Here is a 60,948-nt window from a genome sequence, read left to right on the forward strand (position 1 = left end):
ACAGTATTGTAAACCATGCTGCTGCCTCACTAATAGTAAAATAAAATGGATGTTGTCCAAAAGAATCCTGTGCTCAAGCCAAGTGAGAAATGATGCTCTATGGTAGATTAGCAATGTCAAACACATGGAATAAGAAAGAGAGCATATGAAATACCTTCACTCTCCATGCCCTACCACAGTCCTGAGCCGTGCTTCACTTCCCGTTACGCATGGTTTCATACAATCACATATGAAAACAAACCCACCTTTGTTTTCATATGTGATTATGTATCTTTGCCTGTCTTCACTTAGCTAATGCCTAGTTGTTACCCTATAGGGCCCTTTCTCTGAGCATTCTTCCTTATACTTGCGTCCAAATAAGATTAAGAACTCTCTGCTGTACTTTTTTGTTTGTTTGTTTGTTTGTTTGTTGGGGGGGGGTTCATACCCAGCTGTGCTCAGGACTTAATCCTGGCTCTGTACTCAGGAACACTCCTAGCAGTACTCAAGGGACCATAGGAGGTGGCAGAGATCAAAACCCGGGTTGGCCACATGCCAGGTAAATGCCCTACACACTTTACTATCCCTTTGGCCCCTGCACTTTATTTTTTTTAATTAATTCTTTAGTTTTCTCTTTACATTGTCTTTATAATTATGTATAGCACTAGTACTATATATCATCCAAAAAAAACATTTTTTAGAAGGCAGTAAATTTTACATTGAATGATTGAAAATTTTCATTTTCTTAGCCAAGCTACAGTTCTTATTCAGTTTGGGGAAAGTGATGGTAAGCTTGAATTTATAATACAAAATCATATTTTATACTTAAATATAAACCAGACAGTAAATTAACAGATGATTAATTAAAAAGACATATCAACAGATGAACAATTTAAATATAAAACCAGAACAGTAAATTAACAGAAGAGTAATTAAAAGACATATCAACAGATGAGTAATTAAAAGACAATTATATGTTTGACTATAGTGATAAATCTTTTTTATCTGTTTTCTGAGTCAAATTTAAAAATTTTTTGTTTTAATAGAAACAGCTTTTTTATTCTTCTCTGGACATTTAGAACTTAAATATTAACAACTACAAATTATTTCAGGTAAGATTTTTATATCAGTTGCCTTTTCTTTCTAAATTTCCCCTTACTAATAGAAGATTTACAATAGAACTAATTATTTTGAGATGAGCAGATATTTTCCTGGCTTTTCTACAAATAGTGTGCATTGATTTTCATTTATAATTTACTTTTTCATGTATTTTACAATGCTTTCTTCCCTAATGAAGGGTTCTGAAAATACATAAATTTAATAATTAAGCACTTTACTTATTTTCTTTTTTTTAATTTATTTATTTTGAATACCCATCCCTCCACCAGTGACCATTTCCCACCACCGCAGATCCCAGTATCCCTCCCACCCCCCACATCTCCCAACCCATCTTGTCTCTATGGCAGGGCATTCCCTTTTGTTCTCTCTCTCCTATTGGGTGTTGTGGTTTGTATAAGAGTTAAGCCTGATTTTCAGGGAAAAACGTTGGATGATTTACTTTCCATTGATCACTTTGTATATAGGGAGATGTCACGCGGTCGCACAAGTGGCTGCGCAGTTTGGAGGAAAAGTCCTGGTTCCCGCATACTCGAGCTATGTTTGTAGAGGCTCCTGGTCACCGGAGTTCCATCTGGAGGAGGCAGGATGCGGCACCTACCCATCTGGGACTTCCTGGTGATCTTGGCTCTTTTTGGGAACTCTACTTATTTTCAAGGAAGTCTTTAAAAGTAATAATAACGGTAATGCAACACTATTCACAATAGACAGAATCTGGAAATAACCCGAAGGCCTCAGGACAGATGACTGAATAAAGAAACTATGGTACATATACACAATGGAATACTATGAAGCCACAAGGGAAAAATGAAGTCATAAAATTTGCTTATAAATGGATAGACATGGAGAGTAGCATGCTGAGTGAAATGAGTCAGAAGGAGAGGGACAGGCATAAATGACTTCACTCATTTGTGGGATATAAAAAAATTAGTATAAGACTAATATCCAAGGACAGAAAAAAACAGGGACCAGTCGGCCCATTTTTGGAAGCATTTCACAAGTGTGGGAGGGAGAATGCAGGGGAGGGTGGTGGAAGGCAGTTAGGATAGAGTAGGAACTCTATGGAAACGATCACTCTGGACAAGAACTGAGAGCTGGAAATAGGTAAAGGGATATACATGATAACCTTGCAGCATCTGTAATGCAAAACATTATCCCAAAAGGAAATAGAGAAAGAGGAGGAGGAGGGGGAAGAGGAAAACAGGGAGAGGGAAGAAGAAAGAAGAAGAAGAAGAAGAAGAAGAAGAAGAAGAAGAAGAAGAAGAAGAAGAAGAAGAAGAAGAAGAAGAAGAAGAAGAAGAAGAAGAAGAACAAGAAGAAGAAGAAGAACAAGAAGAAGAAGAAGAACAAGAAGAAGAACAAGAAGAAGAACAAGAAGAACAAGAAGAAGAACAAGAAGAGGAAGAGGAGGAAGAGGAAGAGGAAGAAGAGGAAGAGGAAGAGGAGGAGGAGGAGGAAGAGGAAGAGGAAGAGGAAGAGGAGGAGGAGGAGAAGAAGGAGGAGAATGAGGAGGAGGAGGTGAAAGAGAAGGAGAGGGAGAAAAGAAGAAAAGTGTCATGAGGGTTGGGGGGGAGGGAAACTGGAGAAAATGGTGATGGAAAATGTACACTAATGGAAGGAAAGGTGTTGGAACATTGTATGAGTGAAACCTAACCATGAACAACTTTGTAACTGTATATCTTACAGTGACTCAATTTTAAAAATTAATTTAAAAAAATTTAAGTCCAATATTTTTTAAAACTTGGGTCCACTGTGATTTTAGCATCAGTTTATCCTTGCAGTTGTGTACTGAATTTGCTGACTCAGGTGCTACACAAGAATAATTTCTAGAATTGAGCTTCTATTTGACCCAGCAATACCACTCCTGGGAATATATCCCAGAGAGGCAAAAGAGTACAGTCGAAATGACATCTGCACTTGAATGTTCATTGTTGTACTGTTCACAATAGCCAAAATCTGAAGAAAATAAAAACCCGAATGCCCGAGAACAGATGACTGGTTAAAGAAACTTGGATACATCTACACAATGGAATACTATGCAGCAATTAGAAAGGCTGAAGTCATGAAATTTGCATACAAGTGGTTCTACATGGAAAGTATCATGCTAAGTGAAATGAGTCAGAAAGAGAGGGACAGACATAGAAAGACTGCTCTCATCTGGGGAATATAAAGTAACAGAATGGAAGACGAACACCCAAGAATAGTTGAGATAAGTACCAGGAGGTCTGTTCCATGGCTTGGAAGCCAGCAGCACATGCTGGGGGGAAAGGCAGCTCAGATAGAGACGGGAACACCAAGTAAAGGGTGTTTGGAGGACTAGCTCTGGATGCGAGATACGTGGTGAAAGTAGACTATAGACCGAACACAATGTTCACTCAATACCTCTATTGCACACCACAGCTCCCTAAAGGAAAGAGAGAGCAAAAAAAAACCCTGCCACAGAGGCGGGGTGGTGTCAGGGGGACGAGGTGGAGGGGAAGGGCTACCGGGATCATTGGTGGTGGAGAATGGGCACTGATGGAGGGATGGGTACTCGATCATTGTATAACTGAAACCCAAGCACAAAAGTTTTTTAGTCTGCAACTGTACCTCATGGTGTTTCACTAATGAAAACAAAACAAAAAATAATAATAATTTCTAGAGAGAAGTTCTTGGTGGATGGGCTAAGAAGACTAGCTACAAAACTTATTGGTAATAACACACTGGTAGGAAAAGGAAAACAAAAAGAGCAGAGTTGAGTATATGGAGAATAAGAAACAGAAAAATTAGAACCTGGGAGAATATTCAGCTGGGATAAAGAGATAGCACAGAGAGTAAGGCACTTGCCTGGCACGTGACTGATCTCAGTTCAAATCCCAGCACCGCATCTGGTCCCTGGAACCATGCCAGGAGTGATCCCTGAATGCAGAGCCAGGAGTAAGCCCTGAGCACCACCCAGTGTAGCCCCAAAACCAAAAGAAAAAAGAAAAGAAAAAGAAATATCCAACCTGTAAATGGTGGTGAAGGAATATTGGTTCCTGGTGATAGTTGTGGTTTAGAAATCTAAAGTTTGAAGAAGCATGAAATTGTACCTCTAACACATATATAGTTATGTAAAGGAATCTCAATTCGAAAGAAAATAAATAACAATCAACACAAAGAACTGAGAGAATCTCCCCCTTAAAAGTACTAATGGAAGATAAACTACTAAATATTGTAATTGAAGCACTAGTCAGACAGTATAGCAAGAAAAAGGCACAAGAATTGGAAAGGAAGTTATTTCTGTTTTAAAGATAACTAACAATACAGACATAAGGAATCTGAAAAAATAATCTAATAAAACCAGCAAGTAAATGTATCAAGATTTATATATTTGTAAGGTTAGCAAGATGTACAGACTCCAGGCTTGCTGTGCAAGCCACGTTCTCCCTTGAATAAGTGTCTCACCTGATAACTATTTCCTTGCTTGCCTAGTTCCACTCCTAGAGAAGCCCAAGTTCTCTCTTAAACACACATTTCTTTCTCTCTCTCCCCTCACATCTTACTACATAAATTTCAATTAAAACTTTCTTGCGAAGAAACAAAAGATATTTATAGACACCACAAATCAATTCTATTTCTATATACTAACCAAAAAAATCAAGTCATGCTCTATTCATTTTCCTTAATGGCGGACGGATATGTGTGTAAACACACAAAAAATAAAAGGCCGGCGATCAGGCCGTTTTCCCACTCCACGGAGGTCGATGGCGATGGTCAGGCAAAGGAAGGAAATGAGAACAAGCTGGTTGGTCTTAGCAGCCGTTTATTACATGGAAGAGATGTATGTCATGGAGGACCCAGGATCTCTCAAGCACGTGCGCCTTTGTTCTCTCAGCTTCTGTCCTCAGCCCCATCTTCCCAGGTTCTCTGATGCAGTGTCCACCAGAGAGCCCTGAAATCTCCCTTGTATAGATCATAGTACCTCTAAAGGGTGCAATATAGTGATGTCATCAAAAGGAGTTACAGAAAGAACATTGAGCCAAAACATACATTGTTTCTTTACATCCGCAGGCCAGTAATCCTGGCCTCACCTTTTCACAAGCTACAAGCACTTAGATTAGCACAACAAAGACCAGTCTGCTAGAGCTTGGAATCTACATCTCCTGGAGCCAGGCATCTACATCCCAAAGATCAGGCCTGGTTTAGCACCTGGGATCTGCATACCTAAAGCCAACTAGGTTCCTGTGAGATAAGGGAAACTGCCTCAATATACTGAAATCATTTACTGAAGGCAGTTTGAAGGGGAGAAAGTTCAGTCTCATCCAAGCTAGTCAGGACACACAGGAGAACTGCTTCTAGGACGTGTTTCTCCTCTCCTTGTCCAACCAACATATAAGCATACATAATATTAATCATTTTGTATGGACACAGTAAGAAATACTTTGATCTTAAAGAATTGCTCTCCTAGGGCCATCTCGATCTCAGACTGCAGTGCTCAGGCCAGATATCTTTCCTATTCTTAGCAGCAGGGTCCTAGTCTCGTCGTTACTTTTGGATCATGACAGCATTTGCCTATGATCAAACTCTTAACCTATAGTTAAGGATCGTGGCACCTTGGCCTGGCCCATCGCGATGCCAGGATAGCACATAACTTACCGGCTTGCCCTGGTCCCTGCTTTTGGGGTGCTAGGAAGTGAGGGCAACTGAGGCTTAAGTTGAGAAAGAAGATGCCCAGGAGTGAATAATATTCAAAGCCAATCAACTCCTAAGTTACAAAGCATAATATTAATTAATTGTCTTCCTGTATCTATAAAAAAGGACATTGCGTTAAAGTAAACTGCTCAAAAGACATAAGGAAAGGAGAAAGGCAATATTAACTTACAGTACAAGTTCAGTGTCCTAGAAGGATGAGACCTTACAAAGTGGTTGGGGAAAAGAGCATAGAAGTAGTTACAGACAAAGTAATGGAATGACTCGGGAGCACTGTGATGGGTGCAACCTGATAAACCTAAGCTCCTTGTACTCCAACAGATATGTATTCTTAAAAAATGATAATAAATAAATAAGAGGCCAGAGATATAGTACAGTGGGTAGGGTGTTTGCCTTGGATGAGGTTGACCCAGGTTCAATCCCTGATATCCCATATAGTTCCCTGAGCACTGCCAGGAGTGATTCCTGAGTGCAGAGCCAGGAGTAACCCCTGAGCATCACCAGTGTGACCCAAAAAGTCACTGTCACTGTCACTGTCCTCCTGTTGTTCATCAATTTGCCCGAGCGGGCACCAGTAACATCTCACAACAAATTGTGAGACATGTTGTTACTGTTTTTGTTATATCAAATACGTCATGGGTAGCTTGCCAGGCTTTGCCTTGCAGGCGAGATACTCTCGTAGCTTGCCGGGCTCTCCGAGAGGGGTGAAAGAATGGAACCCAGGTCGGCTGCATGCAAGGCAAATGACTTACTCACTGTGCTATTGCTCCAACACAACCCAAAAAGTTAAAAAAAAATAGTTTTATTTGAAAAAATTTAGTTAGAGAAATGTGAAGGGATGAAAAAATGAGAAATATATATACGTGTTCAAGAGAGAGCACAGGCTGTTCCAGTGGGAGTGGGCTGTGAGCTGGAAGTACACATCTCAGCTGGAGACTTGGCCATGAGCCCAGCCTGCCTTTCCATCCAAATTGCCTTGGCCTGCATGCAGAAAAGTTCATCTGGGTATTGTCACAGGAAAAGACATTGGACTCTTCATGGTGCATTCATATCCTTATCACAAGCTTTTTGATTCTCTTGAAATCTCTTTTCTCTGGGTGGTGCCCCAGTTCCTGCACCTGGACAGAGGCTCTTTTTGCCCATCTTCAAAAGAACTATTTGCATCTCAAAGGAATTCAACCTCATGCCTTTGGGCTACTCCAGGGCTAAGCAATTTCCTCTTAGTTTTCTTATTTCCCACCCCAAAAAAGAAACAAAAACATTACCAAGGGCCCCATTTTAGTGCATTCCATACACAAATATTTGTGATTAATGTGATTAATGCTTTCAATAATCTGATTAAGATCTGACCCTTATATGAAGCTATATTGACTAATTCCAATCTACCCTGTCTTGTAGCATCTATATGGTATAAATTGAAAGTAAAGTTGCATTTCCTTAACATGAGTAAATAATATTTGGGCCAATGCTGTTTATTCCAGTGTATTGATGAGTACTGACGGCAGGTTCTTCAGGTGTTCAGGTCTGACCTTGTCTGGGCCGGGTGCTGTTTGCTTCTTTACTGACGAAATGGCGTGTCGGATTTCGGAAGGGAGAACGTTGGGAACGACATACCCATCCTGTGGAATTTGGTATGTCGGCAAGTGGACATGGCTATCGAAGAGATTTGAGTAGAAGTCATGGATAATCTTCTCCATTGCCGTTCTGGAGGATGTGATGGATCCATCAGGACATCGGAGGGCAGTCATCTTGGTCTTATAGTTGGTGAAGGACAGGCGGGCGTTACGAATACTTTTCCCGGCTTCTGCCGCATCTACCAGTACTTCTGCTCTTCTCTCTTTGAGGTCTTCCTTGATCGCATCTCTGCACTGCTTTGCAAGCTCGGACGTTAGCCTGTCTGAATGCAAGGTTCCATCTCAATGGAAAACCAGCAGAACAGTACTACTGTTCAAGAAGGGAGACATCCATGACATTGGCAACTATCGCCCGATCTGCCTATTGTCTGTCATCTACAAGTTGTTCACTCGAGTCATCCTGAATAGGATTGGCAGAACACTAGATGAAGGACAACCATGTGAGCAAGCAGGGTTCCGCAAAGGATTCAGCACCATTGACCATATCCACACGATAACCAAACTCATTGAGGTTTCTCGGGAGTTCAAGATGCCGCTCTGCTTAACGTTCATTGATTTAAAGAAGGCCTTTGATTCTGTTGAGACGGAAGCGGTCATTGAAGCCCTAGCCAATCAGGGCATTCAAGCCCAATACATCAGGATCCTCCGTGAGCTGTATTGCGGATTCACTACCAGGATCTCACCATTCTACAAAGAAGTGATCGTTGATGTCAAGAGAGGGGTGCGGCAGGGTGATACCATTTCACCAAAACTCTTCAGTGCCACCCTCGAGAACATCATGCGACAACTGGAATGGGAAGGAATGGGAGTGAAGATAGATGGTCGGCAACTACACCACCTCCGCTTTGCTGATGACATTGTTTTAATAACACCAAACATCAGCCAAGCGGCACAAATGCTGGCCGACTTTGACCGTGAGTGTGGAAAGGTAGGACTACAGCTGAATCTTACGAAGACAATGTTTATGAGAAACAGCCTTGTTCCTGACGCCCCATTCGCTCTCAATGGAACGACCATCTCCGAATGCAACAGCTATGTGTACCTAGGTCGAGAGGTCAACATGACAAATGACCTGGCACCCGAGCTGCGCAGGAGGAAGAGAGCGGCTTGGAACGCCTTCAAGAACGTCGAAGAAATAGCTAAGAGGACGAAGAACCTCCGGCTGCGGGCACATCTCTTTGATTCCACTGTTCTTCCTGCATTAACATATGCCTCAGAGACCTGGGCCCTACGCAAACAAGATGAGAACGCCATTCAGGTCTCCCAAAGAAGAATAGAAAGAGCTATGCTTGGAATATCACGTTTCACTCAAATGAGAGAACGAATCCGGAGTTCTGACATCCGTCGACGATCAAGGATCAGGGACGCTGTCTCATTTGCCAAGGTGTCGAAAATCAGATGGGCTGGTCACGTAATGAGATTTAAAGACGACCGTTGGACTAGAGCTGTTACTGATTGGATTCCACGGGATGTCAAGAGACCGCGTGGCCGCCCACCTACCAGATGGTCAGACTTCTTTGTCAAGGTCATGAACGATCGGTTTGAGGCCCTCCATGTTCCCGGAGCGAAGAGATGCCATTGGGCTACACTAGCACGCGACAGGGACAAATGGAGACGTTACTGGCGCCCGCTCAAGCAAATCGACGACTAACGGGAAGTTAAGTGATTAAGTGATTAAGTGATTAAGCAAACTGCAAAATTTCATCTTTTCTTATACCTGAACGGTGTTCCAGAAGGACACTTTCCACTATAATTATGCAGGGTTGTCCAGAAAGATCCACAAAATCAAGTTATTCAAGAAACCTGGGAGTAGATGCTCAGTGACTTTTCAAGAGCTTATCGAATTACTTGAGAGTCGAAAGACTGGGTTGCCCAAAATACTGAAATAAATAAGTCAAATGAGAAATGTTTAATTAAAAGTACAAAATGTAGTGTGCCCTCTTTGTGAGAGTTGTACTCTAAATGATATTAAATGTGCATTGCCAGTTATATTAAAACCCAGAGGCAGTTTAATACGTTTGGTATGTGTAGGATGAGGTGATCCAGATGATTTGCCTTAGAAGCACAGAAGTGAGGACAACATTGCCTTGACCTCATGTTCTTTTTTTTTTTTAATCTTAAAAAAAAATCCCCCTTTCTTCTTGTGGGTGAGGAATTGCAACCACCTCTTTTGTTTCTGGAACCACCAGGGAAGTCAGTCTACAGAATTCTGGGACCAGGACCCCCAGCTCTGACAGAAAGAAGCCTAAATTCCAGGAGAACAAGAGCCTGGCACTTTTATAGACTTTTAGAGACCCTCCTCAGTCGGGTACACATTTGCAATAGCATAGCTTTCTTTTTAATTGTTCTTATTTTTTAATTGCTGTGAGATACACAGTTAGAAAGTTGTTCGTGAATGAGTTTCAATCATATAGTGTTCCAACACCCGTCCCTTCACCAGTGTACTTTTCCCACCACCAGTGTCCCCATTTCTCTCCTGTCCCCCAACACCCACTGTGCTCTATGGCAGATCTCTCTCTCTGTCTTTCTCTCTCTCCCTCTTTTCTCTCTCTCTCTCCCTCTCTCTCACCTCTTTCTCTCTCCTTTCATTTTAAAAGGCAATGTGGCTTTTAATACTGGACAGTGACACTTGGAAGTGATCACTCTGGACAAGAACTGAGAGCTGAAAGGAGGTAAGGGATATGCATGATAACCTTTCAGTAACAGCCTTGAAAACCTCCCGAGCTTCTTATCCTGTGGCCCCACCGGCTTTCCCGTGATTTGTAAATGCAATCAACAGTGCCTTGAGTCACATCATCTGGGAACTTGCCATGGATCAACTGCCCTCAACCCAGGTCCTGGAAAATTCCAAAAACGTAAGTCATCTGAAAGTGTGTTATCTGCGTGTTTTTTGTTATTGTTGACCTTTGGAATGGAAAGACTCTGAATTGAGAGAGACAGCACTCAACACAAGCCATGTTTCTCACAGGAAATGTCTTTTAGATCTTAGTCATACAGCCTGGACTCAACACAGAACTTAGCGGGAAGTTTGGGTTCGGGTTCTTACATTCGTGGGTCTTATGACCTCATAGAAACCTCTTCTCGCTGATCCTGGCTCATCTTCTTGGTTAAAGGCAAGGGGAAAATACCAGATTCTCTACGTTTGTGATCATGAGTAAGATACTGTACGTGAGGCACTTGGCCTTTAAGGAACCTCTGAAACGGTCAGACAGATGCAGGCAAACAGCTGGGGAAAGGGAGAATGGAAACTGACTGCTTTGAAAGTGTTGGGCTGCGTCTTGGAACGATGAAATGTTCTGAGACGAGACGTACTTGCACAACATTAGGAGTCCACTGAATATCACTCAACAGTATACTTGAAAATATTATTTTGAATATGATATTGAAATAGTAGCACTATAGCACTGTCCTCCCATTGTTCATGGATTTGCTCGAGCGGGCCCAGTAACACCTTCATCATGAAACTTGTTGTTACTGTGTTTGGTATATCGAATACATCACAGGGAGCTTGCCAGGCTCTGCTGTGCAGGAGAGATACTCTCGGTAGCTTGCCGGGCTCTCCGAGAGGGTCAGAAGAATCGAACCTGGGTCGGCCATGTGCAAGGCAAACACCCTACCCGCTGTGCTATCACTCCAGCCCAAAATAGTATACTTGAAAATATTAAAAGTGGTCACCTTTTTTTTTTGGCCTTTTGGGTCACACCTGGCAATGCACAGGAATTACTCCTGGCTCCACACTCAGGAATCACTCCTGGCAGTAGCTCAGGGGACCATATGGGATGCTGGGAATCGAACCCGGGTAGGCCGCATGCAAGGTAAACACCCTACCCGTTGTGCTATTGCTCCAGCCCCAAAAGTGGTCATCCTTATGTTGGATTGTGTGTGTATGTGTGTTACACTCATACACTAAACAACCTGCCGATCTTTTTCTTTACCCCACAAGGTAGATGAAAGGAAGTAGAAATTCAGATCTGCCTTTAATCCCTCCCATGGAAGTAAGAACTAGAGCCAAGACAAGAAGATGCTAATAAATATACTCTCACTATTCGCAGATGATATGATACTATACTTAGAGAACCAAATAACATCCACCAAAAAACTACTAGAAACAATAGACTTGTATAGTAAAGTTGCAGGCTATAAAATCAATACCCAAAAGTCCATGGCTTTCCTATACGCAAACAGTGAGAGAGAAGAAAGCTACATGAAAAAAACTATCCCGTTCACAATTGTGCCCCAGAAAATCAAGTACCTAGGAATAAGCTTAACTAAGGAAGTAAAGGACCTGTACAAAGAAAACTACAAAATGCTACTTCAGGAAATAAAAGAGGACATGAGGAAATGGAAAGATATCCCCTGTTCATCGGTCGGGAGACTTAACATTGTCAAAATGGCAATACTACCGAAAGCATTGTATAAATTCAATGCAATCCCTCTAAGGATACCCATGACATTCTTCAAAGAAATGGAGCAAACACTCCTGAAATTTATATGGAACAATAAGCGCCCACGAATAGCTAAAGCAATTCTTGGGAAAAAGAAAATGGGAGAAATCAACCTCCCTAACTTCAAACTCTACTACAAAGCAGTAATAATTAAAACAGCATGGTACTGGAACAAAGGCAGAACTGCAGACCTATGGAACAGGGTTGAATACACTGACATCTCCCTTCAATCATGTGATCATCTAATCTTTGATAAAGGTGCAAGAAATGTGAAGTGGAGAAAGGAAAGCCTCTTTAACAAATTGTGCTGGCATCACTGGACGGCTACATGCAAAAAATGGGCTCAGAACTCTGCCTAACACCATGTACAAAAGTAAGATCAAAATGGATTAAAGACCTCAACATCAGACCAGAAACCATAAGGTGCATTGAAGACAAAGTTGGCAAAACCCTCCATGACATTGAAGCTAATGGTATTTTCAAAGATGCCACGCCACTGGCCGAGCAAGTGAAAACAGAGATAGATAAATGGGACTATCTTAAACTAAAAAGCTTCTGCACCTCCAAAGAAACAGTGACCAAAATACAAAGACAGTATACAGAATGGGAAAGAATATTCGCCGAATACACATCTGACAAGGGGTTGATATCAAGGATATACAAAGTACTGGTTGAACTCCACAAGAAGAAAACATCCAACCCCATCCAAAAATGGGGCAATGAAATGAACAGAAACTTTCTCAAAGAAGAAATCAGAATGGCAAAAAAGCACATGAGAAAATGCTCTACATCATTAATCATCAGGGAGATGCAGATCAAAACCACAATGAGATACCATCTCACACCTCAGAGACTGGCCCACATTCAAAAGAACAAAAGCAACCGATGCTGGCGCGGATGTGGCGAGAAAGGGACACTCCTTCACTGTTGGTGGGAATGCCGACTGGTTCAGCCCTTTTGGAAAACAGTATGGACGTTCCTCAAAAAATTAGAAATTGAGCTCCCATTTGACCCAGCGATACCACTCCTGGGAATATATCCCAGAGAGGCAAAAATGTGTAGCCGAAGTGACATCTGCACTTGTTTGTTCATTGCAGCACTCTTTACAGTAGCCAGAAACTGGAAGAGACCTGAGTGCCCAAGAACAGATGACTGGTTAAAGAAGCTTTGGTACATCTACACAATGGAGTACTATGTAGCTCTTAGAAAAGATGAAGTCATGAACTTTACATACAAGTGGTACAATATGGAAAGTATCATGCTAAGCGAAATGAGTCAGAAAGAGAGGGATAGACATAGAAAGATTGCATTCATCTGGGGGATATAAAGTAACAAAATATGAGATTAATACCCAAGAATAGCTGAGATCAACACCAGGAGAATTACTCCATAACTTAGAGGCCAGCCGGGTATTCTAGGGGAAAGGGCATCTCAGAGAGAGAAGGGAGCACCAAATAAAGGGTGTTTGGAGGATCCTCCCAGGAGGGGAGATGCATGTTGAAAGTAGACTATGGACTGAACATGATTGCCACTCAATGCCTCTTTTTCAGACCACAACACCCAAAAGGAGAGAGAGAACAAAAGGGAATGCCCTGCCACAGAGGCAGGGTGGGATGGGGGAGAGGGAGGTGGGAGGGATATTATCCATGGTGGTGGAAAATGGGCACTGGTGGAGGGATGGTATTTGATCATTGTATAATTGAAACCCAAGCACAAAAAATTGTAAATCTACAACTGTACCTCATGGTGTTTCACTAATAAAAATTTTAAAAATATATATATTACACACAATACCAGCTGTATAAGATACACATCTTAATGGACTCCTTCTTCCACAAAGCACCTCCAATATTGTAAATTATTGAAGTAAGTAGTAAGGCTTAACTGAAAGCAAAATAAGATCTGTTACTATATTATAAATTGTGTTTTTTTTATTTAACTTAATGTAATATATTTTCTTGTTTTGCTTTCACGTAAGAAAATTAAAACTGCTGGCATTAATACAAAAAAAAAAATACTCGAATATCCCCATAGAGGGAAGAGTTCAGAGCTTCACTGAGTGTAACTAGAAGGAGAGAGGAAGGGAGGTAGGGAGGGAGAGAGGGAGGGAGAAAGGGAAATGAGCCCCAGATGAGCAATCAGTGAACATAATTTTTCAGACTCAAGGAAGTAGTTTTTCATGAACATCATAGTGATGTGCAAAATGCAAGTCACAGTCACAGTCCTCCCGTTGTTCATTGATTTGCTCAAGCAGGCCCAGTAATGTCTCCATCATGAGACTTGTTGTTAGTGTGTTTGGCATATTGAGTACGTCACGGGTAGCTTACCAGGCTTTGCCGTCACTGTCACTGTCACTGTCCTCCCGTTGTTCATCGATTTTCTCGAGCAGGCCCAGTAACGTTTCCATCGTGAGACTTTGTTGTTACTGTGTTTGGCATATTGAATACACCACGGGTAGCTTGCCAGGCTTTGCCATGCGGGCGAGATACTCTCGGTAGCTTGCTGGGCTCTCCCAGAGGGGAGGAGGAATCGAACTCAGGTCGGCCATGTTGGCTGCGTGCAAAGCAAATGCCCTACCCGCTGTGCTATCACTCCAGCCAAAATGCAAGTCATAAATTATAAAAGAGAAAGCAAGGCTGGAAGGAAAAAAATGAATCATGGGGAGAGAAAAGAAAGCACCCCTCATTTAAATCTAAAGAGGGAAAGGAAAAGCAAGCGAGTGAGCGACTCCATCCCAGGTGGTTTCACAGAATCACCTGGAAGTGTTTCAATACCAACAGGGCCAGCATGTCACGCACCCTCCAGCCTCTGCTGCCTCCTTCCCCCAGTAGGATTCTGGCTCCGGAGGCCTTGAGCAGGGCCCACAGTGGAAACAAATCACATTTTGGCCCCTCACTGCTGCCTCCAAGCACAGGGGAGCTAAGACTCTGGCTATGTTGTCTGATTTTCTGCATCTCAATTTCCTCCCTGGTGAAACAGGAAATCCCACTCATGAGCATTGACAAGATCAGCAGATATGCTACACGTCCTAGCAGAGGCTCTTAATATGTCCCTCTCTGATCTGCTCATGCATGACACACTCAAATCCATGCTCTTTCTACTGAACCACAGACCAAGAAAATACCCACCATGTGTGTGTTGGGAGGGGGGGGATATGTGGATTATTACAGAACAGGAACTGTGTCACATAATAAGTGTGACATAAAGAATGGCCATGTTGTAAGAGCCAAAACTCTGCCACAGAGGTAGTTTTCTTCCAAACGTTTCTCGGCCACCACCATACCTGAGGCTACTCTTTCCAAAAAGTGACTCTAGACCCAGAGGAACAGTGCTGAGTACCTGCCTGGCAAGCATATGGTCCTGAGTTCAAGTCCTGTGTCCCACATGCATAGATCATGATCCTGGAAGCTCTGCCATTGGCGATCTCCAATGCCACAAGCCATTTCCAACTTGCACCATAGTCAGACACATGTAAGCACCATAAAAGGCGGTTGTTATCCCACCCAACCGTGAGCACCATGCCTAGAGAAAAAATAGGTGTGAGAGAGCCAAAATCAGAAAGTGCTATAGTCCCTAAATGAGAATATATGCAAGCACTATCGCAACCCCCATAGGTGCCCCAGCCATTACCCGTGAGCCTCAACTTCGGGTGCAAATCCATAAGAGCATGTGTGCAAACTTTGGTGAATGCAGCAGTCAAGTGTGCTAACATCACAGCCTGATTTACAACCCCAGTGACACAGCCAAGCTAGTGTGCAAGCCCTCTCAGTGCAATATCAACAACAAAGATTATGGGGGCGGGAGGGTTGTCTTAATTCATTAAATCTAGTGTGATTCTGCCTCCCTGAATTGAAAGTTCCTCTGGGAGAGTATGGGGAATATTGTCTGCCATGAAGGCAGGGGGAGGGTGGGGAAGGGGGTGGTATACTGTAGATATTGGTGATGGGGAATGTGCACTGGTGGAGGGATGGATGTTTGATCATTGTGTGATTGTAACCCAAATATGAAAGCTTGTAACTATCTCATGGTGATTCAATAAAATTTTTTTAAAAAATGTTCCTCCAGAGTTCTCAAGCCAACACCTTGGGCCAACTGCCATTAAAGTTTGCTTGCAAGCCACAAGCATAAACTCTGACTTGTTTGCTTTGAAATAAGAGTTGCCACAGACAAGAGGAAGGAAAAATCTCAGGATTCAAGAAGGTCAGAAATGCAGGCTACCCCCATAACTGGAAAGCAGGAATTAATGGAGGGTCTTTTCAGAGCCCCGCCATGGGAATTAATCAACCCATCTCAATCTCCATGAATTTTAACCAGGAGCCAATTTGTTTTTCAAATTTGTTTTTATTATTTAGGCACTGTGATTTACAAATGTGTCCATAATAGAGCTTCAGGCATACAGTGTTCCAACACCAAACCCACCACCAGTGTCAACTTCCCCCACCACCACCACCCCATAGCCTGTCTCCTTAACAGGCACGTTTTGAAGTTTAGTGATCGTGATTGGGTCCCACACTCACAGTATCAATGGCTTCATGGTTGAGATACATATATATACCACACCTCCATACCACTTGGCCCTGTAACCTCCCGTCCACTTCTTCTGACTTCCCCCCTCCATTTCTGTCTTTCCATGGACTTTTTTTATTTTTCTTTTTTTACTATAAAAAATCTAGGGCCAAAGGTTTGCCTGCCTTTGATCCTTTGCATGTCCTTGTCATATTGTTCTATATACCACAGATAGTGAGATTAGGGGCCAGTTTCCAAGAAGACGGTGCCTGATGGGCCAGGATTCATACACAGGTCCCCCCCTTGGTTTGAGGAGTCCCCCCAGTGAAACCACCAAGACCACATTAACATGGGGAGGATTCTCAGACCAAGTAGGAGTAGCAGCCGAAATGGGGGGATATTCAGGAGTCAGGAAGGGCAAAACACCCCCATTCCATTCCTACTTTTGGCATGATGTAGAAGGGCCCTTCTACATAGCATAATGGGGGCAGAAGAGGATTACATTATCTCCAAGGCCAGGAGGAAGTGGTGAAAGCAGTGCTCACTCAACTAAGGGAAAGCATGAGCTTTCTGAACCAGAAGACTAGAGACCCACCCCTAGAACCCTCAGCCTGGACCCTAACTTCCTCCATTGTTTCTGGGACATCAGTTTCCCCAAAGAATGTTAAGTCCCATGTGTGAAGCCCAAAGAGTCTTCTCCCAACCTCTGGCCTTACCCCACTAACCTCTCTGCTGTCTTTGCTGGTTCTATGGGTGTGGGCAGCTGAGGTAAGGGTCTTGGTTCTTGGGAGACAAGAAAGCGGAGAACTATACAGGGCTACAAGGAAGATCATATTCACCTTGTGTTTTATTTTGTTTTTGTCTTTAATCTCATTCTTTATCTATTTGTTCTCTACTCTGCCTTCTCGGAAATGTGCATTCCCTATGGGCAGAAGCCTTGTCTTTTGCCATCACTCTTTCCTGCCACCTCATGCCTGGGGCAGTGACTTTCTTACCAAGCACTTAAGAAAACATTGGTGGCAGAAGGAACAGCGTGCAAGGAAGACAGGCCACACCCCACCACCTTCTCCTTTGACCCTGAACCAGACAGACAAGATCAGGTCTGGGACAGAGTCAAACCAGGAAGCAGGAGGAAGGGGCTGGATCAGCGCTAGACAAAACCAGACCTGGGCCCCCTCTAGGCTCAGATATCCACTCCTGGACCACTTCGAGTCCCAGTTTTGAAATGGGGATGGATCCCCTACTTCATGTAACAACAACTGAGAATGAAATGTGTCCACTATGCACAGGGTTAAGCGTTTTCTCTCCCCCGCAGGCCCTCATCTCTGTTGTGTGATCTGTCTCAAAGGAAGTCACTTTTAATCAGACAGTGGAATCTGAAGGCTATGTCTCCTAGGGCTGGAGAGCCATGTGTTTCAGGAAAACGCAGCATGGCCAAGCCAATGCCTCACCCATGGGGAGAACAGAAGCATCATGGGGGAAGATGCAAACAGGGCCTCAAAGGTCCCAGGCAAAAGTCTCGAGTTGCAACCTCTAACACAAGTAGCTGGTGGCTAGGAGAAAGGTCATTGTCACATCACCTCTACTTCTGGGGATGCGACCCAAAGTGATACAGAGCAGGAAGTTGGAAAAGGGATTTTATTCACTTCATCAGAAACAGCTGGCGTGAGTCAAGGTCCAGAAGGGGACAGAGCTGGGGTGACTTACAAAAAAGGATCCCGCAAAAAGCTCACCCATTCTCTCTATCACCTCTGACCAGTGGCGTACATCGGGATCCCAAGAAGAACACCCCACTTCTTTTGCCCCATCAGTGCAGGCACAGATTCAGATAATGTGTTCTTGCCAGATATTAGATTCTCCAGAACAGGAATATGAAATCAAATCAATATTCCAGACTCTCAGATCAAGACTGACTTGACATACTCGCTGTGATTCTGGATGAACAGTCAGGACCACAGTACTCAGGAGTGTCCATCAGAAAGTATCCCCCACATTCTGGAAGGCCATGTGGAATTCTCAAATGCTGGCTTCCTCTCAGGAGCTCCACATTCTAGAGGGCCTAGACCAGCTGAAAATCTCTTGTCCTGGGTAACCAAAAGGAGCCCAAAGTGTTCTCTCTCTCTCTCTCTCTCTCTCTCTCTCTCTCTCTCTCTCTCTCTCTCTCTCCTCTCTCTCTCTCTCTCTCTCTCGCTTTTTGGGTCATACCTGGTGATGCTCAGGAGTTACTCCTGTTTCTGAACTCAGGAATTGCTCCTGGCAGTGATCCTTGGGGGACCATATGGGATGCTGGGGATTGAACCCAGGTTGGCCACATGTGAGGCAAATGCCCTACCTGCTATATGCTCTGAACCCAGAGGAGCCCAAAGTTCTAACCTACCAAAAATAAATCAAGCCCTAACATTCCGATGGCTCACCAAGGGTCCAGCATTCTAGAATGACACACAGGACCCCAATATTCCAAATAATAGATGAAATGCTCAAAGTTCTATAGGTCAGCTTTGATGTTCTCCATGCCAAATCAGTAACCCAATGTTTAAGACTATCCAATGCATCAGCACAGACCTCTCCCCGCTAGGGCACTGCCCACTCAGAGCTCTGTGGAGGGCTGCTCTCTCCCAGGCCCCTTGTCCTGGTCGGGACTGGGCACACGGAAGGAAACGTAGGGACATGTCTTGGTGTTGAGGCAAACCAGCTTCTTCAGGGTGGCCGTCTTGACGATGTTAAAGCCCATCTCACCACCAAATGTACTTGGCTTCCAGTACTCCGGAGAACAGATGGGATTCCCTAGGAGACCCTTGAGGGAAAAGGGAGCCCCAATTTCTATCATACTCTCCCCAAAAATGGAGTTTGGGTGACACTTCTCCAGAAGCAGCCCCGGGTAGAACTCCAAGGCATCGATGTCTCCATACAGTTCCTCCAACTCAGCAGCCAGCACTGTCTCCCCTACAACAAGGAAAAGATAGAGTCAGAGTCAAGGGGACACTAAGTAGATCTAGGGAGAGAAACTTCCAGACGTAGCCTTTTCCAGGGGGAAGAAAGGATCTCATAAGAGATATCTAGGCTAGAGAGACTGTACAGCATGGCGGGCGCTTGCTTTGCCTGTGACCAGCTCAGGTTTGATACCAAACATCCCTTGATACTTGGAGTGATTCCTGAGTGTCAAGGGTTATCCCTGAGGATCCCTCAGTGTGGTCAACAACTTAAAAAGATATCTATAGACATGCGGGCACCTGGCCTCACGCACCCTCTTCCAGGCTCTCACATAAGGAAAGAATCTGCTGCTGAAGAAGGAATCCAGGAATAGCCTGAATGTGCCCCCAAACAACTGATGACCTCAAGCAAACCCTTTAGCTTCTCGACTACTAGCTGCCTGTGAGTTACAGCAAGGTCTGCCTGCACCTCCTGCTGCCTCCCTTCCCAGACAGCTGCCACGGCCTCATCCTGCCCCTGAGCCCCTTTATCCTGGAGTCCAAAGATGTCAGGAAAGTGTCCACCAGAAAGTCACATTCCAGAGAGCCACATGGAATTCTAGCTGAGCAAAAGGAGCCCAGAGTTCTGGCCTATGCTCGCAGAGACTTGGTAGTAATGCTCTCTCTGGATGTCTAGTCTGTGATGGGGAATTCAGAAGGAGCAAAGATTGCTCTTCCAGAATTACAGGGAAGGACCAGAAAGATGGTTCCAATGACTGGAGTTTACATGCAGGAGGCCCCTGCACCACTGCATGAGCACTGAGCTGGATGGAAGCACCCCCTGACCTGAGCTACATGAGTGGGCACCCCTTCCTTCCCCACCCCTAAATAAAAAGGAACTAGAACTAGAATTGCAGGGATTTCTGTGAGAGCTAAATATTCGTAGGAAATGACCATGTGGAGCAGATATTGGGCTTCCCTATTCATGGCTCAGGTCACACCCTGCTCAAAACCGTCCCATGTGTGACAAGGGTTCCCGGACACTCCCAGTTGCCCAGCAACTGGAGAACCTGAAAAACAACAACTCTCCAGAGACAGTGTCTTGGGTACACACCACCACTGAATGAAAATGCGGGATGCGGTGTGTGTAATTCACTTTCTAAATGATTCTTAGGTAATAGGTCAACTGTGAGTATTTGGGATCCACTAGACAGAATAAACCCCGAAATCGTTAGCCTAGAATTTGAGATCCTGAACAACTGTCCCTGATCCCCCAATATGAATTCCACACTCATCCCCACAGAAGCCTTCTTGTTCCAGCCACACCTATGACTGTTCCCCAGAAACAGGCCCCTTCTCCAGGACATTTGTGCCTTTGTACTCTCTATTTCTCTATCTCGAAAGCATGTCCTTCTCATCTGCACTCAGAAACTCCTTCATAACCCCAGCTTCCAGCCCAGCAGAGAGGCCATCCTATGAGCCCCCAGCAGAGAGCTGAGCACCAATTGCCTCTTTCTGTTTCCCCCACTCTGCCACTGGTCCCTTGAGGACAGTCTCCCAGAGGCAGTTGTTCACCTGTGAGCTCCTGGAATGAGGTGTAGGGCTTCATGTTGAACCTCTTGCGGTACTCATTGAAAGGTTGCAGCCTCAACTCCCGGGACTCCTTGATGACCTCTACAGCAACATGCAGGACGTGGTGGTCAATGTTTTGTCCCCCACCGATCTGCCAAGAGATAGACACAGCCGTGGTCTGAGAACAGCACCTGACCCGGGAAAAGCACTTCTGGTCAGCTGACCTACCTGTGCTGGGGGTGAAAGTACAGCTCAGCCTAGAAGCTTCTATAGACTGCTGGGTCATGTTCCTGGGAACTCTGAGTCTCAACTTCCTCCTCTTTCAAGTGCAGCATGTGCTGGGAGGAACCTCTTCAGGGACTCACCATGTCACACTCTCCCAAACCCATCGCTTTGGGATGAGGAGTCCCCAACTTCCTATTCAGGAAGGTTCTAGAGTCATTTGATTCAATAACAAGAACTGTGAAGAAGGTCAGTCTGGCCCTAGCATGGAACTCAAGCAGAGAGGTTGGTCAACCCAGATGGGAAATGAAATCTGGAGGGACTGAGGGCTTCTGAGAGTGCAACAGTCAGAACAGATGGAGCGGACGTTGGTTTTTGGGGACCAGAGCGCTGTGCCTCTCCTAAGATGTTTTTTAAATTATACCCGGCAAATTGCTGTGTGCTTGTCTCTCTCCAGATCAGTTCCTTATCAAACACAGATGTCTCATCACTGAAGATGAACCTATCCGGGAACCCATTTGCATAGCTTTTTATCCTCTGCCTCAGCGATCCAAAAAAAATGTACTGAGCACCTGAGATGGAGTCATAAAACCCAAATCCCCAGCCACAATGAAGAGCAATTCAGTATTAGAAAGTAAGGAACACAAATTCTGAGATCTAGGGCCAGAGAGAGAGTCAACGGGCTGAGCACATACTTCCCATAAGAGAAGCCTGACCTCAATCCCCAGGACCACCAGGTTCTCTAAGCACCACCAGGAGCAACTCCCAAGCTCTGAGCCAGGAGTAGCCTCTGAGAAACACTGGGCAGGCTGCCCCCACCCCCAGAAAACACCATAGGGGGCCGGAGTGCTAGCACAGCAGGTAGGGCATTTGCCTGGCATGTGCCAACATGGATTCGATCTCCGGCATCCCATATGGTCCCCCGAGCACCGCCAGGAGTAATTCCTGAGTGCAAAGCCAGGAGTAACCCCTAAGCATCGCTGGGTGTGACCCAGAAAGAAAAAAAAAGCACCATATTCTATTAGGACAAGGTAAAGTCACCCCTGGGAGCAGAGGTAATCTCTGATCTTCCTCCTTTCTTCTGCCAAGGAAGGAAGCAAAGAGGAGGTAAACTCTTATCAGGAAAGGGAAAGCCCTAATTTATACACAAGTTTAGCTTAACTACACTTGGAATTTAACGCTGAGGCGTCAGGGCGCTGCCTCTATAAGGAGGGAGAATGAGGTTTAAAACCCCAGGAAACCTACAAAAACAGAGAAGTTTCGGGGGGGGGGGGGTGCAAAAAATGATGTCTAAGCAGTAAGGAACCTTATTCCCTAGAGAGGAGGAACCGAGCATGTCAGTGCTCGGGGAAGAATGGGGCTGGATTTGAACAAGGGTCATGGAGGAAAAGAGGAAGATCACAGCGGGTGCACAGTCAAACACCTGGACACAGGGCAGGCAGAGGTTGGTAGCAATTCAGCTCTTGTCTTTACAAGCCCTAGGGTTGGCTGCTGTGGATGGACTTGTGTCCCTCAAAAATTCCATATCAAAGTCCTAACCTCAGCACTGCTGAATGTGACTTTGATTGGAAAGGGCTGTAAGCAAACTAAGATGAGCTCAGGCTGCCCTAGGATAAAGTACCCACCCAGTGACTGGCACCCTAATAAAGAAATTGGGGGACACGGTGTTGGCACACTGCTGCTACTACCAGCCCAGCAGCACCATAGATTGCCAGCAACCCCCAAAAGCAGAGAGAAAGCATGGAACAGACTCTCCCCAGTAGCCCTCTGAGAGCAGGTTCCAGCTTGATTGTGGACTTCTGGCCTCTCGGGCTAGTCACTGAGTATGCGACCCTTTGTTATGGCAACCTAGGAGATGAATACAGGGGACTTAGGGGAGCTCCTGAAGCAAGATGTCCATTTCCTTATAGGCCAAAATGGGGAAGTACAAAGCATCCACTTGATGTGACTGTGTGAAAGATCTGAGATCATGTAAGCACATGATGCTCACAGTGCTGGCCGCCCCCAGATTCAGAGCCCTGTGCTGGGAAGCCCTGAGACCACGTCTACATTCTTGGGGATTCTCAGCATCCACCACACACTTCTGCCAGCCTCCTGCCTTGGGCCAGCACAACCCCAAGGCTCCTCACACACCACCACGACTAAAATGCTTTGGAAACCATCTGTGCCCCTTGCAAGAAGCTGGTGTCTGTGTTCATATCCCCCCAGAGAATAGTCCTAAATTCCCTGCAGCTGCCTCCATGGGCTTCAGCATATCCTAACTCAAGCCAACGACAGAGAAAACTTCAAAACCACCGCTCCAGCACTTTACTTTTTTTTGGGGGGTGGGGGGATAGGGGGTGTTCACCCTGCAGTGATCAGGGATTACTCTTGGCTCTTCACTCAAAGATCTCTCCTGGAGTGATAAAGGGACCATATGAGGTGCTAAGGATCAAACCCAGGGAGACTATGTGCAAGGCAAGCGCCCTACTTGCTATAATACCTCTCCGACCCCTGACCCCTTCGCCACTTCTTAATGAGACAGGGACACAGATTAAAGGGAAGCAGGGACAGAGGGTAACAGAGATCTGGGGTGAGGAGCGAGCTGGCCAGGAATTCTCAAAAAAAAGGGTTTGTTCCAAGGTTCTTGATTTTCTAAGGCACGATTGTGAACAGGATTGCTTTCCTCATGTCACTTTCTTCTCTCTCATTATTTGCAAATAGGGAAGTCATGGACTTCTGGGTATTGACTTTACAGCCTACAACTTCACTATACAAATCTATTGTTTCTAGGAGTTTCTTGGTAAAGGTTTTAGGGTTTTCTAAGTATAGTATCATATCATCTGCAAATAGTGAGAGCTTGATTTCTTCCTTTCTTACCTGGATTCCCTTAATATCTTTTTCTTGCCTAACCGCTATTGCAAGTACTTCCAGTGCTATATTGAACAGGAGTGGAGAGAATGGCCATCCTTGTCCTGTCCCTGATCTTAGACGGAAGGCTCTTAGTTTTTCCCCATTAAGGATGATGCTTGTGATAGGCTTGTGGTAGATGGCTTTGAGTATATTGAGGAAAGTCCCTTCTATACCCATTTTTGTGAGAGCTTTCATCATAAATGGATGCTGGATCTTGTCAAATGCTTTCTCTGCATCTATTGATATGATCATATGGTTTTTATCTTTTCTTTTGTTGATATGATGGATTATGTTGATTAATTTCTGAATGTTAAACCATCCTTGCATCCCCTCAATACCTCTATTGCAGACCACAACACCCAAAAGGAGAGAGAACAAAAGGAATGCCCTGCCACTGAAGCACGCTTTGGGGGCGGGGGAGGATAGGGTGGTGATGGTGGGAGGGATACTGGGATTATTGGTAGTACAGAATAGGCACTGGGGGAGCGATGGGTACTCAATCATTGTGTGACTGGAACGCAAGCACAAACGTTTATAACTCTGTAATTGTACCTCACAGAGATCCACTAATAATAACACTGTAGCACTGTAGCACTGTCCTCCCATTGTTCATTGATATGCTCAAGCGGGCAACAGTAATGTCTCCATTGTGAGACTTGTTACTGTTTTTGGCATATCGAATATGACACAGGGAGCTTGCCAGGTTCTGCTGTGCAGGCAGGATACTCTTGGTAGCTTGCCCGACATTCTGAGAGGGGCAGAGGATCAAACCCGGGTCAGCTATTTCAGGTGCGTGCAAGACAAATGCCTTACCTGCTGTGCTATCACTCCAGCCCCCATTAATAATAAAAAAAATTTTTTTAAGTTAAAAAAAAAAGAAATTTGACACAAAGAACTATTCAATAAACATTAGGTGTTGCTATAGTTTCTCAGTGGGAAAAAAAGAAAGAAAAAGGGTTTGTGTTTCTTTGCTGGAGCTTCCTTAAGAGTCCCCTGGCCTCCAGGGTGATGGACAGGACAGGAATGGGCTCTTTGGTTCTGGAGGCCAGAAGTCCTAGATGAAGACATTGGCATGTCAGGCTTCATCCTAAGGCGTCCTTCCTTGCCTTGTCATGGTCATCTCCTCTCTGGACCTTTCCTCTCTGCGTGTCTGCAGGCCCTTATGATAATGGGGTCCAGAAATGACCCCGTTAACCTTAGCCACTTCCCTGGAGATGCTATCTCCACAGTCACACCTGAGGTCGAGACTGATGATTTGAATGCGTAAATTTAGGAAGTGGCCATATGTTGTGACTTAGTAAAGATGAGCTGCACCTGGGTACCTTCCCAAGTGTTACCCTGAATGTCCCCCGATCCTGAAATCCCCATGCAAGCCCTTATCTTCCGGTCTCCTCCATTTGGAACACAGGCATGCCAGCCACTGACACTGCCTCATTCCCTCCGTCCTGTCTACCTCTGCTCAGGCTTCACTTCCTTCCCCGTAATCTCCCTGTCTGAATCAGAAGGTCTTTGCGAGTTCCCAGAACACCTTGACTTCCTGAATTGTGACTCCTGGTGGGGAGAGGAACCTTCCGAGCAATGCCCAAGAGGCCCAGGGACCACTTCCTGCAATACTCAGTCAACCAGGGCACAAGGTTCCATGTCCAGGCCAGTGCCAACAGAGATAGAGGCCAACAAGACTACCAGAGCTACACCCAGTAGGGCTTGGGGGAGCAAACTCGAGACCTCAGGGTGCCAAGTGAGTTCTCCAACATTTGAGCCATCTCCCTGAGCCCTCTGTTGTGTTTCTGGGCATGTTCTGACAATTCTCTTAACAACCAGAAAGCCTTTCACCCAGTTGCCTAACACGCATTAAGTGCTCAACTGATCTTAGTGGTCTAAAGACTGTGGTTTCCAGTCTAGGTTGTCAGCACCAAAAAACAGCCACAGGAACCAAAAGGACCACAGTGTTAACTCTATCCACACCCCCCGGAATTCTACCTGGCCCTGCTGAGTGGACAGAACAAGAGAAAAGAAGAAATGAAAGAATAGTAACAACAGCCCTGTAGGGTTGACACTGCACCCTATGTTACAGGAAAGAAAACTGGGACTCGGACCCAGGCCCACCAGCTCCTAACCCCGCCCCCCCCCCCGCCCACTTCCTCCGAGGCTTACCCGGCCTGCGACCTGGTGAGAGAAGGCGTCCACCAGGGCCTCAACCCCGTAGTCCACCAGCATGGAGGTGTTGAAGAGGAACTGCTCATAGCTGTACTCCTGGGGGCCCACCCGGAAGGCGTCGGGCATGAGCGGGTGCCAGTGGTAGAGCTGGTTGAACTCCAGGGCGATGCGGTTCTGGTACTGGAACTGGGCACTGAACAGCAGTTCCGGGTCGAACTTCAGCTGCAGGAAGTAGCCACTCAGCTGCTGCACATATTCCTCAATCACTATCTTGATGGTCTCCCCTACAGACAAAGGGAGAAAAGCATCAGCAGACGGCGTTTAGGAAGCAATGGGTTCAGAGAAAATACTGGCTTTCTGTTTCTTTTGCTGTTACTGTCACCTGGTCTTTTTGTGACAGCTATGAATGTGCAGTTGATTGCTTCCCGTGAGGCTCATGTCCCCAGACAAACCACGAGCTATTCCCCCATCTCCCGAAATCTTCCAAAGGAGGCTGGAGGCCCAGTTGGGCTCCAGGAGGGAAGCATCTGTTCATTAGTGTGTGACCCTTGGATGACCACACTCTCGAGGTCCTCTGCCATGTTGCAGAGCCCATAAAAGATGAGAAATAGAGATTCACTCAGAACTCTGTGTCGAGACACCTTGGGGGGGGGGGGGGGCGTGTGGGAGGAGGGATGTATCTTTCAAGAGACCACTGTGAGACCCACGGCAGCCACAAAGCGGGGCTGAACACTGAGGACGTGGGGTGTCTCCAGTCTCGAAGCTATCCCTCATGAATTATTACTTAGCCACGTTCAGATGAACAGGTTTCTCCTCCGCCGCTTAAATCACCAGCTACCAAGCAAAGGCACCAGGAAAGAAACCAAAGAAACAGCCCATAGCAAAATCACAGCTGGTCACAGCTCCCGAGTGAAAGAAAGTGAAAATGGCTCCCAGTGCGAGGGCCACTTAGTGGACAGACGGGGAGCCACTGGCTCTGTGACGGGCACACCTGGGTCGACTCCTGACACTGCCTTTTCTAGCCACCTGAGCTTGGACTGTGCCCAGACATCTCTCTGAACCTCGCTCTCCTTTTGCCTGTAAAATGTGCCCGGCAGCACTGTCGGTATAACAGTCATCAGTGGGCGCTAGGCAAGGACTGCACCCCAGCTTGGCACCGGGTTTGTCAAGAAGTGGCTGAATGCACAGCGGTGATGGGGGAGAGTGGACACTCCATATGCGCGTGTCACCGAGGACCAGGCCAGGCTGGGAACTCTCTCCTGAGCAGGTGGCAGTAGTGGGAAGCCAGGTGCTTCAGTCCTCTGCTGAACAGCCTTGAAGGATTCACTTTAATTTTATTAATAAATTAATTATTAATTAAAATAGTATTTTTCTCACGAGGGTCTCAGCTCTAATCCCTATGCTCCCAGGAGTTCTGGATGTGTCCTTCTTTGGCAAGAACTTTCTGACCAGAGTGAGCTGGGCAATCTCCCTCCATACACTTACCTTCCCTGGTCAAAGGCTCTTTAGCCCCTTCTCCTTTTCTGTGTATCTTGTTTATGTTGGTGGGGGGGGGGGGGGGTAGGGGGGTACAGACCCAGCTGTCCTCAGGGGCAACTCCCAGCAAAAGAGTGACTTGTCGCAGTGCCTGGGAAACCATGAGGTGCCAGGGACCAAACCAAGGTCTCCCACATGTGAAACATGTACTCAGGCTGTTGCCCCAGCCCCGGCCCTTCCCTTCTTCAGGCTGGCTCTGCCAGGCCCAGTGAATCAGGCTCTATAATTGGAACCAGGTCTGCAGAGAGATGCCCAGAGGTGGGAGAAGAGACGATCGGTGACTCAGAGTCTGGACAGAAGTGTAGGGGGGGGGACAAGCTCCCGGGCAGGAAACCATCTGACATTTTAGGCTGCAGACTCGCCCTCAGAGGGGACACAAAAATATCCCTGAATCACTCGGAAGCTTCCAAACTCCAGGGAGGTAGACAGAACGCAGCAGGGAGCAGAGGTGACCAGGAGTCCAGGCGAGCTGCTGTAGCACAGGCACCCGCAATGCTGAGAGCAACTGGGAGCAACCCCATGACAGAATGTGCTGGGCGTCACCCTGCTACAACCGAAGCATCTCACACATCCATTTCCTGAAGGGCTGCTGGGTCCGAAGGGAGTTCTCAGCCCCAGCTCAACCTCAATGCATCCTGATAACCACCGCTAGCCCCAGGCTCCAGATTTGGAAACTGAGGCTCACCTGGAGGAAGGGCAGGCTCGGGGTCCCAGAGCTCATCATCAGAAGAGCTAGAACTCAGCCAGGGAGTCAACTCAAAAGGGTGGAGCATGTGATACGGATCCAAGGTCCAGGCTCTGGTTCCTGGCACCGTATGGGCCCCCCAACCTGAGAGTCTCTGGGGTGGGGTTGGGAGGTTCTACTAGCTCCAGATATTGCTGGACCCGAGCTGCATGGGCTGATATTTCTAGGGTGGCCCCGGGCTCCCTGAGACCGCTTAGGAGACACCCATCCTAGGACTCAAACCCGAGCTCTGATCCCGAGCTTCCCATGGCTTCTCAGGACAGAGACGGGGCGTGGGCATCCTCACCGATGAGGATGAGGCGGGTGGTCTGGAAGAGCTGCTCGTCGTCCCAGGTGGGGTGCTCAGCCTTCAGCAGGTCACACACTCGGTTGTGCTCCCGCAGCCAGATGGTGGCGTAGAGCATGAGTCCCGGGAGCAGCCCAAACACCTCCTGGCCCACGGCCATCTGGTCCCGGGGTGCGACGGTCCGGGGGTAGTGCATGAGCACTGGCGCCTCCTCCACGGAGGGCGGGTACATCTCTCCATCCAGCACCTGTGGGGTGGGACCGCCTGGCAAGCTGGGCACGGGGTGGAGTGCCCACAGCTGCCACCTTGGGCTCCGACCCGCTCTGCCACACGGGGCCCATTCTGCCAGCTTCTGTTCCCTCCATCTCTCTTGAGATCCCACTACCCGCTTCCAGCCCACTGCTGCTTTCCCCTCCCCATGCCACCCCACCTCCAACCCACCACACAGACACACACACAGACACACACAGACATACAGAGACACACACACATACACACACACACACACACACACACACACACACACACACACCTCCTGCATCAGAGAAACCCTTTTCACTCCTCTCACTCCTTGACTTCAAACCCTCCCAAATCCTCTCCCTCCCTCCATCTCCCTCTGTGTCTGTGTCTGTGTGTGTCTCTCTGTCTCTGTCTCTCCGTCTCTCTGTCTCTCTCTCTCTCTCTCTGTCTCTCTCTCTCTCTCTCTGTCTCTCTCTCTGGTGGGGAGGCCCAGTTAGCTGACTGGAGTCATTTGCCGCCTACACCCACTATCTGCCCACCTGTGCTGGCCCTGGAAAGACCTTTTCCTGCCTGCCACCCTCTGTCCTCTTCCTTCATTCACACTTGCTAAGGGAGCTTGCTCGGAGCTCCCAGACCCTTCCTGGCTTCTCCCAGGAGAAGTCATCACAAGCATAATAACTCATGCCGCAGGTACTTCACTCATTCAATAAACACACCAAGGGCCCGTGATGGCCGAGTACTATTCTTAGCCCGAAAGAGCGGTGAACGTTTTGGCTTTCGTTTTTGTTTAGATTCTCATGGTCTGTGACAGCTGCCACTAGCCCTGGTAAACAGTTGAGTCCTAGAAATGTGGTCTGTGTGGACACAGACCTAGGCTTTAATTTCATTTAATCAAGATTTAATTAAGTGTTCATGAAATCAAATTTCTGGCTATTAGGAAATCTGGCTTAGAATCGCTGGGCATGTGAATCTTTTCAACTATCTATGTTATAAACTCAAAATACAGACACGATATCTCACCCAAAGTGAGATATGTTATGTAAAATGCAGATCATGTTTCAAAATTTTTAAATTAAAAAAAAAATGCAAAGGGCCGTAGAGATAGTACAGCAAGGAAGACTCTCGCCTTGCATGTCGTCAACCCAGATTCAGTCCTTGGTACCCCATATGGTATCTTACATATGGTATCGAAGAGTAAGCTCTTAGAACCACCAGGTATGTCCCAAGAACCAAATAATAATAATAATAATAATAATAATAATAAGGCTGGAGCGATAGCACAGCAGTAGGGAGTTTGCCTTGCATGTAGCCAACAAGGCCGCCCCGAGTTCAATTCCTCCACCCCTCTCGGAGAGCCCAGCAAGCTACCGAGAGTATCTCGCCCGCACAGCAAAGCCTGGCAAGCTACCCACGATGTATTCAATATGCCAAACACAGTAACAACAAAGTCTCACAATGAAGATGTTACTGGGCCCGCTCGAGAAAATCGATGAACAACGGGAGGACAGTGACAGACAGTGACAATAATAATAATAGTAATAATAATAATAATGAATGTGAGGCATTTTATTAATAATGTTCTTATTGATTTCAGGTTGAAATTATAATATCCTAAAATTTTGGGTTAAATAAATTTATTATTAAAATCCTTTTCCTGGGCTGGAGAAATTGTTCAAGGTTAAGGTGCTTGCCTTGTACACGGCCAACTCCAGTTTGATCCCCTGCACTTCATACGTTCCCCCCTAAACACCACCATGAGTCTTTATTTTTTGGCTTTTGGGTTCGCACACGGTGACGCTCAGGAGTTACTCCTGGCTCTGCACTAAGGAATCACTCCTGGCAGTGCTCAGGAGACCAAATGGGATGCTGGGGATTAAACCTGGGTCGGCCACGTGGAGGACAAATGCCCTACCCACTATATTATCGCTCCAGTTCCATGAGCGATTCTTGAGCCCAGAGACAGGAGTAAACCCTGAGTACCATCAAGTATGGCCCAGAAGCGAAAAACAATAAAAATAAAAAAACAAAATCCATTTCTGCAATTTTGCTTCACATCCCCTACGTTCTAGAAAAGTGCTCATTATCTACGTGATACATTACATTTCTACCGGCCAATGATGAGTCACACAAAACATTCTTGTGGAACAGAACCCAGTGTCCTATTCTATGGTCTCTATTTATCTGTGAGTTCGAGAGCAAGCCCCATAACGGCCCCGGTCTCAGCTGAGTCACTTGTCACGGAACATGGTTGAGTCCCATGTAGTGAGAAAATTGCGTGAATACAGTCTGCAAGTATCCATGAGCAATGAACCCCCAAATCCACCTCCCAAGAGGACTCAAGGGGCCACATCTGCTCCTCGGCTGCATCCCCTGCCTGGCGCCTTCCCCAGGTCCACTGTCCCCCTCCTTTCTGGGCCTCTCGGAAACCAGCCCCTCCCCTGAAGACCGTGGACAGTCCTCCTGAAGACCATGGACGGCCCTTCCCATGGCACCCGCACCAGGCCCAACCCTACCTGGTACTTGAGTTTCCCATCCTGAAAGAGCCGCAGCTGATACTGGCGCTCCAGGTTGTCTCCGTAGATGTGGCCGAGGTCTACCTGGGGACAGAGAGAGGGTCCATTCAGACCGTTGGGTCTAACCATGCCCCGGGTGTGCCAAGTGAGGGCCAGAGCAGTCCCGAGGTCCATACTCACCCCGTGCCCCAAGGCCTTGGTGAAGCCAGGACCCATCTTGCCAGAAGTTTTGAAGAACTGGTGGGTGAAGTGTTGGGCGAAGAAGGCAAACATGAGGTTGGTGCCTTGGGGATCAGGGATGAACTTCCTCCTCTGCAGGAAGCGTTCGCCCAGGAGCTGGGCATCTGGCAACTGCTTCTTCCCTGGTTGGGGACGTGGGGACAATCTGTTGCTCTTTCTTGCCTGTCTCACCAGACCGAATGGGTACAAGTGAGGAGCCCAGAGCAGCCTGGCAGAGCCTCTCTGCTGCCACAGAGTCCCTGGCCCCTTCTCTAGTGAAAACAGTGTGCGCCCTCATGGGTGATGTGGTGAGGTATTTGGAATTTGTTTCAAAGTAACTGGCCCCACTTAGGTATTAGATGAGAGACAACTGATAAGATTGGAAACTCTTAAGATTGAACAAATCTTAAAAGTGGGAGATGAGACTTGAAAATGTATATATGTAAATAAGAACAGACTTTTGTCTTGCGTTGAATTGTTTTAATTTCATATTTACATATGCCAAAATTATGTAACATTCACTAACTGGCCCTTACTAATTTATTTTCTAATAATTCTAGTTACCAATTCTTAAAATTTTGTTGAAATAAACAACATAGAGTAAATTTGTTATGTGATAAAGGGGGTAGGTGGGGACTGGGAGGGAAACTGGGGACATTGGTGAAGGGAAGGTCACACTGGTGGTGTTGGAACACAAAATGCTTGAAACAAATGTATAATGAATAACTTTGAAGATCATGGTGATTTTAATAAAAATAAGTTTTTAAAAAACTGGAAGATGCACTCTCAACTTTGGGGTCAATTTGCAACTTTGAACATTAGCTATTAAGAAAGGGGGCTGGGGGAGATAGAGGAGAGGGAGAGGTGGAAGAGGAGAAGAAAGAGAAGGAGGAGAAAGAGGATGAGGAGGAAAAAGAGGAGAAGAGGAAGAAAAGTTGATAAAAAGGAGGATAAAGAGGAGGAAGAAGGGGAAAGAGAGGAGGAGGAGGAGGAGGAGGAGGAGGAGGAGGAGGAGGAAGAGGAGGAGGAAAGAAAAAAGGAGAAGAAAGAGGAAGACACAAAGCAGATAGAGTGTTAACTAGAATTCATCTGCCTCACAGGGACGGGGAGGGGTGGGGGGTGGGGTTTTATTGGGGTTCTTCATGGTAAAAAATAAGTATTGGTAAAGGGAAATGTGTCTGATATTTGCATGACTGAGACATAAACCTGAAAGCTTTGTAACCTTTCCCACAGTGATTCAATAAATAAATAAAAAAAAAAAAAAGAAAGAGGAAGACAAAGACAGATTGAGAAGAAGCAGAAATCCTTGGACTCCTTGGCCCATAGCAATGTAGCCTGTGTTGGGATTATGCCATTTCACTAACTGTGTGAGCAGAGACATCATTTCCTCTCTCTAGCTCTTAGTTTCTTCATCTGTCAAGTGGGGCGTGACACCTATTCAGAGCATTCGAGAAGTGCCTGCACTAACATTCAAAAGGCAGAAAACTGGCACGGAAGAATTTTTTCATTCAAGGATCAGTGAATTTCTTCTGTAGACACTCCACTGCTTTAAAAACCATACTTTCAGTTTGGTGCCAAAGTTTGGTGCCATACTGCCCTATGGTACACAATTTTTTTCTATTGTAGCAAGAAAGCAGCCAGAGATGATAAGAACTCTGAGTGTGTTGGTAATACAATTAGACTCAGTTTACCAAAAGAGGGTATGGGCAAAAGACAGCTGACTGGAGTTTGCCAGCCTTTATTAAATGAGGCAAATCTTCCTGCATTGGGGCTTACGGTGATATCTTATAGCAGGTGTCTGTCATCATGACAGTATTCTGAGGCATTCCTTAATGCTGTGAGATTGATTTGGTGAGCTAGTACCCAACTCTCTCAAAGAGAGGAGTAATTGGATTTTGCTGTCCTGGCCATATAGTTCATAACTAATACTGAAAGCTTGAGACCAATGGAACCTCTCCAAACTGAGACAGCTGACTAGTTTCCTTGGGAGGGCAAAGGATAATCAAGCACCTCAAGAGGAATCCACCAAGAGGGAGGCTGCAGGGAGGGGTCTGCAACCCACAACCTGGAAGTACCCCCTCACAAATATTGAATCAGGGCAGGTTCCAGCCAGGTATTGGCAGCTCAGCAAGAATCACCCACCCACCCCCACAGACGAGTCACTCTTTAGGAGTAGTTACTATAGACAGGAGTACAAATCATCAGAGAAGTGCCTAAGAACATCCAAACCTGTGAGTGCTTCTGAACCTTCAAAACCCGCACAGCCGGAGCCAGAGCAAGAGTACAGCAGGTAGGGCGTTTGCCCTGCACGCAGCCAACCCGGGTTCAATCCCCAGCATCCCAAGCACCGCCAGGAGTAACTCCTGAGCGCAGAGCCAGGAGTGAGCCCTGAGTATCACTGGGTGTGACTGAAAAAGAAAAGAAAAAAAAAATTCCACCCCCACCCCCACACAGCCCTGGGGCTGCACCAGACCAGAGTTTCACAGCGACACCACGTGGTAAGAACTGAAGTGACAATGATGGCAGCTGGCTGCACCTGAAGTTAATGAGTCAGAACTGAGGAATCCTTGGCCCCAGGCTTTTGCATGATCCAAAGGAGAATGGGAAGACTCCAGGAAAGACTCTGCCTATGGGAGCAAGTGAGGTGGTAGGCAACTACAGAAGAAATATCTCCCAAAAGAGAGACAGAGAGACAGAAACAGAGAGACAGAGAAAACAAAAGCACCTGCCATAAAGGCAAGCTGAGGGGATGGTGGGGGGGGGGGGGAGAAAAGGGGGGTGATAGGGAAACTGGGGACACTGGTGCTGGGAAATGTACACTAGTACAGGGATGGGTGTTGGAACACTGCACAACTGAAACCCAATCATGAACACCTTTGTAAGGGTCTATCTCACAGTGATTCAATTTTTAAAACTCTTTAAAAAAAAGAAAGAAAAGAAAGAAAAAGAAAAATATTGGCTTTGTAGATAGCCTGCACTAATAAACCATAAATGGTTCCCATTATAAAACCCAACCAGGACCCAGACCAATAGTACAGTCGGGAGGATGTTTGCCTTGCACACCCGGCTGACCTGGGTTCGATCCCCAGCATCCCATATGGTTTTCCAACCACCATCAGTAGTAATTCCTGAGCACAGAGCCAGGAATAACCCCTGGGCATCGCTGGGTGTGACCCCACGATGCCCAAAAACTAAATAAAAATAAAGATCCAACCAGAGCTAGCAGCCGATAAACAGCCAGCCATTCCTTCCTTCCTTCATTTCAACTTTTTAAGTCTCCCACCTCTCAGCAGGATTCCTCCCGTTCAGTAGGCACAGACCAGGCCAAGAGGCACTTGGAAATAGGGAAAGACGAGGCAGTCTTCGCTCCTGGTGGTCTAGGAGACCTCGGGCAGGTTGAGGGCCTCCCCCACGCTTTCCCATCCTCCTTCCCCAGGCCTGGGTTCACCCTGGCTCCTGATACAGGAGAGGTCCTGCCTCGCCCACCAGTCTGGGAAACGCATACATAGCGACTCTTCTCCCGGGATTCCCTCAGCCTAGCCCCCGACCCATCCGCATTACCTTTGGTGCCCATGGGCGTGGGGCAGTCCCGGGGCACAGAGGGCAGGATGCGGGTGTAATAGCTCACGTTGGAGAAGGACTCCCAGCTGATGTAGCCGTGCGCCGAGTTATAGGTGGGGGGGCTGGGGATGAGGTTGGAGCGCGCTGCAGAGGGCAAAGAGAAGGATGGCATCAGGCTGCACCCCCCTCCCCCATTCCTGCCTCCCTGATCTCCCTAATCCACCACCATCTTCCCCACCTGCAGGGCACCCTTCTCAGATGCCACATAGGCACTGCAAAAAGCCCGGAGGGAGGTTCTGTCTCCACGGGATGAAAAGTGCGTCCCCCCTGAACCTACCTGTAAGGACCAGGCGCATGAGCAAGTCCCGGATGAAGGTGGCATTGACCAACTCCCAGAACCAGCGCCCGTGGGTCAGCAGGAAGTGGACAAAAGAAGGGCCAGGCCGCAGTGCTTCCCGCAACCAGGTCCAGAACTCGGCTGCAGGCAATAGTGGGGATACCCAAGTCAGCAGCTCCCCAAAGAGGGGCAAAGGGGACGAGGACCAGGAGCATGAATACGGAAGGACCGCATGTAGCCAAATCAGCACCAAGCAAGGGGACAGGGCCGGGACCAGGAATGAGGCCAGGCTGGGCCACAAGCCCAAACCCAGGAGTGGGCTGGGACTGGAGGCAAGGTGGGGTGGGGGTGGGGGGATGCTGGGGCAGGCTATGGGGGCTTCCCAAGGTCAAAGCCAGGTGTGGAGGTCAGAGGTGGGGTTTGGGGGTCTCAGTGGGGCTTGGGGGTGGGGGCAGCTCACGGACGGTGCAGTTGGGGCCCGAGAAGCCCGTGCGGGTGCAGTCACACTGGTAGCCGTCCCGGCCCACACGCACGCAGACGCCCTGGTGCTGGCAGGGGTAGTAACAGCAGGGGTTCACTGCGGGCGAGAGGGGGCACTGTGGGGTCGGGCTTCTCCCCGCTGCCTCCAGCTGGGGGAGCACCTGCAGAGCCAACACTGAGCCCCAAGGGAAGGCCCCCTCCCTCGCCGCCCACACCAGAGGGGCTGGGAGAAGGGCCACCCCAGCGCTGATGCAGAGTCTGATAAGAGGCAGCAGCCACATGGGGCTCCTGGGCTCCCCACCTGCCAAGCCACAGGCCAGCGCAGTTTGGGGGCTCAGGACAGGGCCGGGACTGGAAGGTGGGGGTCCATCAGACCCCAGGCTTCGAGGAGGAAGATGAGATTGCCGCCACCCCTCTCTGCAGAGGTGGACGGAGAGGTCCAATAGTGCCTATTTGCAGGTGGGAAAACTGAGGCCTCAAGACAGGAAACAGCAAGGCCCTCCCGACCACTTCCTCTTCCCTTCACATCCTCCCCATTCCCACAGACCCGGCAGTCACACCCAGGAAGAACCTTCCAGAACCTTCCAGAAACCTGGGAACCATTTTTAATGGGGGGGGAGGGGAGGTTAGGCTTGGGGGGAGGGCATCACTGTTGCTTGGCCTGGTTCCCAGTGGGCCCAGCCTTGGCCCGTGTCAGGAAGGAGTCCAGGCTCTGGGCTCCTGAGGAAGGTTAGAGACCCCAGGAACAGGAAAGAAGGGGCTGGAGAATTCCATACACGGAAAATGCCTCCTGAGCTCTGGGCCTGAGGACCACCGACCCCCTCCTCCGATTCCTCCCTGCCTCGGGGGTTCTTCTGCAGGAGAGCAAGCAAGGCCTCGGAACTGGAGAGGGAAACTGAGAGCCCAGGAGAGTAGGGGCTTGGCCAAGAACAAAGCCGGGTCCCCCTTCTGATCAGGCCCCTGGCGCCTCCCGCCAAATGCACAGTCCCCGCCCCCCATCTGCAAACACACGCCCGGGTCTGGGCCCCGGGCCAGCGTCATATGGTGCTTCTCGTCTTTGTGAAGCTGAATATCAGTGGTCAAGAGGGTGACCAAAGGCAGTAAAGACGAACCATCACTCAGGGCCCTCTCAGGTTACCTGCTCCAATTCTCAGCGTGGGTCCTGGGGGGCAGCAGGGATCCCCACTCCCATCCCCCACTCCAGAAGGGCACTACCCCACTTCCGCCTGTAACACACACACACACACACACACACACACACACACACACACACACAGTCAAAAAAATCATGCAAATAGTTTATTTTTTTCCTGGCCACCCTGCCTGGCCCACAATGGCCTCTTTGTGGTCCTGGAGGAACTCGGCAGATCAGGGCGAGGGGAAGAAGGCTGGGCTCAAAGGTCTTATCAAGCTGACCCAGGCAGGCTGGCAGCAGGACCCGGGCCAGGGAGCTGAGCAGGCCTCCCCCTTCCACAGACACAGGCCCAGAAATACCACGGGGTGGGGGGAGGGGGCGGGAAGGGGGGCAGGAACCTCTCTCCCTCCGCACAGCTGACTCAGGCCTCTGGAACTCTCCTCCCTCAGCCCCCCTGCTCAGAATTCACCTGCCCCTGCGCCCTGACACACAGAGCCCCACCCTGCCCACAGGTCCGGCCAGGCACTCTGCAGGCGCCAGGCCCAGCCCTGCTCTGGGCCCTGCTCCCTTCTCCAACCCACGGGAGAACCTCCAAGGGTTCTTACAGCTACTTCTGAAGCATCCCTCAGCCCTAAAGCTGAAAGCTCTCCCTCCCTTCCCGGGATAGCTGGTCCCCCCCAGAAATTCTCCCACGTCCACCTGACTTTTCTCTCCACCCATCACACATGCCTGTACCCAAAAGCCTCCTTCAAGCTCAGAAAACTGCAAACTGCTCCTCTCCACCAAACCCCCAGTGAGGGGCCACACTGTTGCTCCTTCTACACACACACACACACACACACACACACACACACACACAATGAGAAAGAGAGAGAAAGAGAGAGAGAGAGAGAGAGAGAGAGAGAGAGAGAGAGAGAGAGAGAGAGAGAGAGATGCACACATGTGTGCGCGAGCTCCCAGAATGAAACAAACATTTGTGGAATTAATCAAATGAATCCAGGGAGTGTGGCAGTCCCAGCGTGGCCGCAGAAACCTCCTCTTCCTGGAGCAGCTCCAGAGTTTCCTTTTGGGGTCCGAGAAGGCGCCCCCGGGGACACAGACCCTGCTCCTGCCCCACCCCTCTCCTGCCCGGTGCCTGTTTGCAGAGGGAGCGACACACAGACCCCGCCCTTCCAGCCCGCGAGGCCCAACTTTCTCTCCCTCCTCCGTGATCTTTCCATAAACACCAGCTGCCCCTGGGCAGGAACGTTCTCCCCAGCCAGCGAGGCAGGATGGCAGCTGCGGCGGGCAGTGAGAAGCAGGAAAGGAAGCAGCAAGCACAGCCCAGGGAGCTGGAGATGGAGAGGACCCCTCGCCGGCCCTGTGGTTCCTTCACCTGCTCAGCCCACCCTTGGCCGACTCCCTGGGGACATGGGGGGGAGGTGTTCTCTAGCCATCGGGTGCCCTGAAAGGCAGGAGACATGTCGGAGCTCACGGCTTGGGAGTTGCAAAGCCAGAGCTTGCTTGGATTCTCCTCCCCTCGATTCCTCTTCCTGGAGGGGCCTTGGGAAGGGGGTGAGTCCAGGTGATGCAGGCGGGTCCCCTTGAGTCCCCCAACGTGCACCAGGAGATGGGGAATGAAGGCAACAGCTTCTCCCTGCCCCAATCATCCCACAGGAAGGCCTGGCCGGGGCTTGCCTTGGTGCCCACACACTCTCCTGCCAGTTCTGTGCCCAGCCGAGCACCCCTCTGAAGAAAGCTATCAGAACGGGGGCTGGGAGATGCTGGGTCTGCACCCCTCAAGCTCAGAACGGGGGTGTGGGAGAGGCCACTCGTCACTGGCTTCGTGTCTGTGGGCTCTGCCCTGGCCCTCTCTGTGCCTCGTGCTTCTGCATATCGCAGGAAGTGCCCAGCCAAGGGCTCCCTCTCTGCCCCTCTCTCTTCTCGGCCCCAGGCGGAGTCCATCCATCCCTCTCCAACTTGGGTGCCCAGCAAGAGGACTTGGGCACTGGCTCTCGCAGGGTGCAGGGGCCAGCCTGCAGGATAGAGTGGGTCCAGTGTGTCCTGATGATCCAGGCACGAGTGAGAACTGCAGGTAGTGCGGGGGTGGAGGGTGGGGGGGGGGGGGAGGGAGGTGGAGAAACATCACGTCCCTCTGGGACATGAGCGTCCTAAAGGAGCTGAGCCGAAATCCCGTAAGAATAATATTTACAGAAGTTCCTGGGGCTTGGCAGCCCACGAGGGAAAAAAAAATAACAAGGTCCCAACTAGCCAGACCTGGGCCAGGCCCGACACCCACAACTCGGCAGCAGGGCAGGCACCATCCAGCCCAGACACCCGAAAGCTGGGCCCAGACGGGGGGACACCCACAACTCAGCAGCAGGGCGGGCACCATCCAGTTCAGACACCCGAAAGCTGGGCCCAGATTGGGGAGCCCAGCGGGAGGAAGCCCCCTCCCAGCCCTCAGACTCTGCGGGCAAGTGCTGGGCAGGCATGGCGGCCCCAGGAGAGGCAGCCCATGAGTCCTCTGCCTGTCAGAATGCTTGGCACACAAGCCTTGCCCTCCACACAGATTTCCCCCCCCCTCCATGATGTTCTCCCTGCTTCCTTGCCCTCAGGGGAGTCTCTATCCTACGCCCCGGGCTTAGGACATGGCCACTGCCTTCTGGGGCACATGCCCCAGCCCTTGTGGACCTCAGTTTGCTCTGAGATGAGACTTGGAAACATAAGGACATCTGCTCTTCTGTGTCACTCCAAGTCATTCCATGACACCTCCCCACTTCCTATGGGCTCCATTCCCTCAGACCCGAATCCAGCCTCTCTCCGGCCTTCAGAGGCCCAGCCCACCCCTCTGCTCCAGCTTCAGCTCCTGCCCCCCTTGTTTCTCACAGAGGACCCCGACATCCCTGTGTGACAGGTCTCAGAGCAACTCCCCATCACCACCTCCAAGAAGCCCCCGCCCCTTCCTCCCACCTGAGCAGGTCCACTCTGGGCAAGCCTTCACACTGAGCCTCTGTCTGCCAAGCCCTCTCCTGTCCATGGGTGACCATCTGTTGGTACCCTCACGCCTGTGGCATTTCTGTCTCCCCATCCGACCTGGCGCTCCACCCAGTTGTGTCCAAGATCAGCCTTGGGAATGTTTGCGGCTCCATTGAAACAATTCAGAGAGCAAGATAAGTCGACAGGGACAACACACACACACACACACACACACACACACACACACACAGGCAGGGCCAGAGACCGCGGTCGCCTGGGTACAAGGAACAGACAGGAAGCCCGGCAGCTCTGGACCTGCCAGCCTGGATACGGCCTTGGAGGAAGTGCTGAGCTGATCTGGAGTCTGACAAGCAGGTGGGGAGTGGGGAGAGGCACAGCCCGCTGGGCCCTGGGGATCTGAGTCTCAGGGATGGTCTCACAACCACCCCAGAGGGGCTGCTGACAGCACCCAGGAAGGGGGGTGTCCACGAGGGCTTTGCAAACGGTAGAGCGCTGGCCACGGTCTTCCTGCTCTGTTGCCCATAAACCAGGTCCCAGCTCCCACCTAGAGCCCCGCCATACTCTCTTGCATCTCTAAATGTCACTCCAAAATCTGTTATTGCAACAAAACTAGAACTAGCCTGACCTGCAGTGCATGGTGCACTGTTTCTCTCTCTCTCTCTCTCTCTCTCTTTCTCTCTCTCTCTCTCTCTCTCCCTCTCTCAGATGGGACACCCAGCAGTGTGCTATACTATTGATCCAGCCCTATCTGGCCACCCACACCACACCCTTGGTTTCTTTCCTCCTGCTCCATCCTCTCATGCCTCCATTTGTTTAACAGACGGAGCTGCAGAGAGGGGTGGCCCATAGGGCAGGGGGCCAGGACACCCCCATCTACCCACTCAGAAGCACTAATCTGGGGGAGGAAGAGCCGAATTCCTTCCCCAGGGACTTGCCCTGTGCTGGGGTCCAGGCAAGGGGAGGTGATGGATCTGCCTTTCCCCCTCAACCCGGGGGTATCTGCAAGGTGCATGCACGCTGTAAGCGGGCCCTTGGGTTTGTCCTCCTGCCCACCAGGACAGGACATGGGGAGCAACGCAGCTCTGAGCCTGAGCAGGTCTTTCCACCCGCATGCCTGGGCGCGCATTTCCACTCCCATCTCTGAGCGCGCGTTTCCACCCGCGACTCTAAGCGCACATTTCCACCCGCCTCTCTGAGCGCGCGTTTCCACCCGCGTCTCCGAGCGCTTTTCCACGCGACGCTCTGAGCGCGCCGTTCCAGCTCCGGGGGACAGTGTCCTTCCCGGAGAGCGCTCCACCGGGTTGGGAGTCTCCAGAAAGTTGGAGACTGGAGAAAGTTTGCCCTTTCCCCAGGCGGCTCTCCCGGGGGCTCTTGCAGCTTCCTCCAAAAGAGGACCCCCAGAGGAAAAGCCAGAGACACCCAGTCCCCTGGTCGGGACTGCAGGGGGCCCAGGGAGCGGGTGTCCCTCCTCCTCGCGCGCGCCCGCGCTCTCCTCTGTGCCCTGCTACAGCACCCAAGGCCCGGCCCCACAGCACCGGGGCAAGGGGTGGCGGGGGGGGGGGGGGGGTCCTCGGGGTACTCCCAGCGTCTCACACACACTCAGCCCCCTCCCGCGTCTGGGCGGAAAGGGGAAACCCGGGAGGGGAGAGGCGGTCGTGGGGGGAAGGGAGAGGCGGCGCGGGGTGGTTGCGTACCAGGCGCCCCGAGATTCGCAGACAGGACCTGGGTGGGCAGCAGCAGCAGCAACAGCAGCAGCAGCAGCAGCAGCGGGACGCGGAGCAGGGGGCTCCTCCCTGCGGAGACAGAATCGAAGGTGAGCCTGGCGCCCCAGGAGGCCGGGAAGCCGCGGGGCGGCCCGGGACCCCGACTCACTGCAGTTCATGGTGCGGGGCGGCAGGACCGTGGCGCGCGGCGCTCATTCTGCCGGCCGCCGGCCCGCCTCTCCGCACCCCGCCCGGGCTCCACCCCGCCCGCGCGCCGCCGCCACCGCCGCCGCCGCTGCCGCTGCCCCCACTCACTTCCTCTTGGGGGCCCCCCTGGAGACCGTCAGGAGGCGGCCACAGGGGAGTGAACCCTTCTGCCCTCCCCGCACCCCTGGACCACTAGGCGAGAGGCGCGCGCCCGGCTCTGGCCTCCGGGGATGATGTGCCAACCTGAGATGGTCCCGGGCTGGGGGGCAGAACTGATCCCCAGGCTGCAGCCGCGGGAGGAGAGGTGGGCTCGGAAGGAAGCAGATGCGCCCCTGGCCAGACCCTGGCGGCCTAGCTGGGGAGCCACCAGCCTCTGTTCTGCCACCAGCCTCTGTTCTGCCATGCAGAGCCCAGATCTCATCCAGGAGGCCCAAGTTCAAACCTGGATTGTGTGGCCTGCGTGCTGGGCTGCCTTGGGCCAAGCATTCACCCACTCTGGTCTTCTGTCTCCTCATCTATCAACTGGGGGCAATAGTAAGCCCCAGCCCTGTGAGATCCATCCAGCAGAGACCCACTCTGAAGATGCTTAACTCCTAGCCCACCAGGCGGACCTGGAAGCATTGGGCTCTTCATTTTCATAACCCAGAAGGGGCCCAGATGAGCTGCGGGTTCCCTGAATGTCCTGAAACCCACCCCACAGGTTTTCTCCCTCGGAGAGCCCCGGGGCCCCCCAACCCAATGGGCTGAGGTGAAAGACATGCTCAGTCGTCAGCTTCTGCCGCCCTGAGGGGGGCCCCTTCCCTTCCCGTGACTGTTGCTGCCGCTGTTGCAATGGTCTGGTGATGCCGGAGATGGTGCAGTTCCTGGTGGCGCCACCGAGGCTCCAAGGCAGTGTTCCCACCCCCACCACCCCCTCTGTGGTGCTGAGCCTGAGGGGTGGGTCTCCTGGGCCCTCCAGGAATATCTGGAGCGTGGGAACAGGTGCCCTTCCTCTGTCCCCACCCCAGCTGCTCCCATTTGCACTGGGACTGGGTCCAGCCGCCCCGGGGAGACAGAGCAAGCCGGGGCAGACCCACGCAGGGAGTGGGGCCTGCAGAGAGCTGAGAGCCGGGTCAGGGTTCAGTGCCCCACGGCCCCCCACCCAGGCACATGTGCGGAGCTAGAGAGGAGACAAGCCCGGGTTAGTGCCAGCTCAAGGCAGAGGTCAGGTGCAGCGTGGGGGGTGTCCTGTTCCCCGAGAAACAGGCGCCTCCTGTACCGGGGAGGGCAGCAGGGTCTGGGAGGACGCCCTGGACCCAACAAGCCACTTTGCCTGTCCCTCTCTGCCCTTACTGTCCTGTGGCCCCGGGAGAGGGGGGCGGGGCTGAGGGGTGTGTGTAGGGTCTCAGTTCTTCCCTGGGGAGCAGAGACAAGTCTGCACCCCTGCACAGAGTCTCTGTGCCCCTTGGGAGCTCAGCATCATCAAATCGCCAAGTCCCGCGGAGAGAACAAACCCGGCCCAGTCCCGCCCGCCAGAGCTGGGACCAACCCACCCTGAGCTCAGAGATGGGTGCCAGGAAGGAGCCAGTGCAGGGTGGCAGATGGGGAGCCTGGGACAGGTGAAGAATAAGGGAGGTGGGGGAAGGAAGGACGAGTGATTCGGTGCCACGGTGGCAGGGTGGCAGGGCTTGGGGACCCACTTCCATAGACACCCCAGGAAAGCCACAATTCATGGTGCTGGAGATAACGCAGACGGGACGGGCAGGGCAGAGTATAAATTGGCGCTGGCATCTTGCCCCCTCCCCCCAGGGAGAGAGGTGGGGGCTAGCTCTTGCCCCAGCCTTGGGACAGGGTCACAGGGGCATGACCCAAGGGCACCTTCCCATCCCTTGACTCCGAAGCCTGCAGCCTGGATACCTAGGCCACTGCCTAGGCCTCTGGCCCGTGAACTTCACTGTAGGGTGAGCCTGGCACAATGCTCGCGTGCCCCCTGGAAGCTTCCGCGGACAAGCTTCTTAGCTCCTCTGTTTGGTGGCTTATGAGGGGCAAACTCAGACACTGCACTGGACACAGCAGGCGGAAGGCCCTGCGACCGCTGCTCCCGCCACCCACCTTTCTGGGTCGCCAGCGTCTCTACAGACTCTCATTTTCCGTGCCCTCTCTCCGGGACAGCCAGCAAAGGGTTAACTAGGTTGGACAAGCAAACAAATGCATGAAAAAATCCCCTCACCCCCAGGAGCCAGGGAGCTAAGGTCCAGAGCCAACCTCAGCAGGGTGACAAATACCCTAAGTGACAGTGCCATGCCTCAGTTTACCCTCTCAGAGGTCAAGCTGCAGCCCAGGCCCTGAGGCAACTGGTACCCCTTTGCTGAGATCCCCGCTGCAGATACGAAGGAGGGGTTCTGTCCCTGCCCCCCCTCCCAGCTCCACAGGGAGCCCAGGCAGTGGAGGCCCAGGCTACAGTGCCTCGGGGGAGGTCCTATTCAAGGCCTCACCCACGATTTGGAAATCAGAGCTGACTCTTACCTGAATCACGCAGGACCCACCCAGCCCCACCTCCTGCAGCGACCAACCTCGACCTGGAAGCCAGAGGAAAGCCTGTGGAGTCAGCTCGGCGTCCCAGTGCCCCGCCAGATCCCATGGGCCGTCGAGCAGCCTCTGGCCTCTGTGCCACCTGTCTGTGAGGCGGAGGGACTCACTGCATTCCTGTGGGAGTGAGGAGACAGAAGAAGATGGCCCGCCTGAGCAGACCAGCCCTGCTCTCGGCACTGCAAACTCATGTATCCCCTCTCCTCTGTCGGACCTGCGAAGGGGCTTTTGTGCAAAGTCTTCTGCCTCTTTACCCACGCTGGGTCAGGTGAGGGTTGGACACTGGTGGTAATAATAAAAAGAACATGGGGGCAGCTCAGGACAGAGGTTTGCTGTGCAGGCAGGAAGCGCAATGCAGCCCTTAGCATCATCCCATTCGCCACGTGAAACAGCCACAAAGTGAAGGGGTGGGCCAAATCATTAATCTGACCAGTCACTGTCCTCCCGCTGTTCATCGATTTACTCAAGCAGGCCCAGTAACATCTCCATCGTGAGACTTTGTTGTTACTGTGTTTAGCATATCGAATACGTCACGGGAGCTTGCCAGGCTCTGCCGTGCGGGCGAGATACTCTCGGTAGCTTGCCGGGCTCTCCGAGAGGGGCGGAGGAATCGAACCTGGGTGGGCCAGGTCGGCCGAGTGCAAGGCAAACGCCCTACCGCTGTGCTATTGCTCTAGCATAATAATAATAATAATAATAATAATAATAATAATTAATAATAATAATAATAATAATAATAAGGGCCAGAGCGATAGTACAGCATTTACTTCGCATGCTGCACTCAGGTTCAATCCCCAGCACCCCATATGGTCCCCTGAGCATCACCAGGAGTGATCCCTGAGTGCAGAGTCAGGAAAAAGCCATGAGCATCGCCAGGTGTGGAACAAAAAAAGAAATAATAATAATAATCTAACATTTCTCAAGTACTTACCACACGCCAGACAGGGTGCTATGCATTTTCCCTTCATGCAATTTTCTCAATTGCTCAATCAAAAAGTATCACAGGAAAAGAAACTGAGACTCCGGGTGCTTAAGCCTCTCACCTCACTTGCATATCCAGAGTGGTTAGTGAGGGTTTCCAGGCCCAATGCTTCATTCTGGGGTCCCAGCCACAACACACCTAAGCTCCAGCAGAGCTCGCTGGTACTGGAGGAGACAGAAACTCTCTTAGGGGACCCATTTGGCTGACCTGGGGTGGGGAGAAAGGTGAGGAGAGTCCAACTTACACAACCTTTTTCAGCCAAGTGTCACCAAATTTTTTTTAATTTATTTTTTAATTTCTCTTCTTAACTTTGTACTTGAATCACAGTGAGATACACAACCACAAAGTTTTTCAGATTCTGTTTCAGTCATAGGATGTTCCAAGGCCCATCCCTTCGCCAGTGCATTTCCCACCACCAATGTCCCCAGCTTGCCCCCCATCCCCCACCTCCCCAGTCTGTCTCTATGGCAGGCACTTCTCTCTCCTCTCTCTCTCTCTCTCTCCCTCTCCCTCTCTGTCTTTGTCTCTCTGTCTCTCTCCGTCTCTGTCTGTCTGTCTGTCTCTGTCTCTCTTCCTCCTTCCCTCCTTCCCTCCCTCCCTCCCCCCTTCTCCCTCCCCACTCTTTCCCTTCCTTTCTCTCTCTCTCTCTCTCTCTCTCTCTCTCTCTCTCCCCCCCCCCCCCATTTCTGGGCACTATAGCTTGCAGTACAGGCATTGACAGGTTATCATGTATCCATAATATCCAAGGACAGTAGAAACAAGGTCCAGGAGGACTGGTCCACTGTCGGAAGTTTGCCACAAGTAGAGGCAGGCAGTTAGGCTGGAGAAGGGACCACTGTGACCCTGAGAATTGGAAATGATCACGCCTGACAAGAATTGAGCACAGAAAGGAGGAAAGGAGGGAAAGGGATATACAGAATAACGAGTCAACAGATGCTTTTATCCCTTCCTCTCTGCGATCCCCATGTCAGCTGCCAGAAGAAGCCTCCAGTATCCCCATTCTGCGAAAGAGAAAATTAAGGCAGATTCCGCGGGGAAGAGGAGGCATTCAGATCTCGCGGGAACACCCGGCGCATGGCAGGTGCTTGGCTGGGGCTTGGGTTCCCTTATGGATCTATGCGTGTATTCAGTGTGTCTTTCTTCTCCTTCCCATGGTCTAAGCTGGAGAGCTGGGATCTGAGCCCTGGGCTGGCTGATGTGAACATCGGCAGGCTTAGCTCTCAGCTCACTTGGCTCCCTCAGATCCCAAACCGAGGGATCTTTAAAACAAACACCGCAACGGAGGCAGGCCAAGAAGGCAGATAAACAAGCAGGAGACTGGCAAGCGGAGAGTCCCCAAGTTCATCTGGGGAGTTTCCACTGCAGGGCCCACTGTCGCACAGACCTCCCGACGGGCAGGCGGGTACACATCATCCTCCTTCCCGGCCTCCCCCACCCCCACGCCCCCTCCTATCTGCAGAGCATCAGACATCAGAGCCTGGAATCTGGAGTCCGGCCGCCTGTGACGAAGCCGGCAGGGCCCCGGGACGGAACCATCCTCCTGCGGAAGGACACTAGCTGCCTGGCCCTGCTCCTCCCCTGGCGCTGACGGGCTATTTCCATGCACCCCCGTCCTAATTCTGTTCAGGACCTCCAGAAGGAAGGTCCCTCAGCCCCCAGACCTTGGCCGCTCTCTCGCAGGCACAGCTCTGATTTTCTAGGGACAAGAGTCTTGCTCCCTGTGTGTGGACAAGTCATTCTCCCTCTGGAACCACCAGCCTCCACTTATTCTGCAAGCCTGTGTAGTTTGCAGGTAGGGAGCAGGGACCCCGGGGGGTGGGGGTGCCAGCCCACTGGGTTTGGAGCCCAGCTGGGACCTTCTGGTTGCAATGCCTGCTCGGTGGTTATTTGCGGTCCTGAAAAGAAAGATAAGGATCCATCAACCAGCCCGGAAGGGGGATTGTTCCATGGCACAGAGCACCCGCCTGGCTCGAGGGAGGTCGAGAGTTTGCTTCCCCAGTGCAAGCAAGCACCAAGTGTGGTTGGGGCAGCTCTGCCATCGGGGACACCTGAAAGATCTCCAGCACACTACAGCCAGTGTGTCAGTGTGTGTGTGTGTGTGTGTGTGTGTGTGTGTGTACGCGCGCGCGCACGCGTGAACCCCATGGCCAAGGTTGCAAGTCTGTGTGGGAGTGTCAGTTGGGGTCGGAGGGGGACACCAGGGCCATTGCAAGCCCTGCCCCCATTACCATAGCCACAGTCACAGACCGGGCAGGAGAAGGGAGGGAAATGTACCATCAGGCTGTTGATCATATCTTGGTCCCGGAAGCTGCTGGGAGGCTCAGACCTGAGCTTTCCAGATGGCCCGGTCAGTGGGCAGGGAGGCTATTAGCATTATCAGGGACATGTATGGGCCCCAGAGATAGCACAGCAATAGGGCTCTTGCTATGTACCCACTGGCCTAGATCCAATCCCAGGCACCCCACAGCCCCACCACCACCACCACTACCACCACCAAACCCTGCCAGGAGTGGTTCCTGAGCACAGAGCCAGAAGCAAGCTCTAAGCACCTCTGGGTGTAGCCCAAACTCCCCCACCCCACCCCCAAAAATTGTTGACATGTACAAAATTAATCCAGGTCTGTAAGGGTCATCCCAGATGTGGGGGTTAAAAAAAAAAGTACTAGGCACCAAGATGAATTAAAGGAGAAGGGGTGCCAGGGAGAGCGAGCCTCAGGGACCAGAGATGCATGAGGCCACAGGAGGCAACTCAGACTGGCGAAGGAGGGGGGTCCTGCCCCCGAGACCCGAAGCCCAGAGGCACCGTGAGACTAGCAGTTCAGCCTTCTTCCATCTCCCTGCAATAATCCAACTCATTCTGGGCAGGAAGGGTGGGAGGGAGACGGGCCCAGGCCCCCTTTCACCAGGACTGGGTGTGGAGGGGCCTCACTTGACTGCAGGCAATAGAGGATTGAAATGGGTGGGCTGGAAGGTGGTCAGCTGAAAGTGAGCCGGCCCACCCCCTGTGGCCACGGGAGAATTTTCTAGGTGGGTCCTGGGTGCTGCAGAGCCTCTGGGACCCCAGGCCAAGGGCGCAGCAAGGCTTGTCCCCAGTAGGTCACGATGACCAGGAGCTGCCTCCCTTTGTGGCAGATTTCAGACTCTGAGCCAGAAGCCAGGTGTGTGTGGAGGGGGGAGGGGGGACATGCCCCAACAAGCCGGGCTCTCCCTCTTGGTCCTGTGGAAGGACCAAGTCCAGAAGCGAAGGAGTGCCCGGTGCTGAGCGGGTTCCGACAATCTCCCAGTTCCTGCGCCCAATGGACTAAACTATGAAGGCGCAACTTGGAGTCTACCCTTTGGCCTTGAGCAGAGCCTTAAAAGTCCATTCTCCTGCACCCCTACACGTAACTCTCCTGGAATGCACTCCCCTGCCTTAGCACCTCATTAATAACTCACCCGCCTTCAGCCACATGCAGTGAGATGGGAAAACAGCCTCGCTCAATGAGGGCTCCTCTGATCCCCGCAGCAAACTGGTTGCGGGCGCTTTAGCCGCTAGTAAGTCACGGTCATTTCCATTATAAGTAATGGCCCCAAGTTGTACAGACACAGGGGAGGGTTGGTATCAAGCTGAAAACTGGGAACAGGTATGGCTGTATCCAGGTCACAGGGTCTCTCTCCCTCTCTCTCCCTCACTTCCTCCCCCTCCCCCCTCCCTCTCCCTCCCCCTCTTCCCTCCCATCCAGGCTTGGGCTGAATGCTACAGGAAAGGCAACCCCCCCCCCCCCCCACACACACACACACACACTTTTGCTGGCCCTGGCTTTGCTTAGGGGCCATTCTGGAAGATGGATTCCCTTCATTCTCCCTGGCCCAGTCCTGGACAAGTGTCCGCATGAATTCAGAATGAGAGGGGGGTGCCTCCCCGCAAAGAAACCTGGGTGCCACCCTCCAAAGATCGGGGCAGGGAGGCAGGGCAAGCAAAGCTCCCTGAGGCCCGGCAGTGCGCCCAAGTCTCGAAACCAAGGCTCCAAGGCCTGGGGTGTGACCTGGGATACAGTTTGGGGTACGGCTTGCAGTGTAGCCTGGGTTTCAGTCTGGGGTATGTACTGGGGTGCAGCCTGGTGTACAGCCTGGGGTAATGCCTGGGGTATGGTCTGGGGTAATGCCTTGGGTATGCACTATACTGTCCTCCTGTTGTTCATCGAATTGCTCGAGCAGGCCCAGTAACGTCTCCATCGTGAGACTTGTTACTGTGTTTGGCATATGGAATGCGTCACGGGTAGCTTGTCAGGCTTTGCCGTGCAGGCGAGATACTCTCTGTAGCTTGCCAGGCTCTCCAAGAGGAGCAGAGGAATCCAACCCCAGGTCAGCTGGGACGGCTGTGCGCAAGCCAAATGCCCTACCACTGTGCTAACGCTCCAGCTGGGGTATGGTCTGGGGTAATGCCTCGGGCGCAGCCTGAGGTAGGGCCTGGGGTACAGCCTGGGGTACAGCCTGGGGTGTGGCCTGGGGTGTGACCTGGAGTGTGACCTGGGGTACAAGGGGGGGGGGGGCATGATCTGGGGTGTGGCCTGGGGTGTGGCCGGGTGCAGGGGCCTTCAGCCCAGTCCCCGCTGGTTTCCCGTCAGTTTCTCAATGGGCACTTGAGCTGGACGTTTGTGTGACTTGCCCCACACAGGGCGGGAAGTCCAGCGCGGGCCTGCCCGTTTCTAGCCCTCCCTGCTGGAGGTCCCCTCCCCCGCGATGGAAACCACTCACCGCACTGACCACGTCTGCTTCCTGTCAGTGGACCCGGGGCCTGGGGGGGACTCTGGGGAGGACGGAGTGGAAAGGGAGGGCAGAGGGCCGGACTGAAACAGGACTCTGCAGATTCCGCACGGGGTTGGGGTGGTGGGGGTCAGGGGCTGTTTTTCTGGCTCTGGGCTCAGGGGCGCCCCCTGGTGGTGCCAGGGACCATCCGCGCGGCAGGGGACAGAAACCCAGTTGCTTTCAGCCTGCGCGACCTCCTGCAAGGCAACCTGAGCTAGTACCGAAGCTCCCGGTGCCCCAGCCTCCTCCGGATGTGCTGGAGACAGCACCTGTAGATCAGAGGCTCCTTAGGAGTGAGTTAATTCATGCAAAACGCTTTGGGCGCTGCCTGACGCTCAGTGAGCCTGAAGCCACCTTGTTAAACCAAGACTGAGCGCGTGAGCACCTATGGCTCAGGCAAACACCGCGGATGGAGGCCACAGCGCAGCACCCCGCCCCATCCTGTGACAGTCCTTGGCCCCAGCAGGGAACCAGGCAGGAGGCAGCGCAGCCTTCTGAGCCCACCCAAGCTCCACACGCACAGACTGGCTTTCTGCCTCCTCGCACGGCGCATAGGTACAATTGGGGGCCTTCTGGACACTGCTCAGAGGATTGGGGGACTCCCAGACAATATCCAGCTACCCGCTGAATGCACAGGCCCAGCGGGGCTGGGAGTTCCCAAGAGCCGGGAGCCCAACTTCGGGCTTTGCTCATGGTAGATGATGCACATTCCCTTCCTTGGGGCTCCCTCCGAGAATGAGTGCATGAGTGACTGTTCTGTCCCCCCAGACATGTGCAAAGATGTGTGCACGCGTGTACGTATGAGCAGGTGTGTATAGATGTGTGCGTGTATGCCTATGCGTGCATGTGCATGGACATATGTGTGCATGCGTGTGTGTGCATGTGTGTTGAGCGTTTGGGAGGGAGGCGGCTGGTGCAGGGAACCAGGACCACAAGGAAGCACTGCGTGGTGAGAGAGGGCTGACCATGCCTGCCTGTCTGGTGGGCAGCACCACTCTGCAGAGAGAAGTACCGCTCGGTGGGTACCCCCAAGCCCCCAAGCCTTCCCCCCTCCCCCAGGGTCCTCCAGGACAGGAACCAGGACCCTCCTGGGGATGCCAGTTCCCAGGACACAGGAGAAGAAGCCCCATCGCTCTGGTGCCTCCTTTCTACCCCACCAGCCTATTCTGTAGAGACTTCCGCTGGCCAAGCTAGACAGGGCTGAGGGAGCCACAAGACTCCAAAGAGAAAAGCGAGGGAGGAGCACGGGGCACCTCCTCAGAGCCCTGTCCACTCAGAGCCTGGGCAGCCCCCAGAGTCCTCCTGCTGAGGGCCCAGGACAGCGAAGCCCAGCACTCCGCCAGCTCATCGCCTCTCCTCCTGTCCCCACCCCAGCCTCCTCTCCCCCTCTCTGTCCCTCGAGGCCCACCCTCAGCTCCTCTCACCTCCTGGCTGCCCATTCACACTCTTGCTCTGCTCTGAGCATCAGGGAAAACTGTGCCCCTTGACCCGGATGTACCTAAGGCTAGGGGCAAGTCACCAGCAGGCACCCTCAACTTGACCTCCCTTTGCTGTAGTTTGGGATGACCCAGGATCCCACACACACACCGGGTCATAGTGCCCAAGAGGGACCCCATACTTCGTTGTGGCGCCCAAGATGCCAGTGGCAATACAGCCGGACTGCACTTGGCATGTGGGGTGGTGCTGGGGATCGAACTCGAGGCCTAGTGCCTGTAAAGCCAGGGCTCCTCCCCTGAGCCACAGCCACGGAAGAGAAACCTACTGTGTTCTCCTCCTAAAACTCTTCCTTCGGGGGGGATGGGGGAGTGGGAGGGATACTGGGACCCGTGGTGGTGGAAAATGGGCACTGGTGGAGGGATGGGTGTTTGATCATTATACAATTGAAACCCAAGCACAAAAATTTGTAAATCTACAACTGTACCTCATGGTGTTTCACTAACAAAATTTTTTTTAAAAAAATGTAAATGATGGAGAATGGCCACTGGTGGAGGGATGGGTACTGGATCATTGTATAACCGAAACCCAAGCACAAAAATTTGTAAGTCTACAACTCTGTACCTCATGGTGTTTCACTAATAAAATTTAAAAAAAAAAACTCTTCTTTCCAGGATAAAGCCACAGAGCAGCCCTTCTCTCCAGGATATGATTGACAGATCTGTTCTGACATGCCCAGAAGAATAGTCTCTGGCCTCAGAAAGAAGACTCAGCTCTATTGAATAACATGGAGGACCCTGAAGGTGCCATGCTGTGAACTGAGTCAGGCAGAGGAAGTCCAGTGCTGTCCAATCTCACTCTTCTGTGGAACCTAAGAACAAAAATGCGCTCATGGAAACAGCAAGTAAGGTTGCCAGGGGTTGGGGTAGTGGGGAGGAGATAGGACGATAATGGTCAATGTGTAGAAGCTTCCAGTTACGAGGCCGACAAGTTCAAAGGATTAATGAACTGCATGGAGACTAGAGTCTTAACTTTCCTGTCCAGATCTACCCGACTGTCACTCACTCCATATCTCCTAGGTTCACCTCAAGTCAACCCATCTTCCTGTATTACGCACAAGACACTCAAATTCAATCTCTGTCACTCCATTAGGCTCAATCTTCACTCACCCCAGTCACCTGCTCTCAGCCCAGCCCTGCTGTACCTACTGCACTGAATTCAATCAAAGATGAGCCAGCTCAATTCTGCTCCACACAGCTGTTAACCGACCCAACCCCATCCACTCAGTCGAGCCAAAGGAAACTTGTTGCAACCCAACTCTCTCCAGCACAAACCAAACTAAACGTGCTCAACCCAGCAGAATACAATAGAATTCAACTCAGCCGAAGCCATCCCAACCCACCACTCTCTTCCTTTCAACAGTGAATAAATACCCACCTCACCCTGTTCCCCAGCCACCAGAGTCCCCATCCCGCTCAAATAGTGAGATGCAGAGTGAATGTCGACCTAAAGAAAGACGGCAGGACCCAGCACTGGCTCAGTGACAGAGGTCCTACCTTACAGGTGTGAAGGGGGAAGAAACAGAGTCTCAGCTTCTCTCTCTCTCTCTCTCTCTCTCTCTCTCTCTCTCTCTCTCTCTCCTCCCTCTTTCTGCACTCCTCTCCTTTCTCATGTCTCTCTCCACATTCTCCTCTACCAAATCTCTCTTCCTCTCCTCTCCTCTGCCTCTCTCCCCTATCTGTTTCTGTCTCTGTCTCCCTGACTCTTCGTCTCTCTCTCTCTCTCTATCTATCTATCTCCTATCACCCCCCTTTCCTCTCTCTATCACTTCCTCCCTGTGCTCTCACTCTCTCATTATCTCAGTTCATCTGCGGGTGGCCCCATCGCTTCCTCTTTCCATATCTCTGCGTTATGTTCTCCCTCTCGCTGTCTCTGGTAGTCTTCATCTTCATCTCTGCTCTAATTCTGGTGCTGTCCCTTCCCAACTGACTGGGGATGTGATTTCTCCTGATACAGTCTGCCATGGCCCCTCCCTTCATCCCTCATCTGTCCCCACTGGGGAATAACAGCCAGGCAGCCTGAGAACCCGTCATGGTGCCCCCTGAGAGGTGCCCTTCAGTCAGGTGCCCCCGACAGACATGCCCCTCAGATAGGTGCCCCCTGAGAAAGATGTCCCTCAGTCAGGTGCCCTCTGAGAGAGACACCCCTCAGTCAGGTGCCTTCTGAAAGACATGCTCCTCAGACTGGTGCCCCCCGAGAGAGACCCTCCTCAGACAGGCACCCTGAGCCAGCCCCCCGCCCGGCCCTCTGGCAAGCGGGCAGCCTCCTCTGGCAGCTCTGGCCAATCCTCTTCTCTCACAAGGGGGCTGAGCCCGGGGCGGAAGGGCCTAAACAAAGGCTCTCGGGGACACAGTGCAGGCAGGAGGCTCACTGCGGTGGGAGCCCAGAACCTTCCACACCTCATACATACCCTCAGCTGCCACCTCAGAACAAGGCCTCCGAGTGCATCTGTCTGTCTGTCTGAGGGCTCCGTATTCTCAGGGGGATGGAGGCAGGGCGACAAGTAGCCCTGGGTGCCCGTTGGGTGAGGGTCATTCACCAGTGACCTTGACCCTCTAGCCTCTGGGCCTGGAGCCAGTGTGTGCTGGCAGCTCCCAGGGAGAGGGGAGCACGGGACAAGTCTCCCGTTAGCTGTCAACCACCAAACACAGGCTCCAACCACTGGGCCGCTGGGCTGGCAGGAGTGGGCCAGGGAACGAGGCGCTCCGAGCTTGCCCCCGCCCTGGCCCCGCTGGCCACCACCTCCCGGTCAGTAAGTCCTTCTGGAGGGCATCAGGAGGACTGGGCCCTCCCTCAGTACTGCCCAGCCCTGGGCAGGCGCCGGCCTGGCCTTCCTCTACACTCCAGAATGCCTGAAATAGAAAAAGAGAAGGAGAGGCTGCGGTCTACGCAGGCGGGCAGGAAGACGGCGTTTCTGGGCCCAGGCATGGAGTCAACCCCAGCCTCTGGAGGCCCCAGACCACTGCCCCCACCTCTGTGGCAGGACCCCACGTTTCCCCTCACCCCAGCAACACCCCAGAAGAACCCAGAGCTGCTGACCCATCCGTAGCCACCCATAGGGAGGGGGATGTGGTCAACACGGGTCCCCAGTCTGCCCCCGGGCCCGGGAGACCAAAGTCAGGCCACCCGCTCCCCGCATGAACTGGCCCGGCCCCAGGGTGGGGGCCTGAGTCCCAGAAGCCGCAGCTGGGCAGGAGGCCAGTTCCTGGGGCCTTGGCACGGCTGTGTCCTCTCTGCCCCCTCCCACAAGCCTCCGCTGACCTCCTGCTCTTCCTTCCCCTTTCCCTGCACCCCAGAGACGCCGCGGGGGAGGCGGTGAGCCTCAGTCTTTCTCAGCCCTGCGGACCGTGCAGGAAGGAGCCCCTGACCCCCACACTGGGCCCGCGGCCTTGGAACCTGCTGACCTCGAGGGAGAAGGGAGACTCTGCCCGCCTGCAGTGCACCCCTCCCCAAGTGCAGGACCCTACAGGCCCCAGGCCCAGTCCACTCCCCTCCCTTCCCGTAACTGCTCCACCCCCCGCCCCCTCCAAGCCAGCCCCCCACACACACACCAGATCTGCCAACTGGGCGCCCAACGGGGCGTCTCTGCCCTTGGCCCTGCATCCACACTCTGATGGGGTGGAGTGCTAAGCTGGACAGGCAACTACCATGAGGTTTCTTCAGGAGGAGGGGCACACCCAGCGGTGACGGGGGTGCTTGGGGCACGGGCAGTGCTGGGAATCAAACCCCAGGCAAGGTAGACAATGCTGCCCCTTGAGCCATTTTCTGAGCTCCCAAAAAAAGGCATTTTAGCAGAAAGAAGAGCAAGTGCAAAGGCCCTGGGGACGAGAAAGACCCCACACACAACCCAGGAGGGAGCCTAAAAGGTATTAATGCACGCCCTTGGCACCCACATCCCTGCAGACCTGGGAGTTCTGCCTGGGCTCACACAGGTCGCCTGAGAGTGGGGTGCAGAAGGGCTGGTCACCCCTGCTCGGTCTTAGAGTGGGGAACTGGCCACGCCAGAAAGGTCCAGAATGCCCCCCAGGGCGTGGGGCTCACTGGTGGCTTTGGGGGTTGAGATCAGTCCATCCGGGGGGCACTCCAGGGTGCCGAGTGCGGGGAGGGCACTAGCCGCACACGCATGGCTGACCCAACTTCAACCTGAGCCCACAGAAGGTCCCCTGAGCCCCTCCAGGGGTGAGCCCTGAGCGCAGACCAGGAATGAGCCCTAAGCACTGCCCAGTGGGGCCCAAATGAAAAAAGAGAGAGAGGAGGAGAGGAGAGTGGGTTGGTGGGAGTCACCCCACCCACCCACCCACCCACATGTGACTTATTTTGGCTCATCTCCCTCTGAATCCTTTTTTTTTGGGGGGGAGGGCTGAAAAGGTGCAGTGGGGAGGGGGGTTGGGTTGTACCCGGCAGTGCTCAGGGCTTACTCCCGGCTCTGTCTGTGCTCAGAATCACTGCTGGCAGTGTTTGGGGGACCATATGGGATGCCAGGGGTCGAACCCTGGTCGGCCACATGCAAGAGATGTACTCTTTCAAGCCCCACCTCTGGTTTCTTTTTTGTTTTTAATTTGTATTGAACGACAAAGTTATTCATGATCGAATTCCCCGGTAGACAGTGTCCCAACGCCATCCCTTCACCAGGGTCCACTTCCCTCCACCACTTTCCCTCCTGACCGCAGCCTGGGGTCCGTGCCAGCGTTTCAGCCAAGCGTCTCTGTGGTCTTTGGCTCTGTTAAGTCTCCAGGTGAGGGGCTGGAGCGATAGTCCGACAGGGAGGGCACTGGCTCTGCATGTGGCCGACGACCCTGGTTCCGTCCCCGGCATCCCATAGAGTCCCCTGAGTCCTCCAAGAATGATCCCTTCTTGGAGGAGCACAGAGCCAGGAGTGAGTCCTGAACACAATGTGGTCCCCAAACAAACCAACCTGCAGGTGAGCAGATGTGGGGCAGAGAGCCTGGAGACCGCGAGAGCCTCTGAGTCCTCAGGGAAAGCCCGAAGCCAGTCCCTGCTCTGAGACATCACTTCAAGGTGCACCCGGATCCTTCTTCTGCAGTAAAGGTGGCCACGTGCAGACGCGTTTCCATTGTGTGAGTCTCAGGCGGACACTCAGCAGCCCTCTGTCCTCTGTCTTCTGCACCACAGACAGAGGCACTGGACCCTGGGAACTGACTGAGGTCACACTGTTGGCTGATGACAAAGCCAACAAATGAAAGCAGGCATCGGAAATGAAAGCAGGCAGCGGGAATGAAAGCAGGCAGTTCCCCCGTGCTACCTGCCCTGCAAGGAAGGGCAGGATGGGGACCCCCATGACATCCTGCAGGTTTGCAGGCAGCGGTTCAGAGGGACCTTTCTCTGGGGTCCGTGGGGAGCCTTGCATGGTTCTCTGCATAGGAGTGAGACGAGCAGCTGTGGCTTCTAGCAAGTTCCATCTGGGCCATGGCTACAGACAGGTTGGGCCGGGAGAACTGCAGGCAGGAGGCTGCTGTCTGGGGGTGAGGCAGCCTGGCCTTGGAAAAGATGAAGCACCCACACGCTCCGGGCCTGAGGGGGCTGTGGGCCAAGGGGGTTACGCTGAGGGTTCCAGCCAAGCTTCCAAGTCAGACATTTAGAAAGCCACGTCCTGGAGAAGACAGAAGGAAGGACAAACTCTGGGTGGACGAGCATCAACGATCCCAGAGCCACCAAAGTGATCCGCACCCCAGAACAGAGCTGCCTCCCTCCAGGACACAGGGTCCCTTGCCTGGACCAGGAGTGTCACTAATGCCTGCATCATCCATAAATTGCCACCAGGTGGCAGCACAGGCCACGTTTGGTTGTGGGGTTTTTTTGGGGGTTTTGTTTTGTTTTGTTTTGTTCCCCCCCCCCCAGGAAGGCAGGCGCTGGACCCTCTGCTGGGCGAGGGGGGGCACACCCCAGCCTGAGAGGCTGCAGTGTCCTACAGGTACAGCAGGGAAAGGAGATAAATGCTCCCAGATGCTGCCTGTGGCCCAAGCTCATTTCCCCCCTGCAAAAAGTGCAAGGCTGGGGCTGGAGCAATAGCACAGAGGGGAAGGTGCCTGCCCTCCATGCACAGGCTCCATTCCCAGCATCAGAAAGGTCCTCCCCAGCCCCACCAGGAGTCATCCGTGAGCACAGAACCAGGAGTCAGCCCTGAGCACCACCAGGAGTAGTTCAAAAACCAACAACAATTTAAAAAGCAAAGAGCAAAGCAGACAGAAAGGCTCCCCCCACTCTGCCCTGCCCCTGGGTCCCTGAGGCTCTCAGCTCAGACCGTTCCTCCCTTAGGCATCGTGCTCCTCCCGAACCAGGGAGGCACCGACTGGCAGGTTACCCTCACACCCAAGCCCGCAGGGGATGAAGCCACCCCCTACTCAAGTCCCTTCTCTCCTCACTTCCCCAGTTCCTCTCAGTTGCTGCTCCCCTGTTCTCAGGTAGACCACACTCTTCCACCCCATAACAGGGGGATGCTCTTCCTTTCCTGAGCTCAACCTTCTTCATTCTTCATGTCACCTCCTCCTGGAAGCCCTCTGCAAAGCCCCCAGTGGAAAGCGGCTCCTCCCCCAGTGCTATCTCCCCTCACTGAGCACCGCCAATGCCCTTCAAAGAAGCACACAACACTTCCTCTGACAGCAGGTTCTACAGACGCCCGCGGGCCTCCAGAGCTCACTGGGCTGAGTGCAGGCTTTGCACAGCAGAGGCCAGGGTTCACTCCCCAGCACCACATGATCCCCCAAGCACCACGGGGAGTGACTGTCCCACCAGCAATGACCCGGGAGTGGCTCCAGGGGGCAGAGAGATATAGGACAGCAGGTAGGGCACTTGCCTTGCACACAGGTGGCCTGGGTGCTATCCCCAGCACCACAAAGGGTCTCCCGAACCCTACCAAGAGTGATCCCTGAGTGCAGGGCCAGGAGGAAGCCCTGAGCACTGTCAGGTGTACTTCCAAAAACGAAGAAGAAAGAAAAGGAGGAGGGAGAAGAGGAAGAGGAGGAGGCGGAGAAGAAGGAGGAGGAGGAGGAAGAGAAGGAGGAGGAGGAGGAGAAGAAGAAGAAGGAGGACGAGGAGGAGGAGGAGGAGGAGGAGGAGGAGGAGGAGGAGAAAGAGGAGGAGGAGGAGGAGGAGGAGAAAGAGGAGGAGGAGGAGGAGGAGGAAAAAGAGGAAGATGAGGAAGAGGAAAAATAGAGGAGGAGGAGGAGGAGGAGGAGGAGGAGGAGGAGGAGGAGGAAGCAGCTCTATATGCTGCCGTATATGGTCCCCAGATCAGTAAAATGACACGTGTCCCCACCGCATCCCAACAGCTCCTGAGCTCCTCCATGGGGGGCCGCTCTGACTCCCCTGAATGGGGGATGGCGGCCTCACCCAGAGCTGGTGGACTTGCCTCTGCCCCAGGCTTCGCTGACCCGGCCCTCTCCTGGCCTCAATTTCCCTCCTGTGTAACGGGGCTGTTCTCAGCCAGGGCTGTGAGGAGCAGCAGCCGTTGCTTGTGGGGCCTCCTGCAGAATAAAACGGGGCAGCCCCTTACTCCAGGTCTTCCTCTAAGTGTAGCCAAGGGCGCGAGTCCCGTCCCTAGGGAGCCCTGTGGAGCTGGCCCGGACCAGGCCCTTGTTGCCCGGAAGGCAAAGGACTGACTGGCCTTCCCTCCTGCAAGAGCCGGCCAGGGCGAGGGTCTGCAAAGGGGCGTTTGCCCAGCAGGGGGCGCCTTATCCCAAGTCCACGGAGACGCAGCCGCGCCAGCCGCAGCCCCGCTCACCTTCTCAGAGTTCAACTTGTTGCAGAGGGCCAGGCGGCTGATTTTATCGCAGGCAAGAAATTGGAGGGCAGGGGTGACACCTGGCCCAGCACACGACTGCAGCCCAGGAATTAACCTCTTTGACGAACGAAGGAGGTTAAGGGGTGCGGGAAGGGCCCGTGGTTCAGAGGTGGAGGGACCCTGGAGCGGGAGAGATGGTGCCCCAGGACTCTGGCCTTGCCTGCGGCCAGCCTGGGCTCCATCCCTGAACCCCATATGCCCCGAGCCCCACCAGGAGGGTACCTGAGCACAGCCGAGTGTGCCCCCCCAAACAAGCAAATGAACAGAAACAAAAGTGGCGGGAATGCAGAAGCAATGAAAAGTGGCATCAGTGCCGTGGCACACAACCTTGGGAGAAGAAGTGAAAAACAAGTCAGCGTTTTTGGCTGGAGTGATAGCACAGCGGGGAGGGCGTTTGCCTTGCACGAGCCCAACCCAGGTTCGATTCCCAGCATCCCATATGGTCCCCCGAGCACCGCCAGGAGTAATTCCTGAGTGCAGAGCCAGGAGGAACCCCTGTATCCCTGTGCATCGCCGGGTGTGGCCCAAAAAGAAAAAGGGAAAAAAAAAACCAAGTCAGCGTTTGATAAACGCATCAATGAATGATGGTGATGGTTACACCCAGGTATCTGCATTAAAGCATGGTGGTGGGATCTGGAAGCTAAGGTAGATTCTGGGGGGAGGGGGGGGAACAGTGCCGTGAGAGGTTACATGCAGGCTGGAGGTACAATCTCCCAGAGCTTGTGCACCAGGCATGCCCTGAAGCTCTGCTGGCGGGGGGGGGGGGGGGGGGGGATGACGACAGCTCTGCTTTCTGCCATCCTCACCACCTACTTCGGGCCATGCCACAGCTAGACGTGTGTAAACCCAAAGGAAGAGGGTGTGGCTCCTTACACGGTACCCCAAGCCCACCAAGAGTGACCCCCAGCACAGGCAAGAGTAACTTACCCCTGAGCACTACAGGGTGTGATCCAAGAAACAAAAAGAGAAAAAAAAAGAAGAAGAGGGGAGGGGAGGGGAGAGGAAGATAGACGAGAGGAGGGGGGAGGAGAGGGCAGTGGGGCTGGAGCACGCAGCTGATCCCGGCTCTGTCCCCGGCTCCGAGCCCCTCCAGGAAGGATCCCTGAGCACAGAGCCAGGAGTGTGCCCTGAACACTGCCAGGTGTGGGCAAAACAGAGGGGCGGTGGGGGCAGGTGCCTGAATTTCACACCCTAGAAGTGAGCTCAGGGCGGAGGGACAGATCCGAATGGGTGGGCACTCCCAGCCGGGAGAGGAGATCAAGCTTCAGACAC

General features: G+C 51.8%; 1 protein-coding gene across 1 annotated transcript; it reads right to left on the reverse strand.

Moving 5' to 3' along the window:
- Positions 1 to 16,718: 16,718 nt before the first annotated feature.
- On the reverse strand, positions 16,719 to 42,016 carry PTGS1 (prostaglandin-endoperoxide synthase 1). The gene is made up of 11 exons (XM_056138580.1): positions 42,007 to 42,016; positions 41,829 to 41,927; positions 36,001 to 36,117; positions 35,541 to 35,681; positions 35,204 to 35,347; positions 31,604 to 31,785; positions 31,424 to 31,507; positions 28,671 to 28,917; positions 26,101 to 26,387; positions 20,836 to 20,983; positions 16,719 to 19,294 (listed from the first exon to the last, which is right to left on the reverse strand). The coding sequence occupies exons 1-11, from the start codon at positions 42,014 to 42,016 to the stop codon at positions 18,939 to 18,941; spliced, it is 1,815 nt and encodes a 604-aa protein (XP_055994555.1). The 3' UTR covers positions 16,719 to 18,938.
- Between the last annotated feature and the right edge of the window lie 18,932 nt (positions 42,017 to 60,948).

This window comes from Sorex fumeus, unplaced genomic scaffold (assembly GCF_029834395.1).
Source record: "Sorex fumeus unplaced genomic scaffold, SorFum_2.1 ptg000129l, whole genome shotgun sequence".
Classification (NCBI taxonomy): Eukaryota; Metazoa; Chordata; class Mammalia; order Eulipotyphla; family Soricidae; genus Sorex; species Sorex fumeus.

What these genes read in the sequence shown, in the direction of transcription:
- PTGS1 (XM_056138580.1), bottom strand. An exon ending in CATGCGCCTGGTCCTTACAG is followed by an intron (nt 35,348 to 35,540) that starts GTAGGTTCAGGG and finishes TGCCCTCTGCAG; the next exon opens with CGCGCTCCAACCTCATCCCC. An exon ending in CTCATTCCAGGAGCTCACAG is followed by an intron (nt 19,295 to 20,835) that starts GTGAACAACTGC and finishes TCCTTGTTGTAG; the next exon opens with GGGAGACAGTGCTGGCTGCT.